Source organism: Rhinatrema bivittatum, chromosome 2 (assembly GCF_901001135.1).
Source record: "Rhinatrema bivittatum chromosome 2, aRhiBiv1.1, whole genome shotgun sequence".
Lineage (NCBI taxonomy): Eukaryota > Metazoa > Chordata > Amphibia > Gymnophiona > Rhinatrematidae > Rhinatrema > Rhinatrema bivittatum.
The window spans coordinates 651,442,511-651,514,599 of record NC_042616.1 but is presented as its reverse complement, the minus strand read 5'-3'; the positions used below and the strand labels follow the sequence as shown (position 1 = coordinate 651,514,599).

Below are 72,089 nucleotides of genomic sequence, written 5' to 3'. Positions count from 1 at the left end.
TTGCTATTGTTCTATGTAAGGGCCATGCCCAACAGTTCTTAGTTTTATGTAAACCGATACGATGTGCAAACGGCTATCGGTATAGAAGAAACTCCAAATAATAATAATAATAATACAGTAAAATTATTTTGCATATACCTGCATAAAAATCATAGTCATATATGATTTCTATAAAAGCCAATGGAGAAAGCAATGCAGCCTATTATGGGCTCCATCATTGGAGTTTTCTGATCAGTTCTAATGAAACTTGTGGGTAGACATCCTCAGAAGAATGAGCACTCCAAGCACCAAGACTGTGTCAAAATGGCACCAAAAGTAGTATGAGCAGTCCAAGGCACCATAAAGGGGCAAAACAGTACCAGCAGTGGTGGGAGTTCTCCATGGCACCATGATAGATGAAAGGCAGCAGCAGGAGTAGAAAGAGCACCCAAAGATAGGCAAAGGACACAAAAAACAGTGGCATGAACACCCCAAAGCAGCATAAGTGACGTGTGACAAGTGAGAAGCATTCTCATAAATTGCACCTGTTTTATGGAATGCAGAGATTCAACTTATTAGTGATGTAAAATATTTTAGAAAGGAAGAGAAGACCTTTTATTTTAAATGAGAATTTAAAATGTGACGTGTGATATATTTTATTTTATTGTTTTCTGTAATTTTGTATTTTCTTTGTATGCCACATCGCTCACTATGTGGAGATAGCGGCTTATATGTAATGCGAATAAATAAAACTAGAGGGGCAAAGCAGTACCAAGAGTGACATGAAAGACCAAGGCACCATGAAGGTGGAAGAAATTATCTGAAGTGACAGGAAAATCCAAGACACTGATAGAGATTAAAAGCAGCACAAAAAGTGGCATGAAGGTCCAAAGCATCATAAAAATTGTAAAGCAGTCACCAACAATGGTAATAACAACCTAAAGCTCCAAATGAGGGACAAAGGGCACCAACCAAATTGGTACAAAGCCCTAGATAGAGAGAAGCTAGAGGAAATCTCTGAAGGAGGCATATAGCAGGCTTGGAAAAAGAATAAGGTGGGCTATAAGAGAATTTATTAAATATATCCGAAGCAGCACATCTGGGAGGGAGTTGGTTGGACTGTTAAATGATTGAGGGGTTAAAGGGCCACTTAGGGAATGTAAGTCCATCACAGAAAGACCTGATGAATTCTTTGCTTCAGTATTTACTGAAGAGGGTATAGGGGAGATACCTGTACGGGAAATTATTTTCAATGATGACAATTCAGAAGAACTGTGAAGCTAGAAAATTTAATAAGGCAGATTAACAAACTAAACAGTAGCAAATCACCTGGACCAGATGGTATACACCCAGAATTCTGAAAGAACTCAAAAATGAAATTGCAGATCTGTTATTAGTCAATTGTAACTCATCATTTGGATAACCTACCATTCCTGAAGACTGGAGGGTAATCAATGTAACCCTGATATATAGAAAGGGCTCCAGGGTTGATCTGGGAAACTAAAGATCTGTGAGTCTGACTTCAGTGCTGGGAAAATTCATGGAAATTATTCTAAAGAACAAAATCACACAATATATGGAAAAATATGGTTTAATGGAACTCAGCCAGAATGGATTTACACAAGGGAAGTCTTGCTTCACCAATCTGCTACATTTTTTTTTTGAAAGGGTTAATAAACATGTTGATAATGGTGAGCTGGCAGATGTAATTAATTTGGATTTTCTGAAGGTGATTGACAAAGAAGCCCATGAGAAAATTAAAAAGTCACAGATTAGAAGGCAATGCCCTATTGAGGATTGCAAACTAGTAAAAATATAAGAAGCAGAGAGTAGGATTAAATGGTCAGTTTTCTCAGAGGAGAAGGGCAAACAGATCTATACTTGAACCAGGGCTTTTTAATACATTTATAAATGACCTGGAAAAGGGAATAGCAAGTGAAGTGATCAAATTTGCAAACAATACAAAATTATTTCAAATTGTTAAATCTCAAGCAGATTTTGAAATATTGCAGGAGGATCTTGTGAGACTGGTAGATTGGGCTTTAAATGGCAGATGAAATTTAATTTGGACACGTGCAAAATGATGCATATGGGGAAAAGTAACCCATACTGAGGTAACACAATGTTAGGTTCCATATTAGGAGTTGCCACCTAGGAAAAGGACCTCAGCATCATAGTGGACAATACTTTGAAATTCTTGGTTCAGTGTGAAGCAATGGTCAAAAACATAAATTCAACATTAGGTATTATTAGGAATGGAATGGAGAATAAAATGGTGACTATCATAATATGTATCTCTCCATAGTGAGTCTGCACTTGGAGTACTGTGTGCAGTTCTGGTTGCCGCATCTAAAAAAAAAAAAAATAGTTGCACTGGAAAAGGTTCAGAGAAGGGTGGCCAAAATGATAAAGGGGATGAACGGCTCCCCTACGATGAAAGTGAATAAGGTTTGGTCTATTCAATTTGAAGAAGAAATGGCTGAGGGAGGATATGATAGAGGACCTAAAAATAAAAAAATGGAATGTAACAGGTAAATGTAAATCAATTATGTACTCTTTCAAAAAATATAAAAAGACTATAGGCACTCCATGAAGTTAGTATGTAGCACATTCAAAACAAATCGGACAAAATTCCTTTTTCACTTAATACACAAACTCTGGAATTTATTACCAGAGGATGTGATTAAGGCAGTTAGCCCAGCTGGATTTGAAAAAGATTTGGACAAATTCCTGAGGAGAAGTAATTAAACTGTTATTAACCAAGTAGACTTAAGAAATAGCCACTGCATTTTACTGTGCAAGAGCTGCATGGGATCTATTTATTGTTTGGGGTCTTGCCAGGTATTTGAGACTTTGATTGGAAACAGGATACGGTCTGACCCAGTATGGCAAGTTCTTATAAATCTTTGAAGGAGGTATATAGCTGTCTTGAATTGCAAATTGGACCTCAAATCTATATCTATATAGGGTAAGAGACTGTCTGAATCATCAGAAGATTGGGGACTTACTATCCCTTGTCAGGGAAAAGCTAGAGGAAATCCCTGGAGAAGACTTATAACAGTCAATGTATAAATCAAAATTCAGACTTGCACCTATAGGACAAAAAGTCTAACCAAACAAGATGGGAAACTCTCCTGGACAGGGATAATCCAGAAAAAATCCCTGGAAAAGGCCTGATATAGTTTTCCTATGGTATCATATGGGGAAGGGACTGGAAAAACAGGCTTGAAGTTGGTCTACCCCTTTGCCGTGGTAAGACTCAGTCACATCAGTATCATCTGTCTCCTCAATGGAGGATAAGATACTGATTAGAGGCTCCAATTTTTTTTCAGGACAATAACTGTTCAATATCCTGTGATTCAGGGAATCCAGGACATGATTTTTTTTTCTCTGAATCAGTTTTTTTCAAATAGCACCTCTACTGTGTGAGAAGCAGTAATCATGGAGGAGCATGGTGCTGATATTGGGTGCTCATGCCAGCCTCCAATGGCTCTGCCACCTTTTCTCCATGCTCCAAAAGAAGAGAAAGGGGAGCAGGGACTGGTGGCTCATGCTCTCCCAATTCTAATTTTTTTATGGCTTGAGGTTACTACTCCCAGCAAAAAAAAAAAATCTTTTTAGCTTACGGACAGCACTCTTTTTTTTTTTTCTCACTGCTACTGCTGCCAGTGCTTGTGCTTCTGACTGGTTAGCTGATGCTATAGAAACACCCATTCCTCTGTATCTGCCATTCTTCTATCTGCTGTCATTCCTCCTCTTCCCTTTCCTTTCAGTGGCATTATACAATTAGAAATAGTGGCACTGGAATTTTTGATGTAATATAATTTATTAGCATGCTGTAGTGTGTCCACCACTCTGTCACAAACAAATTCAGAGAATGAGTGCACTGGACTTTTTAGCAAGCAGAGTTCAAACTTTGGCAGTGGCACAAACTGCTGGCTAGCTGTGTCTATATACAAGGACAGACCCAGTAACCCTCACAGAATGTGTAAAAATGTCTCTCTCTCTCTCTCACACACACACACACACACACACACAGTGAATGTGTGCTTTGAATTCTTTTATTTACACAAAAACTGCCAAAGAAAAAACAGAAAAGGCTCAAGGTTGTGTCATTTCTCAAGACTAGATTGCAGTGCACTGCAATGAGACCGACCCTAAAAATCACTCCTATTCATTGCTTTGCTCCACTATCCCATCCTAGTGAAGAGATAAACAATATTACAGTGCCTGTGTCTCTCTGACATAGGAAGCAGTGCAGCAAAATAAGAAAAAAAGTCCTTCATTTGCCCAATTTCTTCTCTCTCCTTTTCTCTTTTCTAAAACTTTTTCTTTCACTCAGACAGAGCTCCAGAAAATACAGACATGTTCAAAACTTTCAGTGGGCGGAAGTCAGTATCATTTGATACAGATGTCATCCACAGGCTGGTTAAAAAAATGCTTGACCTTGATTGGTCCTCCTTCCTGTCCTTTTTCCTGCTTCTTCCCACCTCAGCTCTGGTCAGACTTTGACCTTACTGGCATTGCTTGGTTGCTAAGTTACCTTGAAGAGAAGGAAAGCAGTGTGCCCTTGCACTCCTGCAGAGGCTCCCTAGCCCAGGCGTTACATATTAATTTAAAAAAATGAAGCTGGTTTGGAGGTTCTCTAGCAGTACAGGCTAGAGAAGTGAAACTTGGGTTTTAATTCCCAGCTCAGGTTTACCTGGGCCAGCTGGGGATGGAGATGCTGCAAAGGCAGCATTCAAAGCCCCTGGGGAGAAGGTGTCATAGTCATTGTGCAATGGTGACACCTAGTGGTCAGATTCAGAGCCCATAATTAGAAGGAGTAAGGATTGTTGCTACAGCTAATGGATTAACAAAATTGGAAGGGGGGCATAAATTAAAAGAACAATTTCTGGGAAGTTGAGAATGAAGGCTCATGATACCAGATCCCAGCCCTGGTTCTGATTGAGCTGAAAGCCCAAAAGAACAAGAAGAATTTTCTGGGTTAAAAAAGGTAAATAAATAAACAAATAAACAATATTTGCACCCAGTTTCGTTATCTGGATAATATTTGTATTTTCTTTTCTTTCTCTATTTTACCATGTCCTATTTAGTTTTTTACCCCAGCCTATATTTCACTTTTCATTCCTTTCCTCTCTCTTGTCTCTTTTACCCTGCATGGTACTAAAGCCTGTCTCCCTCAGAGAGATGCTTCATTTCTCCTTCACTCCCCAGCCTTTCATCTCCTCAGTCTCTTCTAGGCTATCCTGTTTGTCACTCCCTCACCCCTCCCATTCTGCTAGGTATCATATTTTCTCTCCCCTCCCCCTCACATTTTCTTCAAGTGCCTCTGACATTCTGTAGCTAACAGATGTAGGGAGCCTGTTTACTAAGATGTGAGATAAACACTGAATTTGGCTCTTATTGCATATTATAAGTAACTCATTTAAGGGTTATTGATAACACAAAGAAACAACAAAAACAAATAGTGCAAGCAAAATAGTAATGAACTGTTGTTGCATGCCAACAATTACATTAAACTTCACAATTTGTGTTAATCCTAGAAAAGTTAACTAGAACCACTGGCAGGCTTGCATGCCTGCTGATGTCTTCCCCCCTAGAAATAAAAGGGCTTCTAGCATCAAGCAGCCCTTCCCTGGAGATTCGCTCGCCACACATGTAGGGCAAAGGGGAGCCTTCGGTCGGCCAGTGCCATTTTGAATAGCAGCACCAGCAGGGCAAGAGCGACTGGGAATTGCTTCAGCCCCCATCAGCCATTCATCATTGCAGATACGATGAGGATTTCTGGAAAGGCCTAGGGTCAGGCAGAGGGCCTGGAAGCACCTTTTGTTTCTGGCAGGGGAGGAGGAAGAAGAAAAGGGTGCAGATGGGGCTCAGGGTTCAGGTAAAATACAATCAGAGAGTAATTTTAAATGGCCGGCACAGGGCTAAAGCTTTACCCATAGATTGTAGCTTAAATATATGAAACAGATTTATGCTCTGAAATCTGCTTTGGAAATGTGTGGATATGCTGCGGCACGCACACACGCACGCACACACACACACACACGCACATGCGCACACGCGCACACACACAGACACACACACAGACACACACACAGACACACACACAGAGTTTCACCTGCTCTCCAGCTTTGTGCATGTGGATTTACATGCAGAATTTCAAAAATCGAATGCATGCATGTAAATCCTTTCCCCACCACCCCCAACTCCGCCTACTTACTATATACACACACAAAATTATGCTTCACGTGTCCTTTTTCACACAGAGACCTCCAAACTGATTTTCTTTGGGGGCTTTACTCAAAGAAACTATGGATTCTGCGTGTAAACTTACTCCATCCTCCCACCCCCAAAGCTCATGTGCCTTCAGGGAAGCGCTTGCCTTCCTAATTTAGAAAAATGAACTGAAATGACATTCGAAAATATTCAGATTTTCCCCTGCCTCTTTTCTCCCCTCCCCACCAAAAAACAGCAACATCCCTTTAAGCTATTTTAATTACCTCATTTGTCAAGAACACTAATGAATTCTGCATTGTAAAGGCTAGAAGCTAGTTAGGGGCTATGCTGCTATGCTTACATTCTTTTTTTTTTTTTTTATAAAGGTAACATGCAGCAGTTTCCACATTGGTTTCGAACTGTAGAAGCCAATACGGATTGTGTAAAAGTGCTAAAGCATCACAAGCTGTTCTCTAGAGCGCCCCCCCCCCCCCCCATGGCGCTGAATGCAGCTGAAGATTCAAAAACCTACAGCCTGATTTGCAGAAAATACTGTAATTATTCCTCCTATGTGCAGATATGGAAGGGATTGCGTTAATGAAGTAGTCAACTGATGCAGTAAATCTATCAATTAGATAAGGTCAATAGGCCAGTGAAGAGCAATAGAGCTTTTTATTTCTTGTCTCTTTGGGGATTATTTGTGCTTGAGAAAGTTGAGAGATTATGCTATAACAAGAAAACAGAGCTCTCAGTCATGCTTAATGCTCAGTTGTCATGTTTTTATGGGCCGGTTTTGGGAAATCCAGAAAGAGCACATGCATTGGCCTTAATTCCGCTGCTTATCATGGGACATCACAAGGCATGATCTGATAGACACTTGTCCCATCGGCTCTGTTTTTTGTTTTTTTTTGATGCCCTAGTGGCACTGCAGCTCAGACTGGAACATTACAAGTAGCGCTATAAGTAATGATAATATTGTACTATCTGAGGGCTTACTGGCTTATGCTGAAAATGCTCATTCTATGTGGGAATCTTGATGGAACTTTGTTCTTATTACCCTCCACCAATCACCATGCCAGGGTTTCATCTGCACAAACAGAAAAGAAAAAAAAAAAGAAAGAAACTGAAGACAAAGAAAGTGGATAGAAAGAAAATATTTTGTGAATCATATTACAATTGCAACATGAGCCAACCCCAAAAAATGGTGAGGTATGTTGCAAAGTAACTTAATGCGTGGGCAGGCAGTACAAGGTGTGGAAGCAAAGGCCCATGATTTAGGGCTACTTTTTAAGTCGATAACATGTGTTGCAGTCCGACTTGCCTATGTGGCAGAATAAATCCAATGATTCCTATTTACCTTTTCACCCAGTTTCCTGTACAGTGCTGCCATCATTTCCTGACTGTAACAGCCTTTCACTCCAGGATCCTGTGAGAGATGTCGGTCTGCAGTATCCAAAAACCTGAAGTCAGGGTTGTCAGCTTGACTCAAGGGAAACTAATCCAGTTCTGGGTTTACTGTATTGCATAGAGGAATTTGTAGTACTGCTTTTCTCATACCTGAGGCTTCAAACAACTTAAACAAATGTCCATAGCTGCTGATATAGTCAGAATCACTGAAGAGGCATCTGAAGTAGATCATAAAAACATTAATGGCAGCAGAAGAAGTGCAATTTACCTCATAGTAATACACAGGCTCAACTGATTGATGCCACAAAGGAAGGATGTCTGTCTCAAAACATATTTTAAAAGGGAAAACAACTCAAGAACTATTCAATTGGACAGGTCATATCAACCTGAAATTTTTTTTTCTCTCTGCCTGCTGGAAGAGTGGATAAACTCAGGGTCTAAGCAGTCATGAGTGAAATGTCTGACAAATGGCCTTTTATTTCCATCCACATGGCTTTTGTTCCAGTAAGAAGTTGACTATCAGCTGGGGGCCAGAAACAGAGTTCAGTGACCTGTACAGCTGTCAGCCATTGGTACTGCTTAACAGTTGGGCGCTCATAAAATGTTTTCATTCATTTCCCTGACAATGATTGACTGGAGGTAGCTTGCAATGGCTTGGCTAGCCAATCAGGTGTCATATAGGATCCCACATTAGGCTCATGCAGGCTGCATTAATGATCTTTTTTTTATTCATCTTTGGAATGGAGTCAGACCAAAGCTCACAGGAAATGCCACCTCCAGGCAGTTGAAAATAAGGGGGGACAGCAAAATTAAAAACCCACCTTCATTTTGAAACCTCCAGTTGATATTGTTAGAGAGAGACCATGGTCACGTTACAACAAGCAATTCTAACTTTCACTGTATGGCACTGAAAAAGCAAATTGACTTTTCCGTGGTATTTGTACTGGGATAGGGACAAGCAGACCACAAAGAAAAATCATCTGTGCCCTCTCAGACAGGCATTGCTATTGCCATTTGTCTGTGCTAGAAGCACTGCTCCATTTGCCTTTGCTCCTGTTCCTGCAATTGAGAAAAAGATACCATTGGAAACTTATGACAACACTCGGTCCAGCATGATCACCTCGGACTGTTTAGCATTAAACCTAATTGCCTTTTTCTGCATATGGATATTTTTTTTTTAATAGGGCTTGTCCCAGAAGGAGACCAAATCCTCTTCTAATAGTCACTACTGTCCTGTCCTTCATGATCTTTTTATAACATTTATACAGAAAAACAGCTAAAAAGACGAGGGAAACAGAGGGAAGATAATTCAGCAAGGAGAAAAGAGTAACATAACACTGCAACTTTTCCCTTACCTCTCCATAATGTTCCTCTTCCCTAAACTCTTCACAAGCTCTCCAAGATCCCTATTATGCATTATTGGACCCCCAAATGCACCACATACCACTAACATAAAGGAAACAAAAAGTCTTATCCTGGGTGCCTAACTAATCTTCCACTATATCTATCCTTTACCCTGCTCATAAAACAGTGGTTCCCAACCTGGGTTCTGCAAGACCATCCCAGGAGGTCCTCCAGAAAGTTTAGCTGCTGCCACCTGTAATTAGTTGAGCTGTTGCCACAGGCCAGGAGCATGAGAATGTGGCCTATTGTGGCCCCTTAAACTTCACCCACATTGCTGAAAACCAAGAGGAAGTGGGACAAAGCAAGGCAATTCACACCAATTAGAAGCCACTTGTTTAGCAGAGGTGTGGAAGAGAAGGACAGATTGCAACCCCTGAGAATCATGAACCCCACTGCCGCATTTTGTGAGGATGCCGAGAAGATAGGGGCTGATTAAGGCTGTCATAACCTTTGCGGCCTCTGCTGCACACTGAATAAAGTGATGAGAAACATTTCCTACTACTACTACTACGTACTCTGGCACTAGCCTGACAGAGAGAGAGGAGGGGAGAGCTGCAAGAATGGTTCAAAGGAGAAAAGAGGAAATGGGATTGGGTTAACAGTATGAGGAGAAAGAGACAGAGAGTGTTGTGCTGGTGGTGGACCCTTCGCCTGAGGTGAGGTTGATGCTACCCCAGAGGGCAAGCCCCACGGGTCCCCACCGTCGGGAGATGGAGGCTGACTGGAGCTTCGCTAATAATACCAGTCCTCGTTCCCTGCAGGTTGAGCCCTTGGATGCCGGGGCCAGCTGGTCTTAGGCGGGCCTGTGTCACATGAATCCCAGTGGATGTTCGAAGTAGGCAGCCAGGGACCAGCAGACGTATTGGAGGGACCTAGACAGGTCCGGATGAGGCAGGAGTCCAGAGGCCCGGGCGGTAAATACGGACCAGAGTGCAGGGATAGGTGACGCCTGGGCAGTAGAAGGCCAAAGCCTAACAAGGCCAAGTCCGAAGAGATAGCAGAGGTGAGGTCAGGAACAGGCTGGAATCAGGGCAGGTGGCAGTGCTAAGCAAGGTATAGTGGAGCAAGGGTCAAAGCCAGAAATCAGTCCTGAGTGTAGTCCAAGGAAGCAAGAGTCAAAGCAAGTAGTCAGTCCTGAGCGTGGTCCAACGAAGCAAGGGTCAAAGCCAGTAATCAGTCCTGAGCGTGGTCCAATGAACAAGGGTTAAAGCCAGTAATCAGTCCAAGGCAGAGACTAGGTAGGAACCAGGAACCAGGAACGGAGTCAGGAACAGGAACCAGGAACGAAGTCTGGAACAGGAACCAAGTCAGGAACGAGCAACGGAGCACATGACTAACGTGGAGACTTGTTTCCAAGGCAAGGAGTGAGTAGAAGCCCTGCCTTAAATAGTGTGGCCCCGATGATGCCATCGTCCGGGGCCACGGGTTAGTTTCCCGCCGCGGCCCCTTTAAAGGCCGACGGAACTCGCGCACCTAGGAGGAGGCAGGACGCTGGACGGCGGCGTCTCCCAGCAGCACACGTGGGGAGACCCGCCGGGAGCTGGAGGGGGTCGCAGAGCAACTGGGAGCGTCTGAGGAGGCAGCGGGGGTGCAGGAGCACAGGCGGCTGCCCACCGCCGCCAGTGAGGACGGGCCAGGTCCTGGAGCCAGGTGCTGGAGGTCAGTAGGCCCGGTTGTGGGCCCGCCAGGCCGGAGCACACAACAGAGAGGAGAAAGAATGAAACAGGAATGAAGGAAGAAAAAGAGGATAAAGAGGGTGACCGGCATCCATGATTGTCCAGATTGAGAGTGGATGGCAGACTATCAGAGGAAAAAAGGAGAGGACCCCCCAGGAATCATGCTGGACATGGGTAGAGAGAAAGAGAGAGATGAAGGACCACCTTGCTCTAGGATGGAAGAAGGATAAGATGACTGCCAGGAATCAAGGGGGAGGAAGGACAAAACAATAGCCAGATGTGGATATGACATTAAACACACAAGTTATTTACAGGGTATACACAGACAGACACTGAAATCTCATTAGCCTCCTTCCTACTGAAAAGCAGGCTATTATTTTGATTTTCCTAAAATCTAAATTATTTAGTGACTATCATTTTCCATATGTGTTTGTAAAAATCTTAAAAGAAAATAATAAAGTATAAAAGAAAAACAGAATAAAGAAGAATTTTCAAAGAGGGTAAGTTTGAAAACGTTTTATGTGGGCAGAAGAAGAGGGAGGCCACCGGGCCACGAGCGGTGGAAGACAGTGAAGAGATCGGCCGGATAGCTGCAGGCAGCTGAAGAGGAAGAGGGCCAGAATGACGGCACATGAGCCTATGTGATTGAGAGAGGAAGGGGTATGTGAGGATGTTATGTATGTGAGTAAGAGACTGGGAGCCTGTGTGTATGTGTGCGTGTACATGTAAGAGCTTGCATGTGTGGATGGGAGTGCGTATTTGTGTATATGTAAGAAGAGACTGGAAGTGTGTATGTGTGTGAGAGAGGGAGCCAGTGTGAAGCGGTGTGTATCTGTGAGGGAAAGACAAATGGAGGGACCCTGTGTGAGGGAGAGGGGAACCGGAGATTATGGTGGAGGGGTGGACGGAGACATAAACCTGGAGGGGGGGGGGGGGGCCCAAAAGAAGTATCCATCTTGGATGCCAAATACTTTTATGCCACTGTGTTTACTCTCATGAAAAGGCCATTTGAAAATTGCTGCTCCCCGCCACTGAGGGTAAAAGAAGTTACACTGCGAACAGTATACATACTTGTACCTGCAGGGAAAAAAGGAGCAAGGCTAGGCCTGGGGAGGAAAAGTACATGCAAAGAATTAATTTTGAAAACCTCATGCGTTCTTTCACATGTACATTGCATCTGCTTCAAAAAAAGTACTGGCTTTCCCCTGTTGGCCCGAGATTTGAAAAGGAAACTCCATGGACAGTGTCCCTTTTGAAAATTAGATTGCAGGTCTGCAGGTACTGGTGCTGATTTTCTGCCAGGCCATGCCAACCTGGAAATTTTTTGAACTTGCTTCCTTTTCCCCATTGCAACTGGAGTGGGAGGTGGAGGCCACTGCTGGCTTCAACCTTCAGTTATGAGGGCAATTTTTAAAAAGCTTTGGAAATTGCTCTCCCTACTTATTCAATTTAGATCAAAGTTTTATACAGTATGCATGATTCTGGAGTGCATAACATTATTTATTTTGTTACAGCATGCAAAAATTAAAGAGCAGTGTGTAGGGGTCCATTAAACCTTTTGAAACTGAAAAGGGGTTCGTGTTCCCTAAAAGGTTGGGAATCCCTGGCATAAAATAAATACCTGGCTTCTTTAATGTGTAGAGACAGTGAGATGCAAATTTATCATACAACTCTGTTTCTTGATACAAGTCAGATGACAGTCAGGTGGGTAATAAAATCAGACCCAGAAATGATCCAAATCATCAAATGAGCTTGGTCATAAAAAGTTAATCTATCCTTTGCACAATATGATGGCTGCCAAAATAAACCTGGTCACATTCAAATAAATAGCATATCTACTATACTTTAAAAATAATATCTACAGGAAGATGATACCAAAAATATATTCTATCACATATGTGTCAGGATTTCTTTTTCACTTTTCCCATTTGTTTCATTGATGTTCAATGGGTTAGGGCTTTATAGTAGTACCAGAACAAGAAAGAATAACAGCAGCATTAGTATCCCAGGAAGCAAAGCATTGTGAATACTTGCACAATTTCTCCAAACAGAATTCTCTTGGGAAATACACAAAAAACAAAATACATACAAGAAAACAGCATTTTCAAAAGATACACGACAGACCACTTTTTCTAATATTCAGCCAAGTTATAAAAATATATTTTTCTATTTGCTATCCCTTATTTCCAAAGATAGAAAATAGTCATCGGAGCATGCACAGTCCCTTAAAGGAAGCTCAGGTACCCATGCAGTCTGAACAGCAACAATATGGGGAAGAATGCTGAAAGCGTCAATGTTATAAAGAACTGGTTGTTCCAACAACTTTGCTAACAATAGCAGAATGTTTACTGAATGCACTCTCCACATGCTTGTCCTTCTATTATATTCATAATAATGCTCTTTCCCTAAACAAACTGTTGCCTTCATGCTATGTTGTAACGATATGCAGATAACAATAGAACAGTCTTAAAAAGCTGGGGAAAAAATATACTATAGTAATTTCTAAGTGGTAGGAACAATTGCAATCTGGATAGATATTTCCTCTGCGTGTTTTCTTTTTCCTAATGAAACCTTCACACCAGCCAGGGCCAGGCAGGCAGTCCAGGTTCCCCTTTCTCTCCCTCTGCTTCCTTCTTCTGGAATGCAGGTGTCACCTGCAGATGGAGATCTTTAGGACCTGATCCCCCTTCTGCTGGGCAAGGAACGTCAAAGACTGCACCTCTCCAGGATATCCTGATTTATATTCATGTAAATGTTCCCCGAAAGTAGGGGCAAGGGATTGACTCTGCAAGAATTACTCAAGGTTATTGCAAAGAGTAGGCACAGGAAAGTGGATAATCTCAGACTAAAGTGAGGTATTTAACCAAATTGTTATTGTTTTTCTTGGAGTTAGGCTGATGAATAGTAAAAAGGATCGGTGAACCAAATTGTTTAGAAATACAATGGGATACCCAGTAAATGCAGATAATAATAATAATAAAAAACCACTTAGGAAAACATTAATCTTACATCCCAAACACTCTATAATTTTAAATATCACCACAATGAACACAACCAACACATTTCCCTTTCTTTAGTGTTCCTTTTAGATATCACCCTCTGGAAAAACCTTGGATTCAAGTAACTTGAGTCCTGAATCTCAAATCTGAACATTAGCTCTTGTAATGTGTGTGGTTCCTAGGCTCTGGACATGACAAAAAAAAAGTTTGTCCTCAATTTATTAATTGAGCTCAATTAAACAAAAATTAGTATTTTGGCCAATTAAGTCTCAGTGCAAGTTTAGGCCTCACCACTGGGCACCATGAAAAATGGAGTGCAGTGCTCAACTGAGGTTAAGATTCCATGAATGGTTCAGGGTCCCATGAAGAAAGGTCATCACTTCCTCCCTGCAGGCAAAGATGCCCTCTTGTCCCTCGATGCACTTCACTGACTAAACAAAATAACAAAACCACTCTATGCCCTCCCACAGAAAAATAGGACTGTGCTGAGTGTGTGTTCTACTTCTGCACTGTATTCTCACTAAACAAAAAATAATAATAAAACAGAACTTGAGTGCTGTTTAACTAAAGGCCCTACCCAGCAGGAGATTCGCAGTCCTTCCAGCTGTTGCACTGGAGGTGGACCCTTGGCCTGGTGCAGGATTGGTACGGCCCTCTGGTCGGACCTAGAGAGCGCCTGCCACCAGGAGGTGGAGCACAGGAGGAGATAGAGGCTAGCTGGAGCTTCGCCAATAACAGTCCGGGGTTTCCGCAGGTTGAGCCCTTAGGTACCCGGACCGCCTGGACTTAGGTGGGCCTCAGATGGTCTCCTGGAGAGGTAGCATAGGGATGTGCCCACCACAAGCAAGGGTGCATGGCTGATGCAGGTAGGATGGACTAAACCCGGACTGGAAGCTCCGGAGACCTCAGGGATATCACAGTTTAGGAAGGTTCTCCGGGCAAGGCAGGCAGCGCCTGCGGGTCTAGTCAGGTGGAAACCGTGGGTGGATTCCAAGCAGGTTAGTCTGGTAGTCACAGCAGGCCAGAAGAGAGTGTCTGAGTGGAGTGCAAGGGTCAGAGCCAGAGTATCAATCCAGAAGTGGTCAGCCAAAGCAAGGGTCAATACCAAGGTCAGTCCAAGCATAGTCAAGGCAAGCGAGGGTCAGTTCCAGGTGGCAGATGTAGAGAATGGTCAGGCAGGCAGTGGTCAGTTCCAGGCAGTAGACAAGAGAATGATCGAGCAGGCAGGGTCAGTACCAGAAATCAGTCCATAGAGGTACTACCTGGGAAGGATACAGGAACACACGGAGTTTCAGGAACAAGGAGAGACACTGGAACAAGGAGAGTCGCTGGAACACGGTTAGGCAAACTCAGAACACCACGGTGTTTATTTCATCTCTGGGAAATTAAAGATGAGGCAGGGAAGGGGTTCCTTATCTTACTTTCTGTTGTGCTCCTTTTCTCCCCATAGACTTCATTCCTTCATTATTTGCACATGCTTTTGTCACTTGGAGAGGAGAACAGGAGGGAAAGAACTCTTGTGCTGGCTGTTGATAGTAGCGCTGGTGCAGAATAACCTCTGCTCTTTTGTCACTTCCTCCTGCAGCCTGGCAGCACAGCTCTGCTTTGGGTAGAGGAGCTATTTATTCTTTCTACTCTTTACATTCCTCCCTGCTTTGTTAATGTTGCCCTCAACAACATTATCCTAAAACTCAGCTTTATAACATTATAAACAAATCATCATCTCTTGGTAATACAGATATTTAGCTTAGTCACTCTGATTTCACCGTCATCAGAATAACTTCACATAAAATCAGTTTTGTATCATTCAGCAACATATACTGTTGCCAGCTTTAGAAAGCATCACTGATTTACCCAATGGTACTCCTTCAAATAACTGGAAATTTTCCCTTTGTATGACCTTCTGATGTTTAATTCTGAAATTGGCTTGGAGCTCCAAGAAGCACTTTGTTCTTCTTGGATTTCCTTTTCAGGAATTTCAAGTTCCAACTCTCTCTCTCCAGGGATTAAGGTTCTAGGCACCAGGACTGTCATGTGAAATTCCCAGCCTCTCACCTGGAACTCCTGAGCTGCTAGTACTAACTAAATTTGATAAGAATCTGAATGGTGCTCCTGCTTTCAACTTGCTTGATAAATTCATCCACTTCAGCCCACCCCACTGCAGCCTGTAATAGATTCACTCTACATGTATATGTCATCTCTCTCTGTAGGTTGTCTTCCCTTAAACTGGAGATAAATGTCTCTGACCATGGCCTCATGGTCTCCCATGTTGGTAAGCATTTCTGCTGATCACTCTTACAGCTTTCTCCTATAGGTTGCAGGCATAATCTCTTATATTTTCTCCAAACAGTAGTTTCCAGGCATAGAATGTCTTCAGCCTCTTACTAACTGGCACCTTGTCTTCACAGTCTTGAACCAATAGTGAGATAATATCTTTTAAACAATTCTGTTCTGAAGTAGGCACATACTTTTTGATGTTTTTAGCTTGATCCTACAAGTAATCCATGACCATCACCATTTGATCTTCTTCTGGAATACTCATAATCTTTAAAGCATCTATGAACTAAGCAACCATTTCTCTACAGGAAGGTCATCAGGCTTCATGAGTGCTTCACTGAAATCTGGTATCTTGTTGTCTTGGGATACTACAATGCTAGATCCTTTTTGTGACAGACAGTTTCTCAATCACATCCTTGGCTAAAGATAGATTTTCTTTCTGATCCTCCCTTGACAGTTGAAGAGCTATAGCCTGTTCACCAAGCCTGGCCTTCTGGTCATCAAATGTATTTTGCATTAAATTGGTCCTTCCAGTATTCCATATCTAGCATTGGGCAGTAAGATTGAACTAGGGTGAAATAAACAGATTACTATCAGATGACACCCTTCCAAAATAAAGACATACAGTAAATGATTTTGCAAAAGGTATAGAAAATTTAACCTACTACTCAGTAATAGTTTTTGAACCCAGGAATGAATCAGTTTGGCTAAGATTCAATCCTATTCGTGAGACCAATTGTAACCATTATACCAACCAGGGTTGGCAGGCAGTCCAGGGTCCTCTTTTTCTCTCTCTGCTTCCTTTTTCTGGAATGCAGGTGTGACCAGCAGCTGAGATCTTCAGGACCTGACTCCTCCTGCTGATCAAGGAACTTTTCCATGATGTCACAATTTATATTCATGTAAGGTTCCCCTGGAGGTAGAGGTGAGGGACTGATGCTGAAAGAAATACTTAAGGTTAACTACAAAGAGTAGGGGCAGGATAGTGCAAAATACCAGACTGAAGTGAGGTATTTAACCAAATTTGTATTGTTTTTCTTGGGGTTAGTTCAGTGAATATTAAAAAAGATTGGAGAACTAAATTATTTAGAAATACAATAGGGTACCCAGTAAGTGCAGATAGCAATAATAAAAAAAAAAAACCCACTTAGGAAAACATTACTTTTACATCCCAAACACACTATGTATTTGAATATCACCACAATGAACACAACCAACAAATTTCCTTTCCCTTAGTGTTCCTTTTAGATATCACCCTCTGGAGAAACCTATGGATTCAAAAATAACTTGAGTCTTGAATCTCAAATGTACTTAGCACTTCCCCACAGTAAGTATGTTCCTAGGCTCTGGACACAATATAAAATATTCACCCTCAGGGTGTTAGTTGAGCTCAAGTCAAAAGTAGTGTTCTGACCAATTAAGTGTCAGTGCAAGTTTAGGCCTCACTGCTGGGCATCATGCAAAATGGAGTGCACTGCTCAGCTGAAGTCCAGATTCCATGGGTAACAAGGTTCCACAAAGAAAGGTAACCACTCCCTTGCTGCAGGAAAAGATGCTCTCTTGTCCCGTGACATACTTCATAGACTAAAAAAAATAACATAAAACCTCTCTAGGCACTCACAATAAAAAAAACAGGACTCTACCAAGAGTGTGCACTAACTCTGCACTGTATTTTAACTAAACAAAAAAATAAAACAAAACTTGAGTGCTCTGTCTAGCTAAAATTTCTGTCACTTAGGGCCCTACCCAGCAAGAGACTTACAGCCCTTCTAGCCACTATCCTTCTTTGGAATAAGGAGCTCTTCAGGTCTCTGCTGCTTTTTCACCCAGAGAAAGCTTATAGGCTTTCTCTGGGTCCACAGGCTCTGTCACACTAACAAGCTCCTTTTCCCTGATGCTTTTCTTTCTCCCTGACTGGTGCAACAGCACTGTGCAGCACTTCTCTCAGCTCTAGGTTTTCCTTTCTGCTTCAGTTTCAGCCCTTTCCCAGCTCTGATTCTGGGCTCTCAGCCTTGGGCTCTTATCTTTGGCTTTCTCTCTTTTTTTTTTTTGTCTGCAACTTTTTCATTATGCTGCTTCTCCTTCTCCTCAGGGGAAAGAAACCCCAGGATAGGAAAGGGGTCCTTATCTTGCTTCCTCCAAGGGGTTTATTCCCTCAGCAATGGAGCCCATTTTATCTGTCTTCACATGCTTTTCTCACTCGGGAAGGTGAGGGGGGGGGGGGAACTCTTGAGCTGGTTGTTAATAGCAGTACTAGTGCGGGGTAACTAACCTCTACTCTGGTCTCTTCCTCGTGCAGCTGGGCAGCACAGCTCTGCTTAGGGTAGGGGAGCTCTTTCTTCTTTTACTGTTTGCACTAATAATAGAGAGCAAAAATGTATGCATTCCCAAAGAAAAGTTAAGGGGAAGAGAATGGTGGCTTCAACCTTTATGCAGAATGTTCTTCCACCCCCCCCCCCCAAAAAAAAAAAAAAAAAAGACATAGCCTGAGGCCTTTAGACTTCAACCTTGTTAACTGAGTAGTGACTATTCTCCTAGGAGCAACTGGAATGCCTTATGGGCTTAAGAGAGCCTTATAATACATTCAGTATTAGGTTTCAAATTCACAAGATAAAGTTACGTCTACGTAAAGCCTGGGATCTTTTTAAAAAAAAACAACACAAAAGATCTTATAACCACTTTTCTTAAGCCCCCCTGTGTTTCAAAACATATTTTCTATCATAAACTGGTCTGGAGGCACCACACAAAATGGGGTAAACTTTCAAAGACAGAGGGGAGTATACAATAACATATACAGTAAAACAGTTTAGTCTTGCAATATGATAAAACTTATACACGCACATTACAATGGAACATAATGTCCTATGCAAAACATTTTACTGAAGGCACGGTAAAACTTGTCCTCAATAGTGTGGCCATGGTATTAATGTGAGTATTAATTTTAAAAAAACATTTAATGTCCATATCAGCCAAGTCTTGAAATTGCCTCATGCAAACTGACCTGAGAACTAGGTATCAGAGGCATAGGGGTCGGAATGGGGTGGGCCACAGGGGCCACAGCCTGGCCAAAATCTGGCCCTTCCTGCAGAATCCCTGCAGGACATCTGGGGCTGGTTTGGACAGGCAGCAGGACGAGAGTAGCAGTGTGTGAGCTGTGTCCTCCATCTCTGCTGCTCTGAACCACACATTTTGTCTAGCCATGTGGTTCAAAGCAGCAGACAACCAGGTGGCAGAGGAGGAGGAGGACAGGGGCCCAAGGCATCATTCCTCTCCTCCTCATGCTGCTGATCAGTGTGGGATGGGGGAAAGGGGAGAGAAAGAGGTGAGGCTGGGGAGGGGGGAGAGAAACGGGTGGGCTGGGGAGAGGGAGGGAGTGGGATGTGAGCAGGGGAAGAGAGTGAAAGAGGGGATGGGGGAAAGAGAAAAACTGGAGGGCATGGAGAGAGAGGAAGGGTGGGGAGGGGTTGAGATTCCCACCAACCAAAAAGATATTCCATTGCCCCTGAGCAGAGGCATTATTTCCACCTCCTTTTCCCCTAGCCCCCCTCTCACAGGGCAAAATCCTACATGTGCCCAGGACGGAGTGCCATAAAAGCTCGGCCTTATCATTTCTGAAGATGCTGGGAGTGAGGCAGGAGAGAGGCTTGCAAACATCTATTAGCTAGATGCAAGTTGCAGACGTCTGTAGCCCATGGGCAAGGACTGTCACTGCAATAGCTGGGCTAGACAAGAGGAGGTCTACAGATAATGGATAATACCCTGTGTAGCTGTGAATGAATGCTATGACACGATTTCTTTATTTCTTTAACATTTTATTTATTTTATAGCCTCCTAGAGACTAATTCCGATTGAACTCACTAGAGACTGGCTCCAATTGATCTGAAAGCGCAAGGAGTGCAGCTTGAAGATGCCAGCTGGAAAAAAAAAACAAAAGATGAGAGAATGCAACCAGGGATAATAAAGGGATGAGTATGAGAACCCAGAAAGGAAGAACAGGAACGATATGTTAATTTACTCTTTGGAGATAGGAGTGATTCCAGAGGCCTGGACACAGGCAGACATAAGTAAGAACAGGTAAGAACAGGAAGAAGGCTGGCAGTGGCAATTACAGGTCAGTTATGCCTACCTTGAAGGTGGGGAAAATAATGGGCTTACTACTAAAGGAAAAGTATCCCATAAGGCCTAAGAGGGCTAAATTATCCTAAGTATCATCCAGGCCTGATCAATTACTCATAAATCATCCTTGAGCAACAGGCAAATCATGTGTTCACTCGTTCTTTGTAGAAACAGGGAGAAGGGCCTTGGGTTCTGCTTCCGATCACAGAACAAAAGAACTGACTTTTTATGAAAAAAAAGCAAATTCTGCTGTTTAGCATGAATTGTTATTACAGAATAGATGGATAGCTTTGCCGACAAGGAATGAGAGGCAAGGGGAAATGCAGAAAGGGGGAAAACTCACTCACAACACGCAACAAATTATATAAAATCGTTGCTTAGGCCTGACTGGCTCTTAACAAACAAAGATTTACAGAGAAAATAGGTGTCTATGAAACTAGATGCTTTTGTTATGTAAAGAACTTGCTAAGAAAACAAGCTGTTGTATTTGGGACAAAGTGGAGGTAATTTTGACTAGCCCTCATGGCAATGTACGCAGGCAGTCGTAGCCCACATACTGTACATTACAGCTAACCTTCAACGTGAAACAGCCAGCACTGTTCCTTTTCAAAAGGTATCAGCCATAAATGTCAAATTTGGGCTTTCTGCCAAAATAGCAGTCTCCCTCCAATTTAGAGTAAAGCCAGTTTTAATCCAGAAGCATTTAGCAAAACATAATATAAACAGACTGGGGCCGAGCACACACTGTTCTGGGTCCCTCCTGCACTTTCTCTGAGTCATAGTAATACCATGGGCCTTCCGATGTTACAAGATGGAATCTGGGGACCTGGCTGACGTCCGAGGGATTTACACAAAAAGGGGCCCCCTACCTGACTCCCGCAATCTTGCCTCTCTACCTTGTATATTTGTGTATTGGGAAAATGCAGCCCTCCAGAGGTTGAGCGGAGAGGCTGAGATAGAAAAAGAAAAGAAAAGTTCCCATTGGAGGGTACATAAAAAATGTAACTGTCCCATGAACCAGACTTTGATTTGTTCTCTGCTGTTAAAAAAGAAGAGTGGCTATCAGCAGATATTGCATTTGGCAGTCTGCAGAGCAGGCCCGCAGACTGCTGCACTTACCTCTAGCCTCGACACCGCTAAGCTCCCTCTGGACAACGAAGCAGCCTACTGCCATGATGCTACAAGGCCGATGCCACTGATTTGACTCTTTGCTGCCTCTAGGCATGCGTGCCACAACTGGCAACCCCCCACAGCACCTACTGATGATGTCACAACCTTCAGCCCTTAAAAGGGCCTTCCTCCTATCAACCCACACCTCAGCAATAAGTCCACTACTTTCTAAGTAAACTGAGTTGCCTCTGTGTCTGTTCCTGTCTTCCTGAGTTCCTGGTCCTTGTCTCCAATGTGTCCAGTGGTGTCTTCACTTCTCTACAGGTCCTCATCTTGGTCAGTCTTCAGTTCCTCAATGTATTCTGTGTCTCCTGCCTGTCTGTGCTGCTTTGTGTCTCCCTGCCTGCCTTCCCATTCTGTTTCTCCTTGGATGGATCTCTGGATTTAGCCCCTGCTTGTTTGACACAATTATGCCGGAACTCCTCCTGCCACTGACCACAGTTTGACCTACAACCACCTGCCTCCAACTACTGTCTAACGACTGCACCTGAAGTCAGCCCGCCTCAACCTCTCCCTGACTCTGGATCATGCCTGCATGCTATCTGCCTTGATTACTGCCCATCTCCGACCATGGCTGAACCCAGCCTTACTGTACCCTGGCCTGTAATCCGACCGGTTCTACAAACTTCTATCTCATCATCAGAGGCCCGCGCCTAAGTCCTGCTGCCCCTGGCACCCGAGCGCTCAACTTACGGGGAATGAGGGCTGATATAGGTGAAGCTCCAGTTGGGCCTCTGCCACAGTCATCTCCACCAGCCAATGGTGGGGACTTGCAGGGCTCCTCTCTGCAGGTAGCGACAACTCCCCCTCGGTACAAGGATCCATGTCTGCAACAACAGCTGAATCATTGAGATTTCCAGATGTAAATAAAACAGTTTTTGCATACACTCTAAAAACAGCTCTTTGTTAACCAACCAGTACACTTCAGGTTCCCTGTAAACATAACTTTAGGCAGGAAAGGTTTTTTGTTTTATTTTGGGTTTTTTTTAGGTTTCAAGTATCTCCTCCTGCCTTTTACTTTAGGTTTAACTCTCTCAGTAATACTTTCTTCCTTTCCTTGTTTCTCTTTATTCTACAGGTTATAAACCACACATGAATACCATCAGAAGAATACTGTGGTCTGAAAAACACTTTCATCAATTTTAAAAGAGGTACTTACACCAAAATGCCCACATACGCGTGTATGTGGGCCACGTGTGAGCAACGCAGATTTTTAAAAATTGCAAATTACGCACATATGTACCCATGCACACAAAGAATAAGAGGGCAGAAAGGGGATGTGACATGGGCATAGCATGGACACTCCAGGGTGGGGCCAACTCTTATATGCGTAACTCCGTATTTTAAAACCAAAAACTGCAGCACACGTACAGGAGCGGCTCAAAGCAATCTTCTGCCTGAAGCAAGGGATGAGATGGTGCCCCCCATGCACACACGAATTAAAATTCCAGCGTATCTAAGCTCATGCACCGATATGTGCGTACATGTGCGCTTATTTTTAAATTACCATCTCTTAGTGCAATTCAGCTTCCATTAGGCATGTCAGTGTGATTTACTCAAAACAATAAAATTCAGATCAGAATTTCTGGGCTCATGTATGTGTGTGTGTAACTGCCGTGCGTTCTCAGTTATCCTTGGATGGGACCCAGTCGAAGGTGGTCTACAGGTGCAGTCATCTGGTCCCACACTCAAGTCCAGATGCCATGAAGCAGGTCCCCTGGAGCAAGCTCTCTCAGCCCCACTTCATCCCATCACTCTGTTTTCCAGAAGTCACCTGTCTCCCTATTCTTTCAAATCACATCACTTTGTATTACAGCAGTCTTTGCATCATATACAGGAATATTTCTCATTGGCTGAGTGAGAGGAAACAGTCTTAAAATTTTTGATATTCCCCCACTTGCAGTCATTCATACAAAAATCATTCTCTGTAGGTTCTCTTCCAGTAATTACTTCAGCAGGCTGCAGTTTCAGTAACTTTTCTAATGCAGGCCCTTCCACAGTCTCTTCCCCCAACATGCTGGATTTTTCTCTGAGGTTTGGTCAGTTTCCACTTTCCACAGTGACTCAGGGTGGCAGGCTCAGGCTCTCTCACATACTCACCCACACAACTCAGAATTTTCTCTCTCAGGATCTGTCTCATGCCGTAGGAGAGGCTTCTGATTCCCCAACATCTCTGATCCCAAGCAAAGCAATGTCTGCTCTACTTTGTTGTCAAACAATTTAGCCAGCGGTCTCTCTGCTTCTCACTGTCCTCTGTAGAACTCCTGCTGTGATTTGTTCTGGTTCAACAGTTTCTGCTAGGAATAACTTTCTTGTTTTTCCTGTCTTTTTGACAAAAGCTGTTCGTTCATACACACATGCATACAGAGTCAGTCTCCTTTGCCATACTCTCTTTCCATTTTCTCTCTTGCATGTGTAACCCCCCACTCCAGGTTATTGGGCCGATTGAGGAAAGGGGATTACTATAGGGAAAAATAGGTCTGATATTAGGTGACTATGCAGTCTACAGCTTCTTTGGAGGTTGGTGGGGGGGGGGGGGGGGGGGGGGGGAAGGGGAACGACAAAACACAGTTTCAAGGATATCTATGCCAATACGTGGAAACTGCTTTACAGGCCACACCATCTTTCACCACTAAATAGGAGCAGTAGCTGAATGTACAGACCTAGGATTCTCTCTGGATATGCTCTGAAACTTTCCCTCCTTCCATAGATGAAACACAAATAAACGTAAATATAATTCAACACAACTTTTCTGGATTAATATGATGAACTTTGAAATAGTAGAAATATACTTTACATATATGCAGGCAAATGAACACTAACCCCAAAAGATTAAGGGTTCTACTTATAAACTCAAAAGTCTTTGTATTCAAACAACTAAAAATGTTTCCAAGTTTCAAAAATAGAATAGATATGCTGTTCAAGTGAAAACAAAATAAGAGATCTCTATTTGGTACACTTTTCTTTTCCTTTCTTTAGGCAAACCACAGTTCTAATTTAGTTTATCTGATATAACTGTTGATATCTTTATTTCTTAGGACAACTAATTCACAATTAGAATTAGGTGTAAAAAAGTGAATATTATGTTATTCCACCCATTTTCCCCAAGGGGTCCCTGAGATTTAAAAGTTATAAAACACTTCAGAAAGTGGGGTTTGGGGCTAATGGTCATCAGGTGGGATTATAAAAACACCGTTTTGATCTTTGGTTTGGAGGGAAAATGTTTAATTTGCAGAATATAAATATAATTAACTATATGATTACTTAAAATAGCTAATATTGTCATAAAAAGACATGGGATACCTGTAAAATGTTTTGGAAACTAAATTGAGAATTTGGTGTTTGAAACTGTGTGAATGGGATTTTTTATTGGTTTTGTTTGACTAGTTTACACTATTCATTTTAATGGGTAAAGTAAACGGTGGTTAAACATAAGACCTAGTCATCTCTCAGAGAAGGGAAAAAAATCCCTCCTTAAGCCATCCTCTAGGCAATGCTAGACCACCTCAGTGTTTATACAGTGCAATTAAGTGATTAGGTCTGCATAACAAGACTAAATTAAGCCAAAGCACAGGAAGATTTAAGAAATAAATAAATTACCTAAAGAGAATGTTTTGAACTTATTAATTCTTTTTAAGGATGTTTTCCTTAGCCAAGGGGGGTTTAAGTGGTTCTTTAGAGAATAAGTAGGTTCCCTAAAGAAGATAAGTACTATTTTCTAAACTGACATCAGAGGAGTAGGGATCTTTGCTGAGGATTTTCACTGAGTAAATTTTGGAATTGTGGGGAGAGCTGAACTGGAAACTGATAGCATGAGACTAGGTCACAGATTCCTGTCACAGAGACCAAGTTTACATGGAAGAGCACCCAAAACACTTAGTTAATGTATAAAAATCTATATAAGTGGCAGTGTTGTAAATTTATTGCTGACAGAGTTAAGAATTTAGTTAAAGTAAATTTAATTTCACAGCTGATAAGTGAATGTGAGGAAGTAATCTGATCCTGAATTTATTTAACTGAAATACATACTACCTCAGAAATACTAAGTCATAGAGTCCCATAGAATTCCAATTGTAGACACTCTACCTGTACATAAAAGCATTGTGGTACTGGATACACAATTCCTGTAGATAAAGTTTCTTCTGTGTTCTTTCCTTAGAGTAAAAATATTTGAAATAATTTGGAAGAAATCTCATAACTTGTTCCTGATTTTACTGGCAAATTCCTAAGTGTGGAATGTGAGAAAGAGCAAGTAATCATCATTAATTATTACCTTGCTCTATAATTTTTCACAAATAAATTACCTGTAACATTAAGTTAAGCCTGTAAGTATAATTAGACAGGGCTGATACAATTTTCTTTTGATTTGTATTAGTAAGAACTCCAGTCTCAATTAGAGTTTGAGACACACACTAGCAACATTGTAGGCTGTGGAAGATTGGCACCATGAGGAAGCCAGTATTTGTTATTGATTTGATTTGAGTTAGCGTAGTAGGTAAAATATTGTATCCTGGTCTGCCACTCTTGATACTTTGTGATCAAGAGTGGCAGACCACGTCCAGACTACACTATCAAATGGTACACTCTATTTCTTGATAACTAGCCACCAAAGCTTCACTTCATTCCTGAGTCGGCACTCTCTATCCAGTATTAACAGTCTGTGTTTTCATAATTTATTACCTAAAGTAAAATTAAGATAAGTGCACACCAACAAAATGTGACATTTGGTTAACTGCATTAGTAAACTAGTGCAACACATATACAGATAAGAATTCATAGTCACTGAGTAGTTAAATAAGGTTAAAGAGAAAAATTGTTCTTAGTTACCTGAAGGGGAATCCTGGAAAATTCTAGAATGTCCAGAAAAGCTTGTAATAATGAAAGAAAGTTAGCATAAAGAATCATATTTTCTTGCATTACAATTGAAATTACAACACTTGGTCTCCTTAAGAAAAACTAAATAAGGAAAATACTTATCTGATAGTATTTTGGTGAGAAGTAATCCTTGTAAATGAACCAGTTTCTTTTCAAAATACTGTGTTAAAAAAATTAGAGTAAGAGTAAAATATACAAATTTGTTTTGTATATCAGAAGTAAAATATTTCTGATTCAAAGTATTGGAACAATTAAAATGTTTATTCTGTTCAATAATTAAACTTATTTACAGAAGTAAAGAATCTGAAAAAAAAATTAGACATTTTCCAGCAAAATAAAACTATTAATTTGATTATAGAAATGCTTTTGAGTTCATTTTTCTATTTTAACTTTTTGACGGGGAAAATACTGTGGGTGTTCAAACTATTTCCTTAACATCTTTTAACAGTGGAAACCCCTATAGTCTGACCATCTGGCTACCAACGTGACAGTGCTTAAAGTAGTTTTGTGCCCAGGTGTGTTTGCATGTCCTTTCCCCCACTCCTTACTGCTTGGACAGCAGTTGCACACACATCCGTCCACTACTATTCTACAGTGCACTCTCTCTCTCTGGAACTTGAACACAGTCACATTCATCAAATACAAACCACTCCTAATTGGAAGAGAATCTCCTTCCGAGATTGGATAAAGATCCACACAGATTGCAGTATGCTAAATGGATCCCCACTAGGCAACAATTCAATTGAGGATTCATTTTATATATGTGCTGGATAAAGTCATTATCCACCCCTTCCAGCTTTTTAGTTCAACTAAGGCTTAAAAGGGCCACAGCACAATATCACCATTCAACTAAGGTGGGGGCCTACATTTAATGCTCCAATGCATAAACACACAATAAAATAATTTTATCTTTTTCTGCATTTTAACCCCTGATTACACCTGACTATATCCAGTATCCCATTCAAATCATCTTTCTGTCCTTTATACCAATTTCGAGGTTAGGACCGTCCGGTCTCGTACTTCATCTCAAAAATGGTCCTAACCTCAAAATTGGTATAAAGGACAGAAAGATGATATGAATGGTATACAAGATTAAAGAAGTTCGCATAATCTGCTTAGTTGCAAAAGACGGAACTGCAATTTTGCACTTTATCGTGTCGGTAGACACTGTGGAGTTGGATAATCTTTTGGCTCCTGATGAAGCTGTTTACAGCGAAACTCCGGCCGAATTAGAGCCCTCCTTTGTGACGTCAAGTAAAAACATTTAAGTTTAGCTTTGCTATACTGTCTAGTTTACATCACAGTGAATGTGTATTCATTAACCCATTGAGGTGTTTCACGAAGATTTTTTGAATTTAATCTCTAAAGTAAAAGCAAGTCATGAAGAATTTTTGAATTTAATTTCAAAAGTAACTGCAAGTGATTGAGAAGACCGAGCGCTCTCCCAAATTCAGGAGAGACGCTGACTGGCTTGCTGATGCAGTTTACTTAAATATTTATATATATAAAAATTTGAAAAAAACAGCAAAAATTAATAAAAATTAATAAAAAGATGTAAGTGAGCAATTTCCTGCATAAGAACATGCCATACTGGGTCAGACCAAGGGTCCATCAAGCCCAGCATCCTGATTCAAACAGTGGCCAATCCAGGCCATAAGAACCTGGCAAGTACCCAAAAACTAAGTCTATTCCACGTTACTGTTGCTAGTAATAGCAGTGGCTATTTTCTAAGTCAACTTAATTAATAGCAGGTAATGAACTTCTCCTCCAAGAACTTATCCAATCTTTTTTTAAACACAGCTTTACTAACTGCACTAACCACATCCTCTGGCAACAAATTCCAGAGTTTAATTGTGCGTTGAGTGAAAAAGAACTTTCTCCAATTGGTTTTAAATGTGCCACATGCTAACTTCATGGAGTGCCCCCTAGTCTTTCTATTATCTGAAAGAGTAAATAACCGATTCACATCTACCCATTCTAGACCTCTCATGATTTTAAACACCTCTATCATATCCCCCCTCAGCTGTCTCTTCTCCAAGCTGAAAAGTCCTAACCTCTTTAGTCTTTCTCTCATAGGGGAGCTGTTCCATTCCCCTTATCATTTTGGTAGCCCTTCTCTGTATCTTCTCATCGCAACTATATCTTTTTTGAGATGCGGCGACCAGAACTGTACACAGTATTCAAGGTGCGGTCTCACCATGGAGCGATAGAGGCATTATGACATTTTCCATTTTTTTCACCATTCCCTTTCTAATAATTCCCAAAATTCTGTTTGCTTTTTTGACTGCCACAGCACACTGAACTGACGATTTCAATGTGCTATCCACTATGACACCTAGATCTCTTTCTTGGTTGGTAGAACCTAATATGGAACCTAACATTGTGTAACTATAGCATGGGTTATTTTTCCCTGTATGCATCACCTTGCAATTATCCACATTAAATTTCATCTGCCATTTCGATGCCCAATTTTCCAGTCTCACAAGGTCTTCCTGCAATTTATCACAATCTGCTTGTGATTTAACTACTATGAACAATTTTGTATCATCTGCAAATTTGATTATCTCACTTGTTGTATTTCTTTCCAGATCATTTATAAATATATTGAAAAGTAAGGGTCCCAATACAGATCCCTGAGGCACTCCTTTTAGCCAGTTTGTAATCAAGGAAAGGACATCACCACCTATCCAATGATTTTTTACTTTTCCTAGAAGCCTCTCATTTCTTTATTTTTATTTTAAATCTTTTCTATACCGTCGTTTGGTGGGGACAGTCACAACGGTTTACATTAAGGCACATAAAAGTAATGATACTACAATTTGTCCGTTTATATAGGTGCCATAAGGTTCGGTAACATAGTTTGTTATCAATGTTCGTTGTTAAATGTGATGAATCATGTCCATGTCTTTCTTTCTCAGTTTTAAGTACAGAACTAACTTTACAATTGTAACTTGTCCTTTAGTGATGATGTGCTATATATTAAAAAACTACACACTTAGTGAATTTCTGCAGTGTGTATGGTTGTTTAATTGTTCGTGCTTTGCCCATCCCTGGCTTCTATTCTCCCTTCTCTTTTTGGAAAGCTTGTTTAAATAGCCAGGTTTTTAAACTTTTTCTAAAGGTTTTGCTATCTCTTTGTAATCTTAAATCCAAGGGCATGGAGTTCCATAGTATGGGTCCTGCCAATGATAGCACCCTCTCTCTTACTTGTGTTAGTCTTGCCGTTTTGACTGATGGAATACTCAGGAGAGCTTTGTTTGCTGACCTTAGGTTTCTGTTAGGGACGTGTACTCGAAGGGCTATATTTAACCAGTCTGCGTTTTCGTTATGTATTAACTTATGTATGGTGCACAATGTTTTGTAGGGATGTGAATCGTGTGATCGATCGTCTTAATGATTGATTTTGGCTGGGGGGGGGGGAGGGAAATCTGATCGTCATGGTTTTTTTTGGTAAAAAATCGTAAATCGGGGGAGGGCGGGAAAACCGGCACACCAAAACAACCCTAAAACCCTCCCCACCCTCCCCGAAGCCCCCCAAAATGTTTTAAATTACCTGGGGTCCAGTGGGGGGGGGGGGGGGGGGGGGGCCCGGCGCGATCTCCCGCTCTCGGGCCATGGCTGCGTTAATAGAAATGGTGCCGTTGGCCCTTTGCCCTTACCATATGACAGGGCAAAGGTAGCGCCGGCGCCATTTTGGTTCCTGTCACCCGACGTCACGCGTGCAGGAGATCGCTCCTGGACCCCCGCTGGACCCCCAGGGACTTTTGGCCAGCTTGGGGGGGCCTCCTGACCCCCACAAGACTTGCCAAAAGTCCAGCGGGGGTCCAGGAGCAACCTCCTGCACGCGGGCCGTATTGCCAATATTCAAAATGACGCCAGCGCTACTTTTGCCCTCACTATGTCGACATAGTGAGGGCAAAATGGCGCCGGCACCGGCTTGCCCTCACTATGTCGACATAGTGAGGGCAAAAGTAGCGCCGGCGCCATTTTGAATATTGGCAATACGGCCCACGTGCAGGAGGTCGCTCCCGGATCCCTGCTGGACTTTTGGTAAGTCTTGTGGGGGTCAGAAGGCTCCCCCAAGCTGGCCAAAAGTCCCTGGGGGTCCAGCGGGGGTCCGGGAGCGATCTCCTGCACTCGTGACGTCGGGTGACAGGAACCAAAATGGCGCCGGCGCTACCTTTGCCCTGTCATATGGTAAGGGCAAAGGGCCACCGGCGCCATTTCTATTAACGCAGCCATGGCCCGAGAGCGGGAGATCGCGCCGGGACCCCCCCCCCCCCCCACTGGACCCCAGGTAATTGAAAACATTTTGGGGGGCTTCGGGAGGGTGGGGGATTTGTTTTAAAGGGTCGGGGTGGGTTTTAGGGTTGTTTTGGTGTGCCAGTTTTCCCGCCCTCCCCCTCCCCCGATTTACGATTTTTTGACGATAAATCAGGGGAATTGCTATTGTATCTCAGCTCTAACGATTTTTGACGATTTAAAATATATCTGACGATTGTTTTAAATCATCAAAAAACGATTCACATCCCTAATGTTTTGTATTGGATTCTTTGTTCGATTGGAAGCCAGTGTAGTTCAGGCAGTGTTTCCGTGATGTGTTCTCTTTTGCCAGTTAAAACTCTTGCAGCTGTGTTTTGCAAGACTTGCAGTGGTCTTAGTGAGGTGTATGGTAGACCTATAGAAGTGCATTACAATAAACAGTGCTTGCAAATATCAATGCTTGTAGTACTGATCGAAAATTAGCAGTTGTTAGGAGTGGTTTGAGTCTTCTGAGGACCATAAGTTTAGCTTATCATTCCTTTACTTTTAGAGATATGTGTTGTTTTAAGCTTAGTTCAGAGTCAATTATTACTCCTAGATTCCTTTCTCTACTAGTAATATTTGTTGGTTGATTTTGAGTGTGATTGGGCTTTGTTTGATTTCCATGTTTTTTCATTCTAAGTGTAGGAATTCTGTCTTCTCTATATTAATTAATTCCATTTGGTTTAGTAGCTGTTTGATGATATCTAGATACATGTTGGCAATGTTTAATGTTTTCTCAATTGTATCGTCAATGGGTAAGATTAATTGGATATCATCGGCGTATATACAGTGTGTGATTCCTAGACCAGCTAGCAGGTGGCAGAGTGGTAGCAGGTATATGTTGAAAAATGTGGCAGAAAGGGCGGATCCTTGTAGTACTCCCGTTTGAAGGTTTATTTTCTCTGATGTAGTGTCTTTAATTTGTACTTGATAATATCTGTTACTGAGAAATGATCTAAACCATTTGATTGTTTTGTTGTTTAGACCTATTTCTTCTAGTCTATTTAAAAGTATGTCATGATTTACAGTGTCAAAGGCTGCTGACAGGTCGAGCATCACTAGAATGTAATGTTTGCTGTTATCGAATCCCCTCATGAGGAACTTTGTCAAACACCTTCTGAAAATCCAAGTACACTACATCTACCAGTTCACCTTTATCCACAATTTTATTAACTCCTTCAAAAAAGTGAAGCAGATTTGTGAGGCAAGACTTGCCTTGGGTAAAGCCATGCTGACTTTGTTCCATTAAACCAGTAAGAAGGAGGAGGTGATAATTCCCTTGTAAAGGTCCTTGGTGAGGCCTCACCTGGAGTATTATGTTCAGTTCTGGAGACCGTATTTCAAAAGGGATAGAGACAGGATGGAGGTGGTCCAGAGAAGGGCAACGAAAATGGTAGGGGGTCTCCATCAAATGACTTATGAGAAGAGGCTGAAAGACCTAAATATGTATACCCTGGAAGAGAGGAGGTACAGGGAAGATATGAGACAGACCTTCAGATACCTGAAAGGTTTTAATGATGCCCAAATTTCAAACCTTTTCCATTTGAAAGGGAACAGTAGAACTAGGAGGATGACTCAGAACCAATGTCAGAAAATATTTCTTCACGGAGAGGATGGTGGATGCCTAGAATGCCCTTCCGGAGAAAGTGGTGAAGACAAATACAGTCAGAAAAGTTACTACTGCCTCCAGGCAGTAGTAACTTACACGCGCCAGGCCCCAACACAGGCCGCTGTGTCGGGGCATTCGGCCACACCCCCGGACCGCCCACACGCCCCCCCGATCCAAAACCACGCCCCCTGGCCACGCCCACGGCCACCCCTTTTTGCAAGCCCCGGGACTTGCGTGCCGCCGAGCCTATGCAAAATAGGCTCGGTGCGCACGGGGGGGGGGGGTTTAAAAGGGTTACGTGCGTACCTTGTGCACATAACCCTTTTAATATCCAGCCCTATGAGTTTACTCGCATTACCAAGAGGTGTTCCAGGCAGCAGGGTTAGGAACAGGTTTCCACTTTTGTGTATATTTTTTATTTTTCAAAAGCACGCGCTAATTTTTCTTGGGAAAACTATTTGCACAAATTAACCAGGTGTAAAATATATGTGAGTAGTGTAAAATGTATGTGAGTAGTTTTCTGGGATAATTTTCAAATGGGAAGAATGTGTATCATTTCCTTTGGAAACTTAGTGTACAGTAAACAGACAAAAGATCCCATGGACTTTGCACCAATGTGGGCAGTTTTAAAGTATCCCCATACAGTCCACGGATGCTTTGGAACTGGGGAAGTAGGTTGCCTGCCAGTCACAGTGTTTTCTGGTTGCACTCATCAAGCAGTAAAAGAAAAATGTAGGCAAATTAGAAATAGCACTAGACTTATTATTAGAGGCAATGGTCGATTTATATAATGCATTGTGCTTATGGAAACCATTTCATTTAAATGTTTTTCAACTTTTCAGTTTTCAATTACCCAATTCTGTTAAACAGTGCAGACAGGATGTGCACTTCCAAGCATTTTGAAAAGTCCTACAGAGGAGATAGGGACAAGAATATCCAAAATAAAGCCTAATTACTACCACTGCAGTACAAAAAAATGCTAACTATGCAGGTTAATTGATTCTTACATTTTATTTCATGAGCAAATCTCAAGTCATCTTTATGCCTGTATGCTTTAGTAATAAAACTGTGGATTATGGTTTAATTTTCTTAAATGGGAGAATCTTTAACAGCAAATGGTCATCCTCATGCATCCCAGAACTCCTCACCAACACATAAGATAGTCTTAATAAAAGTATAGTAAATTACCCTGCAGTGGTAATTACTCTGCTTAGATCCACATTTATAAATGGTAATAAAGGAAGTTTTGCTTCTTTTCACATTAATCACTACTTTTAATGTGCCAGTTGCTGATTTCATTTGGATTGTGGCTAGGGTTGCAATTATTGCTAATTAGCATGAATATATCCGGACAGAAATAAAAGCTAAAACAAAAATAATCTTCAGCAGCATGATGAAATGGAAGAAAATCTCAAGGTGTTGGTTTTTTTTTTTATTATTTTACCATGAGAAGGTTTGCCAATGGGGATGCAAACAAGCTTCTATATTGTGGAATTCGGAGATGGACAAAAAAACAACTACATATACCGATGCACAGTAAATCTCTCAGTAACACAGTAAATGATGGCAGCAAAAGACCATCCAACCCATCCAGTCTGCCCAGTTATCCTGTCCATACTGCTAAAAACATATATCCCAACTGCCACAGAGCATAGCCACTTGTGAGATTTCTTTTTATTCAGGAGGGTCTTTTTATTTCTTTCTTCCACCTTTGCACTCAATCATCTTGGTAAGAAGAGCACACAAGATCCTCCAGTACCCACCTATCCGCTGCCTAACCACCAGACTAACAATCTCAGTAGCTAGCAAAACTAGCGTGTCCATTGCCCAAATAATCAGCCACCTAGCTCCCTTGCACTGCCTGCCAGATAGACCCTGCTATACCAGTACCTGTGTTTCCATTATGACTTCTAGTTAATTACAGCCTGACAAACAGACCCAGGTACTAGTTTGATTCTGTCACTGCAATATGCTCTATATAGCTACCATTACTTGCGTAGCCTTAAGCAACATAGAAAAAACTCTAAAATACAATTTAATATTCAAAATTACTGAGTTAATTTTAAAATGAGCACGCAAGTGAAGATACGTTAGAATTTTAAATCATGCACACACTTGCTTATGTATGTTTTAAAACCGCATGTAAGTATGCCCCTAATTTTAAGAGGTTTCTCAAGCACAGCTAGTACGCCCATGTCTCCCATAGGACTTTGTCAGCTTTTACGTATGTATGTAATACAAATGTGCATTCGTTTTTGCCGAATTGGAGAATTTCAAAGAAATTGTTCAATTCGACATGGGTCGGAGGACCCGAAAAATGATTGTGTTTTACCCAAAATTTCGGGGAAAAATCATTTTTCGGGTTAGCGCAGGGGGAAGGGGCACATTTATTTAAAAAGAAAAAACAATCCAAACCCACCTCAACCCTTCAAATTTGCTTAATTACAAACCCCCCCCCCCCCACTCCCGACCCTCCCAAAACCTGCCTAAAGTCCCTGGTGGTCCAGCAGGGGTCCTGGGAGCAATCTCCCACTCTCGGGCCTTCGGCTGCCAGTAAACAAAATGGTGCCGGTGGCTCTTTGCCCTTACCATGTGCAGGGGCTACCGGTGCCATTGGTCGGCCCCTGTCAAATGGTAGGAGCAATGGATGGCCGGCGCCATCTTAGAAAATGGCGTGGACCATCCATTGCTCCTTCCATGTGACAGGGGCCAACCGGAAGCCCGACCCGGCAGATAAAAACTAAGCACATCTCTAGTATGTAAGTGGATTTTAAAATATGCTCAAGTGAGGCACATTCCCAATTTTCCAGTTAGTTCACCAGTTTGTGTAGTTGATATCAACGTCTTTCAGACCCCTTTGGTTTTTCATCCTGCATCCTCTCACTCTGTCCTATAACCCTAAAACCTGAGATTGACAGACTTGTTCCTCATCAGGAGTAGCAGTAAAGTTAAGCAGACATATAGCCTATGCGCGCTAGGTTTTTGGTTTTAAATTACGGAGTTACACACGTGTTGGCATCGCCCCGGAACACCCATTCCCGCCCCCTTTCCACCCTCTTATTTTTTTCACTCAACGCACAATAAAGCTCTGGAATTTGTTGCCAGAGGATGTGGTTAGTGCAGTTAGTGTAGCTGGGTTCAAAAAAGGTTTGGATAAGTTCTTGGAGGAGAAGTCCATTAACTGCTATTAATCAAGTTTACTTAGGGAATAGCCACTGCTATTAATTGCATCAGTGGCATGGGATCTTCTTAGTGTTTGGGTAATTGCCAGGTTCTTGTGGCCTGGTTTGGCCTCTGTTGGAAACAGGATGCTGGGCTTGATGGACCCTTGGTCTGACCCAGCATGGCAATTTCTTATGTTCTTATGCACACATGGGTACAGACAAGTGTACTTTGCAGCTTTGTAAAATCCGTGTTGCTTCTGTGCAGCCCACCATACACGCCTATGTGGGCAATCTCGAGACAAGCAACACTCATAAAATTGACCTCTTACCCATTAAACAGATTTACTTTGATTTCACCACTAGTGAATTTATTAAATGCTCTATTTTTTTGTTTTATTTAAAAAAAAAAAAAAAGGATAAAAAAGAAAAAAAGACCTCAGAAGCCTCAGCATACAAGAGTGTGGCCATCATTTCTCCAAATCATTTTGTCAGGACAAATTCTTTGTAATTTTTTCAAGATCCTCCCCTCAGTGGTGTTCACTCTGCTACAAACCTCAGCTGTGAAATCATGGCTAGGTTGAATAGAGCACAGTTGAAAATGATCAATCAAAAATCTGTTGGAATTGTCATTAAGGAGTACTCTACAGCTGTTACGCTCCGCGGCCGCAGACGGCTGTGATTGCTGCTGCTCACCTCTCTTTTTACTGCTTTGGCTCCATTGGGCGAACTCACGGCCTCTGACAGCTACCACTGGCCTTCCAGCCACCATTCCCGGGCCTACCTGAACAACATGGACACTGCCGACCACCATCTTACCCTTGGGGTTCCCCCTAGTCGTGCGTGCTCCCCGACCTGCTTTAGCCACGTCATGGCGGGAACCTCGGGGGCATCCCGATCAGAAGACATCACTCATCTCCGATATTTAAGCTCGCCAGCCCAGACAGCCATCGACTTGGCAACGGGTTCATTTGCTGTATCTACCTACGCTCACTTCAGCATTGATCCGGCTCCTGCTTCCGTGGTGAGAGGCAATCAAATACCCGCTCCTCGGGGGCCCTGCCTCATCTCTTGGCTATCCGCTCCTCGGAGGGCCTTTCACCTGGAGTCCTGCCTGCCTCACTTCCCGAGGCTTTCTACAGAACTACTACTTGTTTCCAGTTGCTTTGAGTACCACGCTGTGGACCCCTGTTGTGATATTTATGTGGGAACCCTCTTTCCCATGTACCCTGCTCTGCGAACCATTGCCATGACATCATTAAAGAAACCATCTCCGGGTCTATCCTGCTCTGTGGACCCGTGCCGTGATATCGATAGAGGAACCCTTGCTGGTGTACCCCGCTCTGCGGACCACTACCGTGACCTCCCACCGAGGAACCCTCTTGTGTACCATCTCTATGGACCAGTGTACTTCTGTGACTAACTATCTCCCGGCACCCCCGCTCCTCGGGTAGTGCCATAGCTATTGCCTGACTCCAGTCATCCGAGCTGAGTGACGTCAGCATCTGCGCTTTTGCTCCGTGGCCCGCCTCTGTGGCCCCCCCCTTTCTTTCTCCTTCTCTACCTCTGCTGTATATTATCCCGCAGCTGAGACTCCACCTCCTGACAGTGAGGCTCAGTGGGGCTCCTCCCCTGGGCATTACCACCTCTCATCTCAGCCAAATGGTCCACATACTTACAAATCCTGCCAAGTCCATGCACCCGGCACAGCTCTCGGCCCTCCAGGCCATTCCTGGCCTGGCCCAGCGAATTTCAGATCAGCAGAAAGTTTTGGAGAATTTGGCTAACACCATAAACATTTTAAATAACCGGTTGGACACTGCCTCGATGTCTGCCAAATGGAGCTCAACTCCACAAATGCCTCCGTTTCGGCCACCTGTGCCCCTGCCGGCACTTCTTCGGTTTTCAGGTGACCCCTTATCCTGTAGGGCAGAGCTTTCCAAAGTGTGTGTCGCGACACTTTAGTGTATCACCTGCAGTTTGCCGGTGTGTCGCGCAAGCCCGGTGCACTTCTTCGTTTTTCAGGTGACCCCTTATCCTGTAGGGCAGAGCTTTCCAAAGTGTGTGTCGCGACACTTTAGTGTGTTGCCTGCAGTTTTGCCGGTGTGTCGCGCAAGCCCGGTACACGTGACACACCGGCAAGTGGGAGCCAATGCGGCCGCCGGTGGACCTCATCCCACTGGCGGCTGAGCAGTGAAGAATCGCTGTGCTGTGTGCTGGAGACACACAGCAGGAAGATCGGCATGGCCGTGGTGGAGCTCACCTCACCACGGCCCGAAGAAGAAAAAGGTCACGTCGAAACGTGCAGGTGCTCCTCCTCCTTCCTGCCCATGCGGCCCCGGAAGAAAAATGTTGCTGGAGCCGCACGGGCAGAAAGGGGGAGGAGCGTCAGCCACGTGCAGAAGAGGAGCAGCAGCGTTGTTGCAGCGGGTGAGAAGAGGAGGAGGCCGGATGCAGGGTCCCCACCGCGGATCGGCCCGAGAAGATCAGGGCCGCTGCCGTCGCCGCCGCGATTGGCCCGAGAAGATCAGGGCCGCTGCCGTCGCTGCGATCGGCCTGAGAAGATCAGGGCCGCTGCAGAGCCCATCCTGCAGCGATCCGTGAAGAGGAGGCCCAGAGGTAAGAGAGAGGCTGAGGGCCCGTAGAGTGCATGTATGAGGTGAGTTGAGCGATTGTGTGCGTGAATGAGGTGAGTTGAGCGATTGTGTGCGTGAATGAGGTGAGTTGAGCGATTGTGTGCGTGTATGAGGTGAGTTGAGAGATTGTGTGTGGGAGTGAGGACCTGAATGTTTGCAGAGACAGCATGTGAGAAAGCCTGTGTGTGTGTGTGTGAGAGAGACAGCATGTGACAGTGAGAGCCTGTGTGTATGAGAGAGAGCATGTGACAGTGAGAGCCTGTGCTTGAGCAAGACAGCATATGGGAGTGAGAGAGAGCCTGGATGTGTGAGAGTCAGACAGCATGTGCAAGAAAGAGACTGTATGAATGATTGTATGAGAGAGAGCATGTGACAGTGAGAGCCTGTGTGTGTGAGAGAGAGAAAGCATGTGAGAATGAGAACCTGACTGAATGAGGGAAGAAGATAGATGGAGAGAAAAGAAATAGAGATAAAGACAATATGAAAGGAATTGGCAAAAAAAATAAGAAAGGAGAGGTGGAACAAAAAAGCCTGTGACCAACCGATTAGAAAACTAAGATCAGACAGCAAAGGTAAAAAAAAAGAAATAAATTACTTTTTACTGATTGGCACATGTAATCTTTGGTAATGTGCAAGAGTAGCACTTTCTCTATGCTGATTTCACAATGTACGAGATCAACATGGAGGAAGTGGAAACCCACGGGGCCTGCACAGAGGAGGCAGCAGAATGGGCTTCAGTGCCAATAGCAGCAATCAGCGCCTCCCCAATAGCCATGCAGCATCAGTGACAGTGGCAGCAGAGGAATGAGAGAGGCTCCGAGGTTGCTGGCAAAAGAAAGAGAGGGGGTTTGCCTTTAGTGTGTGCCTGCCTGAGGGTGTGTCTGTGTATGAAAATGTATGGGTGTCTTCCTGGGGTTTGTATGTGTGAGAATAGGTGCCGGCCTGTGTGTGGTGTATGTGTGTGTGAGAATGAATTGGTGCCTGCCTGGGGGTCTGTGTGTGTGAGAATGAATGTGTGCATGCCTGGGGGATGGTGAGGGAGTGGTGTGAAAATGAATGGAAGCCTGCCTGTGGGTCAGTTTCAGTGTGTGAGAATGTTTGGGAGCTTGCCTGGGTGTGTGTGTTTGTGTGAGAATGTTTGGGAACTTGCCTGGGTGTGTGTTTTTGTGTGTATGTGAGGGAGCCAGAGAGAGTGTGTATGAGAAAATCCAGGGGAGTAAGAGTTTGTGTGGGGGGTGTGTGTGGAGGGAGAAAGTGTCTTAGAGCTTGAGAGTGTGTCAGTGTCTGTGAGAGCGAGAGGTTATGGTGGGTATAAGAGCATGAATGTGTATGTATGTGACAGTGTATGTGTGAGAGAGAATGGAAATGTGAGTATGTGTGAGAGAGAGAGGATAACCTCCTAATACTTGACAATATCAGGGTGACTGGAAATCAAGAGCTCCCATGTATGGACAGCAGGGGCTTTTTAAAATCCTTATTAGTTTTAATTATTGGGTGTTATTTGATATATGTGCTGTTTTGAAATATTTTATTGGTGTTTGGGAAATTGTAAAAAATGTATATAATTTTAATGAATAGAAATTCTATTTATCAGTAGTTTTAAAATATTCTTTTATTAGTATGGTTTTACTATTATAACTGATGCTTTATGTTTCTTGGTTTTATTTGTTTTATGAGGAATGGTGGTTCTGTTTTTCCATTATTAATACACAGAGTCTGGCTTCTTGGGGTTTCCATTTCAGTTTTTGTCTAATTTGTGCTCCTTTATTTTGTATTCTGTATTTGGTGAGGGTCTGTCTCTGCTCTGTGTGTGTGACCATGATGAGAAATTCGCTAGCATAGGGATCTATAGCAATCGGGTTTGTTTTGTTTCCTCAGTAGGTGGTGTATTGGTATTCTAGGACCCAGTATAATATTTACCCTTGCTTTTTCACAGGTAGGGTTATTGTTGTTTGAGTCCTTGGTGTTATTACTGTTATGTTACATGGGATTGCAGTATAGATTTTGAGTGTCTTTTTTTTGCGAGGTTTTATTTTCGTTCACAATGTGCCTGGCAGTGGAAGGTGTTTGTGCTGCTGTTACTGTGAGGTGACACCAGAATTTGAAAATATCTTTTACTATGATGAGCTGTAAGGGAAACATTCAAGCTCTATTGTTTGGGGGAATTTCAGTGGATGCAGAGAGTTACAGAACTGGAGGTGCAGGATTTATATTGACATTCTGTCCCTTCCTATAAATTCCAGACTTCACTCTCATAGCCATATAGAATTAGTTGAATGAGGCTATCAAATAATTATATAGTGTGAAACTGACCAGCTTTTTAAAATTACGCAGAAGACCCTTTGGACTTTCTTATTAACACCAAATATTCAAAAGCTGTGTTCATCCCATCAAGCTCATATATCTCATTAAAGAGGTAAATTGAACAACACAATAACTGTTTTATTATTGTTACTCATAAATTATAACAATAACATTAATCTTGGAATGTTATATATTTTTAATATAAATGAAAGGTTTTCACAAGATAGGTTGTGTCGTGAAACATTTTATTATGTATATATTTAAGGAAACATACATAAATTGTCGAAATACATTTCGTTCGTTTAACCTTTAACCTCTGGTTTGCTAGTAGACTGAATTACTGTGTCCCGAAATTATGTTTGTCTAAAAATTGTGTCACCAACATGAAAAGTTTGGAAAGCTCTGCTGTAGGGGCTTCTTGAATCAGTGCAACATGCACTTTTCCTTACAACCTGCATTCTTCCCTGATGTAGCTACCAAGACAACATACATACTATCCCTGCTGGAAGGACTGGCGTTGGCCTGGGCATCACCCCTGTGGAAATGAGCAGACCCGATCCTCTAGGATCTTCCGTGCTTCCTCGTCCTCTTCCGCTCCATCTTTGACAACCCCGCTCGTAAGGCCATCGCCTGTTTCACATTACTGCACCTGCATCAAGGTTCCAGATCTCTTACTGACTTCATCATCGAGTTTAGGACTCTTGCATCTGAGCTGCACTGGCCTGCCTGCGTGCGATCTTCCTCGAAGGGCTGAGACCATGCATCAAAGAAGAGCTAGCAGCTCGAGAACTTCTAACACCCTGGATGCTCTCGTGGACCTCGCAGGCCACATTGACCGCCATCTTTGTGAACGCTCGCATGAGACCAGAGGACCTAAGAGGATGGCTTCGGGCACTCCCCGCATCTATCCAGCACCCCTCCACGAAGACTGCTGCTCCGCAAGATTCCGATGAAGAAGAACCAATGCAGATGGGTTGCAGCCACCTATCCTCGAAGGAGAAACGTCGCCGCTTACGTTCTTTCCTATGTATGTACTGTGGTCAACACAGACATGCGGTACCTGCCTGCCCTCTCCGTCTGGGAAACTCCCAGACCTAGGTTCTGCCGGAGGACTTCTCCTAGGCCTGACATCACCCTCTCCTCCATTAACGTTACCTGTTTCCATCAACTCAAGTACCCTGGAATTTCACACCTTAGCCATAGTGGATTCCGGGGCTGGTGGTAATCTTATCCTCCGACAGCTGGTGGAGCATCTCCGGAACTCCACAGTCCACACTCCCATGCCATTACTGCTCTCCTCTATCCAAGGTGAGCTGCTCCCTGGCGAAGTTACTTGCTCCACAGTTCCTATCCAACTTCATACCAGATCTATGCACATGGAGACCATCTCATTCCTGGTTCTAGAAAAGGCCATCCATCCGGTGGTTCTTGGACAACCGTGGTTGAAACTTCACACTCCACAATTCCGTGGAGCTTGACCTCTATCCTCGAATGCTGTACCTGTCTGTCCAGGCCTTACGTCCCTATGAGGGCTTGACCTCTATCCTCAAATGCTGTGCCTGCCTGTTCAGGCCTTAAGTCCCTATGAGGGCTTACCCTCGAATGCTGTGCCTGTCCATCAAGGAGCCTTTTCCTGCTCAAAGAAAAGGGAACTCTCCCCGGGGCAGCCGGCCAGCCTATCTCTTAGTACCTGTTGACCCATGTTGAACCACTGCTCACATGGCACCCTGCTCCACATCGCCACGCTTTGAAGGCTCGTGCTCCACTCTAGGGGCCAACCCATTCCAGGGAGCCCTTTCCTGCTCAAAGGAAAGGGAACTCTCCCCGGGGTAGATGGATAGCCTATCCCTTAGTACCTGTTGACCCATGTTGAACCGCTGTTCACATGGCACCCTCCTTCACATCAGCCTTGAAAATTCTTGTTTGTATATCTGCTAACTCCACCAGATTTTAAAAGACCAGCGAGAGCTCACTAGATGCCAATGGGAACACCCCACTCTAGGGGCAAACCTATTCTAGGGAGCCCTTTCCTGCGCAAAGGAAAGGGAACTCTCCTCAAGGCCAGCCTGTCTTGCCCCTATCAAAACCACAGGGACCTGACTACTCAGCTCTGCCAGTCTGTCTTGCCCCTATCAAAACCACAAGGACCAGACTACCTCCGCTCTGCCAGCCTGTCTTGCCCCTATCAGCTTTCTGCCACACACCAGATGATTCATTCAACTCCTTGTGGTGTTCTTGCCACTATCATGGTTCCTCAGTGTGTTGGTGCTAGTCTTTCTGCTTGCTATGTTCCCCCTTCATTTTGCTGTAGGATGTTGATGCCACTTGTCTTGCTGCCTTCAAGGGTTCATGCATCTGTTATCGGTGCTCTCTTTTGAAGCTGTGGTGTGTTTTTGACACTCTCGCTGCTGCTTTGCACCTCTGTTAAGAACATAAGAACATAAGAAATTGCCATGCTGGGTCAGACCAAGGGTCCATCAAGCCCAGCATCCTGTTTCCAACAGAGGCCAAACCAGGCCATAAGAACCTGGAAAGTACCCAAACACTAAGAAGATCCCATGCCACTGATGCAATTAATAGCAGTGGCTATTCCCTAAGTAAATTTAATTAATAACTGTTAATGGACTTCTCCTCCAAGAACTTATCCAAACCTTTTTTGAACCCAGCTACACTAACTGCCACTCCTGGTACCCCTTTGCCCCTTTAAAGTGCCTTAGGCTATTCATGCCACTTTGACACAGTCTAAGTACCTTGGAGCTCTTCTTTCATTCTGATGATTGCTCCCCTGAAGTTTCATCAGAATTTATAAGAAAACTCCAATTCTGCAGCCAAAAATAGGCTGCAAATACTTCCCCCATTGACATTAATGGGAAAGCGGAAAACGAAAAACTAAACAAATTGGTTTTCCCCCCTGTGAAATGAATGCAATGGATTTGGGTCCCGGCGAAACAAATACCAAATCAAAATGAAGTTTTTCCTTCTGTACAATCCTATAGTCTTATGAAGCATGCCCAGAGCTTCAAAGGTTTAGTGGGAAGGAGATAGAGGAAAAAAAGAGGAGCTGAAACCTTTCCCATGGTTTCAAGAGAGAGAGGACTGAAGATAAGAGATTTCCCCAGGAACTCAAAGCAAGGTGGTTAGAGAGCTGGATATTCCCCCTAGATCTTACAGAAGGTAATTCAAGCATTTTTTGTAAAGTGGTTTTGAGGAAGAAGTTTAAGAAGATTTTTGGATTTTGACTAACCAGGACGTGAGAGAAGGGCAAACCCCTGATATACTAAAGGGATGAGGCAGAGATTTGTTTGCCCATTTAACCAATTAACAGATTAGGTGAAGAGAAGTATGTAAACTTTTGAGCCACTAACTCAAGGGACTTTTATCTTTGATAGTTAACCTACAGGTGAAGATTTTGACTTCTTGGAACCCACTTTTGGATATTTTGCGTGGGGCATTTTTCCAGATCAGTTCATGCCTGAACTGGAACTACACTCTAGTTATCCCACTCTCATTGGTGAGGATATTTTCAAATAGGATGAACAGGCAAGAGCCAGAGGGTAGGTGACCAGAATAAGGATGGACAGAGAAATGATTTGTTTTTTGATGATCGCTGGATGTATGCTGATTTTTAGTTTTCTCATCTTGACCTGGATTCTCTTATTTAAGTTACAGTAAAGACTATTGTATTTGAACACCAACCACAGACTCCAGTGTTTTCATTTAGCTTTACCTGTGTGAACTTACTGGGATGGATGGTTGTGATTCCTGGTTTCTTCCTATTCTGCTGATTTTGGCTTCCCTGCTTTTATTTTTCACTATCTGGCACCTTCTGAAATTGTCAATATAGAGTGTGAAGTGGTCACAGAGATCGTGGTGGGTAGCACCAGAGGCTCTGGAAGAGAAGTTTTCCTCCCCGTCTGGACCGATACCCAGACCCATAGCACCCCTAGTCTAGAATAAAGCACCAAAATGGGGGACCAGCTACAAATGCAAGTGGGAAGTTCCTCTGGCTGTTGTCATTCATACCAACATCCCACTATAAAACAAATATCAACTCAAACAATGCTCTGCAAGATATGCTATAGTGTATAGCCTTGGAATGCATGGTGATAAATTAGATATTTTATATACATTACTTTATCCAGTATTAAAAAAAAATCAGCTATCAACATTCAACATCTCTTTTGAAAACTGGAACACATTTTGTTTCAGACACTACTGGTACACGTGGGTGGGGTGAAACCTTATGCTTTTCGAAGTCTGGGATTACAACACCCACTAAACTAGCTTGCCAAGTCTTTGAGACTGAAAAGTATTTTTCATACAGATGGTCAAATATGTTTCAAACTTTTCTGAATAGCATTCCTCAAGCAGTTCAAAAACAAATGTGAACAACTTTGAAAAATCTTTTCAATCCAATAAAAAAGGTTGCCTGGATGTCAACAGGAGGCAGCAGGCACAATTCTGCTGTCATGCTAATGGCTGGTGAGGGACACCGATTCTCTAAAGCAAAAAGGTCAGAATAGGCAATAGAATTTTTTTTTTTACTTTATATTTTATTCAGTTTGCATAATATAATCCAAATACTTGCAAACAAGAGCTCTACAAAAATGATATATTAAATAGAAAATAAAAATTAAGTAATAGAAACCCTGAATGCAAGAAAGGCTAGAAAAAAAAAAAAGAGGGAGTTTTCCAGGGTTTCTATCAAATAATAAGTCCCAGGAAAACTTAGGCACAGAAATAAAGGTCAAAAGCAAATACATAAAGTGATGCCTTTTTATTGGACTAACATGGACAGTGACTTTCAAACAGGCACGCAGATGCTTTTTGGCATGTATGCATCAGTGCACCCCCAGATACATGGCCTTTTTATAACCTGCGCTAGAATAAGTATACATGTTATAAAATAGCCTGACCACATGGACAGTATATTAAATATTAAGTGGGTGCATGCCTATGCACATAAATCTCGCTTCTGCCTCGCAAGTTGGAGAATTTTAAAAGGGGTGCATGTCTGCTCAGTTGCCAGTTTCACCAGGTTGTCCACCAGTTAGCACAGTTAACAGCTAGGTCCTCCAACCCCCCCTCCCCCTCCCCCGGTCTGATAGTCTGCACGCCCAGTTATCCAGACCCTTTAAACCTCTGAGCCATAGCTCTCTCTTTTTATTTTTTAACTTACACTTCATCCCTAGCAGGAGTAAACTTATGCAGTAGGGGATCTGGGTGTGCCCAGGTGCATAAGTATTTACGTGCACATTACTTGGCCATGCTGTGAAACATCCATGTCCCACCCAGACCATGCCCTCTCCCTGCCCATTTTTGAAAACTTTTGAGATGTGCACACTGTGGGAGATATGCACACATCTGGGCACGCACGAGCCCGACTTGTATGCATAACTCCCAATTTTGGCATTTGCCGTGCTTTTAAAATTCACCTCTTAATACATTTCTTGACTAGCTTTAAGAAGTTAACACCCCCTTCCTTCAGGTCCAAACAGAATGAGCAGATCAGAGCAAAAGATGACATTACCATAAAATACAAGTGAATCACAGAATATATTACAATGGTAGCATGCCATGTTAATCCACTTGAATGTATGAAAAGAAGGCAATGTTTCCCAACCAGTGAGCCATGGCATACCGGTGTGTCATCAAACTTGTTCCAACGTGCCATGGAAAAATCGCTAGTACCTAATGCTCAGGGTCCAGACCAATGACAAGGATCTGCCCAAAGCATCATACAGCAATAAAAGATGCTGGTAGTGGATGTCAAATGCTTTCACACATTCCTCTCCTTTCTATCAGACCAATACAGTACAGTGCGCTCCGACAGAGCGCACTGTACTGTTAACCTGCCCTTGGACGTGCGTTTTCCCTTACCCCTTATTCAGTAAGGGGAGGAAAACACGCGTCCAACCCACGGCACCTAATAGCGCCCTCAACATGCAAATGCATGTTGATGGCCCTATTAGGTATGCCCGCACGATACAGTAAGTAAAATGTGCAGCCAAGCCACACATTTTACTTTAAAAAACTAGCGCCTACCCAAAGGTAGGCGCTAGTTTCTGCCGGCACCGGGAAAGTGCACAGAAAAGCAGTAAAAACTGCTTTTCTGTGCACCCTCCAACTTAATATCATGGTGATATTAAGTCGGAGGTCCCGAAGAGTAAAAAAAAAGTAAAAAAGAAAGAAAAGAAAAAAAAATTTTAAATGGGCCGGTGGCTGTCGGGCCGAAAACCGGATGCTCAATTTTGCCGGCGTCCGGTTTCGAGCACGTGGCTGTCAGCGGGCTCGAGAACCGATGCCGGCAAAATTGAGCGTCAAACCCACTGCCAGCCGCCACTCTGGGCTAAAAGGAGGAGCTATGGATGCGCTAGTGTCCCTAGCGCCTCCTTTTGCCTGTTTCTACTGCATCACCTAATTTAAATACTGAATCGCGCGCACCGGGAGAGCGGGCGTTCGTCCGCTCTCCCGCGGACTTTACTGAATCGGCCTGTATATGAGTGCCCAGAATATTAATGGTCATCAAGTAAGGAATAGACATCTAGGCTGCAGCACATACATTACATGCAGCACATCTTCCTCCTCTTCCTTTCCCTGAGCCTTCCTTTTTTTGAGTCCTCACCAGTTAATAGTTTCCCATATCACCCCTGGAGCCTTTTTAAAACCAGGGTTACATTGGAAATCTTCCAGTCTTCAAGAATTGCGGCTGTTTTAAATGATAGGTTACAGATTACTAGTAACAGGTTAACAATTTCATATTTTAGTTCTTTTTGAACTCTGGGATGGATGCCATCTGGTCCTGGTGATTAGTTACTCTTTAGTTTGTTAATCTGATTTATTATATCCTCTATTGTCACAGATATTTGTTTTAGTTACTCAGAATATCCATCTTTAAAGAATGTTTCAAGTGTAGGTATGTTGCCATCATCATCCTCTATAAAGACCAAAGCAAAGACTACATTCATTTTTCTGCTATTTCCTTGTCCTCCCTGAGCACCCTTTTGCCCCTCAGTTACCTAATGGCCCAACTAACTCCATCACAAGCTTTTTACTTCAAATGTACTTGAAAAAGGTTTTATAATTAGTTTTTGCCTCACTGGCAAGCTTTTTGTCAAAGTCTCTCTTGGCCTATCTAACTATTGTTTACATCTAACTTGCCAATGTGTATGCTCTTGCCTATTTTCTGCTTTCCATTTGTTGAACAATGCCCTTTTAGTTTTAACTGCATCCTTTAACTTAGGTTGTTTGACCTTCCATCAACCTTCTTTAGTGCAAGGAATTCATTTTATCTGTGTTTCCAAAATGGTATTTTTAAACAATACCCATGCCTCATACAAACTTTTAATTCTTCCAACCGCTCCTTTTAGTTTTTTTCCTAATTTCCTCATTCTATCATAGTCTTCCTTTTTAAAGTTATATGCTACTGTAGGAGTTTTACTTAATGTCCCCCTCTCCAGTTATTATGTCAAATTTGATTACATTATGATTGCCAATGCTTAGCAGTCCCACCACAGTAACTCCTTGTACCAGGTCATGCGTTCCACAGAGGACTAAATCTAAAGTTACTGCCCCTCTCATCTGTTCTAAGATTAGCTGCTCTATGCAGCAGTCATTTGTGGCAGGGGTGGCCAACTCCAGTCCTCAAAAGCCACAAACATTTCTGATTTTCATGATATCCACAATGAATATCCATGAGGTAGATTTGCATGCATTGCCTCTTATATGCAAATCTATCTCATGTATATTCATTGTGGACATCCTGAAAACCAGGCTTCTTGTAGATCTTGAGGAACAGAATTAATCACCCCTGATTTATAGCATCTAGAAACCTCTCTAGCATGTCCCGATGACACATCAACCCATTCAATACTAGGGTAATTGAAATTTCCCATTATCATTGTATTGCCAAATTTATTTGCTTTTTAATTTCAGCTAGCATATCGCAGTTTGTGTCTTTTTGTACCACGTGGCCAGTAGTATACACCCACTTCTATATTCTTACCCATCACACATGGAATTTCTATCCATAAGAATTCTACGGTGCATTTTGTTTCCTGCAGGATTTTTTTTTATCATGCTTGACTATGCCATCTTTTACATACTGCTGCATTTGGACGCCCGCAAGAGGCCTTTCCCGTTGGCTCCTGATGTTGTGTGGCTACCCCTGGTTTTCTCGCAGTGGAACGCTGTGTTCCAATGTGGCGAGATGCTGCCAAAGCTCCATGCTGCAGGACATTGCTGACTCCAGCTGCCTCTCTATCCCTTGACATCATCCTATTTAAAGGGCCCACGGTGGGAAAAGCCTGGAGTTGCCTCTTGATGATATCACTGGCACAGCCTATAAAAGGCCCTTGTTAACACTTCTCCAGCGCCTCAGGAACAGGTCCACTACTCTGAAGTAGTATGGGTTGCTACAGTGTCTTGTCTTCATTCCAGTGCCTCGTCTTCAGTGTCCTTGTCTTCAGTGTCTCCTTCGTTGCCTGCCTGTTCTTCTCCTGATCTTCCTGGCCTGTCTATCTGACCTTTCATTCCCTTTAAGCTGGATACCTGGTTTGTCCTTGGCCTGCTCTTTGACACGCTTGACCTCTGCTTGCCACTGACCACTGCCTGCCTCTGGATATGCTTGACCGCTGCCTGCAACCAACCACTGCTTGCCACCAGATATGCCTGTCCTCCATCTAGTCCAGCCGCCCTATGAAGAATCTCTCCACCATCAGTAGATGCCCCAATCTAAGACCTATCATCCCCAGCACCCAAAGGCTCAACTCGAGGGGAACATGGGCTGGTAAAGATGAAGCTGCAGCTGGGCCTCTGCTTCGTCTGGATCCACCTGCCAATGGTAGGAACCTGCAGGGTTCTTTCCTGCAGATTGTGTCAACCCTACCTCAGCCAAAGGATCCACAAATGCAAAACATATAGTGACACCTCTCCACCAATTTGATCTGACCTATCATATCGATATAATTTATATGCTGGTATCACAGTGCCCCATTTATTATTCTCCTTCCATCATATCTCTGAAATGCCTATAATATCTATATCCTCATATAATGCCATACATTTCTGTAACCTTGTTTTGGGGTAGCAGCTAGCTCCCAATGGGACCATAAAAGAATTTAAAATTCTTGGGGCTGGATTCACTCATACTAGCTCTCTCACAAGTCTCTTCCCCCTGGGCCTAAGTTCTTTACTGATGGGGGGATGGGGAAGAATTTCTCCTTCAAGACCCTAAGTGGGTCTATATCTCTGAATAACTGGGAGAGGTATAAGTCATTTAGCCAGGGACTGCTGTGGGTACAAATAACATGCAGGAGACTCCAAAAAAGTAACTTTACTGAGGGTGAATCAATTGAGTAAATGGCACTGTCCAAATCAGTTTTTCACACCACAAATGATTATCACAGTCTTTCCCTATGTCTGTGCAAGGGTCTTTTACTACCAGGCAGGGAAAACACTCACCTTACAGGGCATGGATAAATCAGGTTCCCAAGTGCACAGGGTAACCTTATGTGGGCAGAAAAAACACCTCTCCAATGCTGGCAAAAATGGTAAAACAGTCTAAGCACAGAGATTCCTAATTTCCTCTCTCCCCAGGGTAAAGACTCCAAGTGGAGTTTCTCAGGATTAATTCAAATTTGGTGTTACTCACAGTTCTCCAGTTGTCTCTCTCTCTCACTCTCAAATCCTTGATGGAAAAGGATCCACTCAGAAATGCACAGCTCCCAGATGTTCCTCCTGTCGGAGTAGGAAGTGGGCAGCAAAACTCATCCTCCCAGTTCCTTCAACCAAACTTATCTTCCCAAAAACTGAGTCCAAAATTCATCAGATGTTCCTACAGTGGGTCACCACAAATTCCTCTATCCTCATAGGAAGGTGCAGAGGGGCAGGTCTTCCCTAATTTGGGCCCCTCAGAGAAAGGATTCTCAATGACCTCTCTCCAGTCAACACACAGGAATCTTGCAGGCTTTTTACAAAGGAAAAAGTCAGCAAAACCCAAAATAACCATGGACACAAACCCAACCAGCCAATGAGTGGACTGGGAAGGCAGCTTCCCAGCTTTCTCAGGTACACCAAGCAGGATTTGCTTGAATCCCCAAGAACATAAGAACATGCCATACTGGGTCAGACCAAGGGTCCATCAAGCCCAGCATCCTGTTTCCAACAGTGGCCAATCCAGGCCATAAGAACCTGGCAAGTACCCAAAAACTAAGTCTGTTCCATGCTACTGTTGCTAGTAATAGCAGTGGCTATTTTCTAAATCAACTTAATTAATAGCAGGTAATGGACTTCTCCTCCAAGAAATTATCCAATCCTTTTTTAAACACAGCTATACTAACAGAACTAACCATGTCCTCTGGCAATAAATTCCAGAGTTTAATTGTGCATTGAGTGAAAAAGAACTTTCTCCGATTAGTTTTAAATGTGCCCCATGCTAACTTCATGGAGTGCCCCCTAGTCTTTCTATTATCTGAAAGACTAAATAACCGATTCACATCTACCTGTTCTAGACCTCTCATGATTTTAAACACCTCTATCATATCCCCCCCTCAACCATCTCTTCTCCAAGCTGAAAAGTCCTAACCTCTTTAGTCTTTCCTCATAGGGGAGCTGTTCCATTCCCCTTATCATTTTGGTCGCCCTTCTCTGTACCTTCTCCATCGCAATTATATCTTTTTTTGAGATGTGGCGACCAGAATTGTACACAGTATTCAAGGTGGGGTCTCACCATGGAGCGATACAGAAGGCCCAAAAATACATAGAAGGAAAAACCTCCTGCACTTCTTTCTAACTCCACAACTCAAAAACACTGCCTCCAAAGCTCTCAGGAGAGAACTTCTTTTACTTCCTCACCAGGAGGATGACCATACCAGTTCCCTCAAAGGGAGAGGCTGTAATGAATGGTACCTCCCCTAATTACTAGCCTGAACTGTTCTTAGCTAAAGAATTTACACTAGAGTCTTAATGGTAATGAACCCAAAGGGTCATTATAATTCTAACTCACCAATCTTACTATTCAGACTTCTGGTATTTGCATTTTAAAGTATGGGTTTTTTTATTTGTACTTTCATTTCTTTTTGTATTCACAACCTGCTAGTTAGGAAATGATATAGGCAATTTAGGGTAATTCACATCTGGGAACTCATTGGCTATGTCTGTCTGACGATGTGGGTACCAATGACATAGGAAGGTGCAGAGGGGCTAAATTTAAGCTGATGGAGGTGTACAAATGGCAGATGCAAGATTCAAGTGTTCCCAAATATACATGAGATGTAAATACTTGATTAAAGGAATATCCTGGTACTAAATATATATATATAAATGTATTTGTTTTATCTTTTTATTTAAATCAAGCGAATCCCTAAAAAAATGAATTACCTAGAAGGTGATACAAAATGCCACAGATAGAAAAAAAACGGAAATATTTTACCTAAAAAAAAACTCAAATAAATTAGTTAAATCCCATAAGCTCAGAAAAGGTCCCATGTCCTAAACTGTCCTGAAGTAATGAGTTTAGACTGCTGTAAAATATATGCTTCTTCCAACTGTAAAATGTCTCAGTATGGGACTGTTCGGTCTATTTTCAACAGAGCGTGGAGCAGCCAGAACATGCTTTGCTCACCTACTTGAGATGAAAACCGCCTATTTCACATTCTCTTATAACTGAGAATAGCACCTCATTGTGATTCCCGTGAAGTTTTTTGAAAACCTTTTGTTTGTGGGAGGAAGGCAACCGAACGATGCAATTTTGATTGTAAGCTCAAGACAGTACAGCTTGGTATCAACGGAAGGTTGGAAGCAGGCTGTTTTCTTGGTATCTGATTCACTGCTTTAATAAGTCCCAGTGCTTAAGATAGCAAGATAATCCCCCTGAAGAAGCTAAGTGGTGAAATGAGTGTCCTTGTAGGGGATCATCACACTGATTGAATCAAGCTACACCGTGTTATACTATTTAAATGCATATTCACATCTTTGTGCAGCTCCTTGTTGTCTTTGGAGTCTTGTTTGCATTTAGTGATACATACATATCCCATTCTTTATATAAAAAAAAAAAATAGAAATGTGTTAAGTGTATTGGAGTATATTTCTGTATGGGTTATGTGTAGTTTTCTGGAAGTGGTTGAGTCTTTTTTCACATATGGTGTGACAGGCAGCAGTTTGGTTTTTTTTTATTGTATGTATTTAATTTTCTATGCATTTCATTTATATATATATCCAAATATATTTCAGTATATGGAAGAAGGTTTAGATATTATGCATAAATTGATCTGTATATGTTTTTAAATTTAGTACCTAATGATTGAATACAACTTTCTTTTGGAAGTTGACTGATGGTTTGTCAACATAAGACATTGGTGCTCTGTCCTGTTTGGGTTGGTAGTATTTGTATCTTTTGAGCACGGGCGTACTTTTGTTCGTGCATCAGGCGTGAACAAACGTACGCTGGATTTTATAAGATATGCGCTTAGCCACGCGTATCTTATAAAATCCGGGGTCGGCGCGCGCAAGGGGGTGCACATTTGTGCAACCTGTGCACGCCGAGCCCAGCGCGCACTGCCTGTTCCCGCCGGAACGGCCTCGGAGGGAACTTTCCTTCCGCCTCCCCTCACTTTCCCCTCCCTAACCCACCCCCCCCCGGCCCTATCTAAACCCCCCCCCCTACCTTTGTTGGCAGATTTACGCCTGCGCCATCACCTGACCCGGGGGCTGGTCCGGAGGCCTTGACCACGCCCCCGGGCCCGCCCCCGAAACGCCACATCACTCGCGGCACGCCCCCGACACGCCCCTCCATGCAAGCCCCGGGACTTACGCGCGTCCCGGGGCTTGCGCGCGCCACCGAGCCTATGCAAAATAGGCTCGGCGCGCGCAGGGGGTTTGGGGTAGGTTTTCGGGGGGGTATGCGCGTACCCCTTTGAAAATCTACCCCATTGTTGCCAGTCTAAAGCATTTGGCCATTCCCTGAATGGCAACATTGTATCTCTTGAGCTAGTGCTCTTATAAATACATTATATCCATTTAACAGAGTTCGGACCATCACTAAAACAAACAGGGCTAGATTTTAATAGGTATGCGTGGGCGTAGATTTGTGCTCGCAACCCGGCATTCACAAATCTACGCCCGATTTTATATGCATGCGCAGCCACACACGTTATAAAATCCGGGGTCAGTGTGCGCAAGGGGGTGCACAATTGTGCACCTTGCGCGCACCGAGCCCTAGGGGAGCCCTAATGGCTTTTCCCGTTCCCTCCGAGGCCGCTCCAAAATCTGAAATCGGAGCGGCCTCGGAAGGAACTTTCCTTTCGTTTCGCTCCCCCCCACCGCCCCCTCCCTTCCTCTAACCCGCCTCCCAGCCCTACTTAAATCCCCCCACCTTTGTTCTCTTCTTTACACCTGCCTGAGGCAGGCGTAACTTGTGCGCGCCGGCCAGCTGCCGGTGCGCGATCCCCCGACATGGCCGCTGTGCCGGAAGCCTCGATCCCACCCCCGGACCGGTGCCCCACCCACTTCCCTGCCCCCTTTCCGCCCCCTTTTTCAAAGCACCGGGACATACACGCATCCCGGGGCTTGCCGCGTCGCCGAGCCTATGCAAAATAGGCTCAGCGCACGCAGGAGGGGTTTTAAAGGGTCACGCGCGTATGTTACAAGCATAACCCTTTTAAAATCTGCCCCACAGAATGTACATCAGTGACTAGAAATTTTTGTGTTTATCCACAGATTGTTCATGTTCTTTAAATCTTGTTCGCACAAGCTTTGTTTCATATATGTATGTACATCAAATAATTATGTTTTGTACTAAGGCCTAGATTCAACATTCCTGCAGTAAAGTGGGTGAAAAAAGGGGCGGGTGATGCTAGTATGCAGCCGGTTGCATCACGGCGGTGCAGTTTCAGCTGCGGCCATGCCACACACTATCGCCCCCATAGCGCTACGCTAAAAGGTGGTGCTATTTCCCGTGCTACTGCCGGCGATAATGTCCAAAACATTATCACTGGCAGCAATGCTGCCACCCCATTTCCCTAAACCCCTCCCAAACTCCTCCCTAACTCCATTCCTTCCCCTAATTTTAATTTTACTGCCGTGATAATGGGCTATCACACCTTGGAAAATGACCCTATAAGTTTGCTTTTTTAATGATTCGTTAACAAATAAAATATTTTTTCCAATTTTTTCATATTTATTATTGCCTTTTCCCCCTCTAGTTGAGATTTTTTTGGTTTTATGTATATATATATATATATATAGAGAGAGAGAGAGAGAGAGAGACAGACAGACAGACAGATAGTTTAAAGTTCCTCCTTATGTAGTAAAAGGAGTAAAAGGCTGTAATACAAATAAACAACAATAATCTTAATCCTCCAATGTTTCCCAATGATTAATCAAGTGTGACCATCATAATAGGCATCATCAATAAAATGCTGGCACAAATGTTCACTCTCTGCCTTATATATCGAACTGATGCAGTATGTAGATTTTCTCTGGTTTCTTTGCCAGTATGTAAGATGTATGATATTGTATATACATCTTTATTTTTCCACCTCTTAGAAATATGCAGTGACCATCCCCTGCTGAAGGACATCACTGTTTGAAACACGGACCCGTGTCGGGCTATGTGGGCAAGTTTAGGAGCTGTTTATTTCACTGATAACCAGTTCGGTCCGAAAGTGGATAAAACAAAGATAATTACTTATTTTTGGATTTTCAGAAAGTATCAAGAATGGAAAAATTAAATTTAGAATTCAAGATATGGATTGTTTTAATTGAAACTTTAAAAAAAAAAAATATGATGTTGGGATTCACAGTGACCCATGAATTACATTAGACATTGAGTCAATATTTGTACAAGCATTTTATTGATGTTGCCTATTATGATGGTCACAATATAAATACACATACACACACACACACATATATATATATATATATATATATATATATACACACACACACACACACACACATTAGAGGTGAATATTTAAAGGGTTTGTGCAGATAATTTTCCAAGTTACCTGCACAGAATCTGAGATTTGAATATTTATCCCTATTGATCAGCTCAACACCCACACAAAATTTAGCTAGGTATAGAAAGACAGCGATAGAGGTGTGCTGTAGACATGGCTACATTATAGCAGGTAAGAGCTAATATTCAGCGGTACCCAGCTAAAGTTTGCAAGGTAAGTCTGGTCTGCCCTAAAGTTAACCAAGTAGTTTTAATCAGGTATAGTCTGCAGAACATTTATTTGGTTATATTCTACTGAATAACCTTGTAAAGTTATCCAGGTAACTTTACTGCTCACTGGCCCGCTGAGCAACAAAAATCTATAAACTAGTCAAAAAAAAAGAAAGAAAGAAATCTCAGTCCTCTTATTCCAAAACAGAAGAGTCCAGTTCTCCTTTTGAATACTGTTCTTAACATCAAGAAAGGACATGACTGGAGCAAACCCAGTGGCTCAAAGGCCTTCATGTAAAACACGTTAGGAAAGTGAAGGTGCAAAATGTATTTCAATTTGTATTTTTTGGGGGGTGAGCTCGGGGTTCATTTCATAGAAAGGTAGATTTTTAGACCCAAGCAAGGACGTCCATGTGCGCACAGTTTCCGGCACGAACACATTGATGCGCCAATTTTATAACATGTACGCACCAACAAGTATATGTTAAAAAATCTCCTATCTGTGCGCACATGCATGCACAATTTTATATCAGCACGTGCATAAGGGGGGAATTTTACAACATGCATGCGGCAACACGACAAGCCCTAATCCCAGTTCCCTCCCAGTCCGATCCAGTAAAGGAGCAGAGTGGGAGAGAACTTCCTAAATCCCCTGTTATGTTTAGAACTAGTGTGAACCCGTGGGCCAAGGTGAGAGGTGCCTTTGCCCACAGGGAGGAGCCCTGTGAGCCTCACCGCCAGTAGGCATGGCCTCAGCAATGTCAGACACAGCTGTGGAATAGAGTCTTTATTGATAGCAGAAGTAGAGCAGGGGGTATACCCACGGATGGTGATGTCACAGATGACAGTCCGGATGTGGCCCGCGGAGCAGGGTACACCAGAAAGCCTTGCAGTAATGGAGGACACTCAGATGTGCAGATCCTGTAGTGGGCCGCAAGCGGGGTACACAGAGGATGAATCAGAGAAGAAATGAGAAGGCTTGTCCGAAGTGCAGCAATGGCCTATAGGCAGGGTATACTAAAGTAGTTCCTTCAGGGGAGAAGCGGTAGTGGCCCGGGATACACCGCAGCGAATCCCCAAACGAGGCTTTAGATAGCAGAAGTCTGTAGAAATAGTTACTCACAGGAGGCAGTTCCAGAGGAAGTTCCAGGAAGAGGAACTGATAGTAGATCAAGGCAGTGGGTCCTCCGAGGAGCGGATAACCAGAGACGGATAAGGCCCCCGAGGAGCGGGTACCCAGAGAGTCTCACGCCAATGAAGAAACGGGAACAGTAGTCCAAGGAGTGGAATTCAGCAGGAAGGAAGTCCTTGCTAACTCGTAGCAGTGGCCAACCAGTTTAAGTACCGGAGGCGGATGATGTCATTCAGGGGGGACGCCCCGAGGTTCCCGCCATGACGTGTACAAGAGTGGCCCATGAACGCGCCTAAGTGATCCCTGGTCCAAGATGGAGATCGGCAGCACCCATGCCATTCCAGAGACACCAGGCTGGTTGGTGGTGCCTGGCAGATGCCGCCATTCATCCAAGGAATGAAGATGCAGCAGAAAAAGAGGTTAGCATGAGAGGTTGTAGCGTCTGCGACCAACGGGCATAACAGTACCCCCCCCCCTTCTTAGGGCCCCTCCCTGGGGGTTTCAGTTTTCTAGGATGGGCAATGTGGAACTGCCTGATCAAGCCTTTGTCGAGGATGTTTCTTGCAGGTTCCCAACTATTCTCCTCGGGACCAAATCCTTGCCAGGATATGTGATACTCCCAGCTTCTTCCACATTTTCTTACATCCAATATATCCTCGACCTGATAGGTGATGTCCAATTCTGCAGTAAGAGGTTGAGGTTCAGGTGTTCTCTTTGAAAATTCAGAGAGAATGAGTGGTTTTAGAAGAGAGATGTGGAAGGCATTGTGGATCCTAAGAGAGGGAGGCAGCTGAAGACTGTAAGTGACTGGACCCAGGTGGTGAAGGACAGCGAAAGGTTCAATGTATCTAGGAACAAATCAAGCAGAGGACAGCTTTAAATGCATGCTGAGCCACACCTTGTCTCCAGGTTGTAGCTGCGAGGCTGCACGATGGTGAGCATCAGAACTTCTTAGCGTTTTGTCCAGCCTTTTGAAGAAGTTGCTTGGTATGCTCTCAGAGCTGGTGCAGTTCTTGCGCCGATGCCTGTGCTGTGGGGGACGATACCAACAAAGGCACTGGGAGAGGAGGTAGAGGTTGACGTCTGTAGAAAACTTGGAAAGGTGAGGATCCGGTTAAAGCAGACTGATATGAATTTAACACAAATTCGGCCCAGGGAAGCAATTCAGACCAATCACTCTGTCTGGAGTTAAGATATGCCCGGAGAAAACTGTTTTAGCATATGGTTCGTCCTCTGTCTGTCCATTGGCCTGCGGATGGTAAGCTGATATGAGATCCAGGGAGATGTCAAACTTTTTGCATAGGGATCTCCAGAACTTAGCTGTAAACTGGACCCCTCGATCGGAGAGTATGTGTCTTGGCAGGCCATGAAGGTGAAAGACATGGCGGATGAAAAGCTTCGCTAATTCAGGAGCTGAAGGTAAACTGGGTAATGCCACGAAATGAGCCATCTTTGAAAACCGGTCCACATGACCCAGATGGTGTTATTGCCGTTGGATACTGGTAAGTCAACAATGAAATCCATGGCAATGTGCATCCACGGTTCACTTTGTGCAGGGAATGGCCGAAGGAGTCTCCTGGGGATGACCCCACTGGTGGTTTCTGTCAGGCACATGTAGGGCAGGACACTACGTAGTTCTGGACATCTTTCTTCATGGTGGGCCACCAATAGAATCATTAAGTGGCAAGTGTTCTGGCTTGTCCAGGATGACCTGCGAGCAGTCATGTGCCCATTTGCAGATTTTTTTCCTGAGTGTCTGGGGAACCACCGTCTTCCCAGCCGGAACCGTGTGGGTAGCAGAGAGGAGTACTCTTGTAGGGTCAATGATGTGATGCGGAGAATCAGGTATATCTTCTGTAGCAAAAGATCGGGAGAGTGCGTCAGCGCGGGTATTCTTGTCTGCGGGATGGTATCGCAAGAGGAAGTCAAAGCGATTAAAAAATAAAGACCAGAGGGCCTGCCTGTGGTTCAGGCATTGCACATGACGTAAGTATTTGAGGTTTTTGTGGTCGGTGTAAACCGTAATTTGATGTTGTGCACCCTTGAGCCATGGACACCATTCCTCGAATGCCAAGTTAATCACCAATAACTCTGTCTCCAATCCCATAGTTTCGCTTGGCTGGGGAGAAGCGTCGAGAAAAAAACGGGCAGGGATGTAAGGAGTGGTTATCACTATGTTGGCTGAGGACGGCACCAACCCCGACTTTGGAAGAATCCACCTTTACGATGAAGGGTCATCGAGGATCATGGTGGCGTAAACATGGCTCTTGAAATGCCTCTTTAAGTTCCTGAAAGGCGGTCACGGCTTCTGAGACCATTGAGAGGGATTGGCTCCCTTTCAAGTCATGGCTGTAAGAGGCGCAGTCAAGGTAGAATAGTGGTGGATTAATGATCTGTAGTAGTTAGTAAAACCAAGGAACCTTCTCAGGGCCTTGAGTCCAGTGGGTTGTGGCCAGTCCCAAATACTCTTGGTTTTTTGCAAATCCATCTGAAATCCTTTGCTGGATATGACATAGCCTAAAATGGAACAGACTCCTGGTGGAAGGAGCATTTTTCCAATTTGGCATGCAGGCAGTTGTCTTGTAGTCTCTGCAGAACATTGATTACGTCTAATTGATGGCTTTGGAAATCTTGCGAGAAGACAAATATGTTGTCTAGGTATACTACTACACAGCTGTAAAACATGTCCCTGAAGATTTCATTCATCACGTTTTGAAAAACGGCCGAGGCATTGCAAAGGCCAAAGGGCAGAACTAAATATTCAAAATGGCTGTCACGGGTATTGAATGTGGTCTTCCACTCGTCACCTCTGAGGTCCAATTTAGTGAATATTTTGGCCCCTTGAAGCCTATCAAAAAGTTCAGAGATCAGTGGCAATGGGTAGCAATCCTTCATGGTGATCTCATTTAAGCTGCAGTAGTCTATAAATGGGCAAAGGGATCCATCCTTCTTTCCCACAAAAATGAACCCAGCTCCAGCAGGAGATTTAGAAGGCCAAATAAAACCCTTAGCCAGTTTTCTTTAATATAGTCAGACATTGCTTTAGTCTCCATCAGAGAAAGTTGGTACACCCTTCCTCTGGGGGGGTTCGGTGTTAGGCATTAAATTTATGGCACAGCCAAAATATCTGTGAAGTGGTAAGGTGTCCACTGCCTTCTTGGAAAATACGTCTTGGTAACTGGAGTACTGCAGAGGTAAACCCAGAATAGATGTGGTGCTAGTCAGGTAAGGTATAGGAGTCAATCTCTAGGCACTTACCATGGCAAGACTCGCCCCATTGAGACAACTGAAGGGTACTCCAGTCGAAGTGGGGTGTGTGCATTTGTAGCCATGGCAGTCCAAGTACCACTGGGTATATTGCTTTATCTAAGACCAAGAAGGAAATGGTCTCTGTATGTAGAGATCCAGTGCAGAGTGTGATGGGTTGAGTGGAATAGGTGACTTTGCCAGGCAACGGCTCGCCATGAATTAATGATAATAGCAGATGTGTAGGTGTCCACATGGTGGGAATTCATAGGTGCTCCACGAGTTGTTTGAGTATAAAGTTCCCTCCGGCACCGGAGTCCACCAGGGCTAAAGTATGGAACTCAAGGGCATCCAAGATAATGGAGACTGGAAGTATCAATGGAGGAGATGGAGAGGTGAGACCTAGGAAAAGTCCTCCAACGGATCCTAGGTCTGAGATTTTCCCGGACATAGAGGACAAGAGGGCACAGCGTGTCCTGGCTGACTACAGTACATGCAGAGGCCTAATCTTTGCCGGTGATGTCTCTCTTTAGCTGATAGGTGACTGCGGCCCATTTGCATGGGTTCTTCCTCCTCGATACTGGGCATGGGAGTAGTCTGGGTGACCAGTGTTGGACAAGGGTGCAGAACCCCCGAGGAGAACGTCTTGGATCCCTTAGTCTCCTGGGATCGCTCACACAGGTGACAATCAATGCGACCAGCGAGGTCAATGAGGGAGTCCAGAGTCTCGGGGAGTTCACGTGTAGCTAATTCATATTTTATGCATGCCTGGAGACCTCCAGGAATATGGCGCGTAGGCATCCCTGATCCCAATGTAGTTCCGAGGGTTTTAAACTCGATCACGTACTCAGTTAAAGGTCTGGTACATGTTGTAGATGCAGGAGTACAGATCCAGCGACAGTCTTGCAAGTGGGGTCGTCAAATACAGAACGAAATAGGGCAAGGAACCCTGTCAGATCATTAAGGACTGGATGCATTCTTTACCAAAGAGGCCAAGGCCAGGGCTTTTCCGTCCAAAAGGGACAAGATGTACGTAGTTTTAGACACCACGTCTGGGAAATAGGTAGGTTGCAGCGAAAAATGCATACAGCATTGATTCAGAAAGCTCCTACATAACAGGGGATCACCTGTAAAATGAGTAGGTGTAGGCAAGGGCACAGAAAGCTGGACAGGTAACGTCTGTGAAGCGGAGATGGGCTTGACAGGCATCGAGGCGGAGTCCAGCCGAGAGCTTAGCTGATTGATGGCATTAGCCAAAGTCTCCAATACCTTTTGTTGCTCTGAGATCCGCTGGGCCAGGCCAGGAATGGCCTGGATGGCTGAGGCCTGCGCCGGGTCCATGGAGTTAGCAATCTGTTATGTTTAGTACTAGAGTGAACCCCTGGGCTGAGGTGAGAGGTGTCTCCGCCCACAGGGAGGAGCCCTGTGAGCATCACCGCCAGTAGGCATGGCCTCAGCAATGTCAGACACAGCTGTGGAAAATGGTCTTTATTGATAGCAAAAGTAAAGTTCAGAGCAGGGGGTATACCCACAGATGGTGATGTCACAGATGATGGTACGGTAGTGGCCCATGGAGCAGGGTACGCCAGAAAGTGTTGCACTAATCGAGAACACTTGAACGTACAGACCTGGTAGTGCCCGCAAGTGGGGTATGCTGGGGATGAGTCTCAGAGATTAAATGAGAAGGCTTGTCTGAAGTGCAGCAATAGCCTATAGGCAGGGTATACTGGAGTACTTCCTTCAGGGTAGAAGTGGTAGTGGCCCGAGGCACGGGGTATGCTGCAGCAAATCCCCAAACGAGACTTTAGATAACAGAAGTCCATAGAAATAGTTATTCACAGAAGGTAGTTCCAGAGGAAGTTCCAGGAAGAGGAACTGATAGTAGAGCAAGGCAGAGCATCCTCTGAGGAGCGGATAACCAGAGACGGATAGGGCCCCCGAGGAGCAGGTACCCAGAGAGTCTCACACCAACGAAGAAACTGGAACGGAAGTCCAAGGAGTAGAGTTCAGCAGGAAGGAAGTTCTTGCTAACTCGTAGCAGAGAAGGGCCGACTAGTTTAAGTACCAGAAGGGGATGACATCATTCATAGGGGACGTCCCCGAGGTTCCTGCCATGACGTATACAAGAGTGGCCCATGCACGTGCACGCCTAAGTGATCCCTGGTCCAAGATTGTGATCGGCAGCGCCCATGCCATCCCAGGGACACCAGGCTGGTCGGCGGTGGCTGGCGGAGGCCGCCATTCGTCCAAGGAATGAAGATGCAGCAGAAAAAGAGGTGAGAATGAGAGGTTGCAGCCGTCTGCGTCCGACGGGCGTAACATCCCCTACCTAACCTGCCTCCTTTTTCACCTACTAACCCCAACCCCTGCCCCCCCCCCCCCCACTGCTGCCTGCCCAATTTATTTTTGTTTTTATACTTACGTGTTCTCCGAGGCAGCAGCAACTTCCGCAGATCAGTCGTTCCCAGCGCGCACTTGGGACAGTGCCTTATTGGCACTGTCCCAGCCTGCCCATGCCCTGCCCAGACTCCGCTCAGACCCTGCCTCCAGCACACCTATTTTTCGGGATCCCTTTCTTCTTTGCATACCAGGAGATACACGCATGCACAGCCCAGCCACACACGTATCTCCCAGATTTCATACCTGCAGGGATTTTAAAATTAGTCCTAAAGGGAGAGGTTTTTGTTTTAAACTGATTAGATCTTCTGTGGCTCATGAATGTGCTTTCTCCTGTGAATTTCCCTTTGGATGGAATAAAGTGCTACTTGGGATCATGCAAGAAAATGACCTTTGAATTTGTAGGTGTTTGTTGAAAATGCACTTGTTTAAAGCTAACTAAAGTTTAGTTTTATGTTCAGTATTTGCAGAATCTTTTGCTGTTTTATATTTTGACTATGTTAATTTTGGGTTGTTTTGTCTTATTATTGAGGTATTTGTTGTTAGTTGCTTTAGCTGAGGTTTGTCTGTTGGGTCTGTATATTTTATGTGAGTACTGTTGTATATTACTTGTAGTAATTGGCAGGGCATATGTTTTATCGATTTCATTTATGTCATAAGCCATCTTGGATGTTCTCAGAAGGATGGGTATAAAATGAAGATATAAATAAATAAATAATTTTAAATATTCTTTACATCTCTTGATGTACTTTTATTGTGCTGGTCCATTTACACTAAAATTGGTTATTATGGAACCCATTTTACCCTGTCAATTTGATTTATTGGGTTGGTATTTCTTACCAAATTATTTCACTGTTTCTGTTTTTTAATATAAAGTTTCAGCTCTAAGAGATCTTACTTTTGCACCCCCTTTTCCCAGGCTATTTCTTGCATCTTAGCCTGGGAGGGTCAGCACAGCCCATCTAAGGCTGAAAAGTTAACTATTCTGTCTGAGATGTAATTAATTTTAAAGCCTTAGGTGGACTCTATAAACACCAACCCCTCCAAAGTACTTGCAGACCCTCTAAAACCCATCTCCACCCTCCTGATGTAGTATACAGCCCCCAGGCTATCATCTTAGGCCCTTCTGAACCCCAAAAAAATATTGATGGTGTAGTGGGTCCCATCCCCCTTTCCACACCTACCCCAGGCATCCCTCCAAAGATCATTAGAAGCCTTCACCAGCAGAAGTCAATTTCCCTCCTGCTGGCAGTGACACCAAATTCAAAATGGTACCACTGACACTCTGGCACAAGGCCAAAGCACATTCTGTCTTCTCTAGAGTGGTACCATTTCTATCATGCTGAAACTGAAAAAGAGGGCAGTGCAGAGACAGAGGGCAATAAGAAAGAAACGATTAGAAAAGTTGAAAAACAGAGGAAGACAAAAATTGAATGGAAAGATGCAATATTTTGACAGAGATAGGAGGGGCCCAGAAGTATAAAGGTTTCAAAATGTATAGGTTAAGAAAACTAAAGGGAGAAGGACAAGTCTACAACTGTAAAAATGATTCCAGTTTCCTTAAATTAGAAGATGAGAAAATGACTTGTAGAGTTCATAGGTATGACTCATGATAGTGTACACAAAATGAGTGGCACAATCATGCAACAGGTTGATACTGAAGGAAACATACAGTCAAGCCATATTAAACACCAGCAATAGTCTATTCAATGACCAGTAGAACTCAAAGGATGTGCTCATATTCCTTGTGGCTACAGAGATGGCAGATCACACCTGAGTGCATGATGGAGACAATGAGAATGAGCATATCAGTGGTTTACATAATAGGAACAAAGGGAAATGTGAATAGGTGGACTAAGTAAAGTAGCATGAACAAAGCTAGTAACTGTGATTTGTACAAGGACAAATGACTTAGGGATAAGATTTGGATGAGAGCAGAGAACTTGTGTGTCTGCTTGAATTAAAATGCCAGGTAATCTTCTTCTCTGGGATATTCCTGGGGCTGTCACTGGCTCCATATGAACTAAGTCAAGCCAAAGACAAATGCAATTTTGAGACATGTGGAAGAAGGTTCTACGTGCTTAAGAAACTGGGAGAGTTTTAAGGGATGCTTGTTTATATGGAACTAAGGGACTCCACTTGGAATGAAAATGATCAATGTTTCCAAGAAACAGACTCACCTGAGGAATTTTTAAATAGAGAAGGAAGGGGTTGAAAGGAAGGGCCAGAAGATTTATGACGATGAAAGAAACAAAAGTAAAGGCACTGAACCTCATTGTATTCAGCTTGTTGTTGAAAGAAATTATTATATATATTGGGAAAATACAGGCGGTGAAAAAAATATGAGGAAAATACAATGTTTATGAAAGACTGAACATGCATGAATGAAATGTGGCAGCCATGATATGTCAGCATGCAATAGTGTTAACAGGAAGGGGCATAAGCAGACTGTCCCTCCACATGGCCCTGGTAGCGGCAACAGTAAAGAGGTCTGGAATCATCCCTCTGTAGGGGGATGAGAGAAAGTATCATGGAAGAAACTCCTCTCCTGCTAGGCTTGGTGTCTGCATCTGGCGGTCTTCTCCCTACCATCGTAGGCCACTTTTTTAGGTCAAATGGCAATAATGGAAAATGGGATAGCTAATTAAAATATATCTCTCAAATATGCTACCGCTATGAATGTCTGTGGAATTTCATCCACTTACTGGGGCATTAAAAGCAGAACTTCTCTCTGTTTTATTTATTGCTCTTCTTAGCTTTGATAAAAAAAAAAAATTCTTGCTTGTATACATTTGAAATTTTCATAGTTCTAAAACTTAACTAAAAATTTTTTTTTTAAAAGAAAATCAAGTATGTTTGGAGGAGACAGAAAGAGGTAAAATGAAGATCTTACATTGCAAGGCTTACAAACGTTTTAAAGCAGCAAGCTTGTGGGACTATTAAAGGCCATCCTTTAGGTGATGCATACCTTCTGTAATTCACCTAAAACTCTTTGTTCAAATGGGAGAAGACAGACTTGGAACCCAGGAGGAAATGAGCAAGAGAGAGAGAGAGAGGGAGAGATGGGTAAAGATTTAAATTCAGTGCCTTTCTTCTTCTATTATGTGGGGTTGCAGCATCAACAACTAGCAATTGAGAGAAGGGATACATCATTATACTTATTTATAGAATTAACTACTTTACATTCATCCACACAAGTGAAACTGAAAAAAAAAAAAATTATAAAGCGAGCGTAAGGTTCTTTCATTAGCTTGTCTGTAATGTTGGATTGGTCCATAAATTAATGTGTAGAAGAGAACAGGGGAAAAACAAAGAATTCAAAGCTTGCCATTGTAATTACAGCTCTTTAAATATCAAAAGACACAAAGAAAGATTCCTTTGAAAAGAGTACTGACTCTCTTGGCAAGCCACTATTAATTACTTGCATAAATCTGTAGTTTGTACACCCAGTGCCTGGATGACACTACTGTAATTGCATTTACAGGTCTTTTTTTGAATTTGACTAGGTATGTCAGCTCAGTTATACTAATTCCAAGCATGTATAAAAAAAATAGACAGCTGAAGTATAAACTAATAATACGAGGAGCAGGTGACACTGACTGCAGATTCAGATGTAATGGCATAATCAGTGCAATGATGTGTCATTCTGAGCTACTAGCAGCCTATGGGAACTCCCTCGCTCCTACGCTTTTTGTTAATATTGTCCAACTGAATTGGGGGACATCTGAATGCATTTCAGATGTATTCTGGGCTACATTACCCACTGCAAAATATAGTCCTGAACAAACCGTGCAAAACTGATTTGTTTGAAAACTTTTGGCAGGACTGTTCCTGCAGTCATTTCCAAGCAATCATGGCTTCTTCACAAATAAAATAAAAACAAAAATATATAAGGCTGATAACTTTTTATTGAACTAACAATACATTTCTTTACTAGCTTTCAAGAGCTAATATTCTCTTCTTCAGGTCAGAATTCAAAGGAGCAAAAGATGATATTTACCAGGAAATATAAAATAGTATGGTTTCAATATGTGAATCATAAATAGCATTACAATGATAGGGTGAAGGAGAAGGAGTAAGGGGAGAAGGGGTGAGAGGTTTGATGCAGAGATCAGACGGTGAGAGGCAATATAATCTTATGGTTCCATAATGTATTAGGACACCTATGTTGGGGGTTTGGAGCTGGGGAAGGGTGGTGGACACACCCTTCAGGGTGGCACAGGACGACAGGGCAGATTAGAGTTAGGTTGGGCAGTCAGGTGAGGCTGGAGCAAGGTATGATGTGCACAAGAACATAAGAAAATGCCATAAGAAAATGCCATACTGGGTCAGACTATCAAGCCCAGCATCCTGTTTCCAACAGTGGCCAATCCAGGCCACAAGAACTTGGCAAGCACCCAAAAACCAAGTCCATTCCATGCCACCATTGCCAATGGCAGGGCTATTCTCTAAGTGAACCTAACAGCAGGTAATGGACTTCTCCTCCAAGAACTCATCCAATCCTTTTTTAAACACAGCCATACCAACTGTACCAACCACATCCTCTGGCAACAAATTCCAGAGCCCAACTGTGCGCTGAGTGAAAAGAACCCTCTCCGATCAGTTCCAAATGTGCCCCATGCTAACCTCATGGAGTGCCCCCTAGTCTTTCTACTCTCCGAAAGAGCAAACAACCAATTCACATCTACCCGTTCTAGACCTCTCATGATTTCAAACATCTCCATCACATCCCCCCTCAGTCTTCTCCTCTCCAGGGCTGAAGCTCAGGAATGGACTGAAGTACAGTGTTATGGTTATTGATGTTTGGGTGGATCCTTGGACACCCCTTGGACACTCTGGCAGCTGACCATGCCCACAGGGGGCAGTCCTGTGAGGGACCACAGTGTCAGGCTAGACTCTGGACACACAAACTCAGATTTGAATCTTTTATTAAACAGTTTTGGAAACCACCAGAGATGGCAGTAGTGTGTAGTGGATGTTGAGCCTGGCTGGGCAAGTATTCCATAGGATGCTGGAACAGTGGATCCTCTGCTAGGCTGTGCTGTAGTGGAAAGAGACTGAGAGTTATAAGTACACAATGAGAAGCATACAGAGTCCCAGAATTAGGAGAAGCTCCGAGACAGGGAGAGCAGGCCCTCGAGGAGCGAGTACCTGATCCCTTAGAGCAGAGAGACTCAGTTGTATTGTACTCACGTAGCAGTAACAGAAATTCCACTAGACGAGAAGTCTGGCACCGGAACAGAGTGCAGGCCCTCGAGGAGCGAGTACCTGGTTCCAGTGAAGCAGTACTGTGGAATAGATGGAAACTGTTAGTGAAGTCTTCCAAGTAGAAAGGTTTGAAGATGCAGGCAGCAACTCAGGGAACATGGGCCCTCAAGGAGTGAGTACCAGTTTCCTGATAACACCTGAAAGAAGCAGAAGAGGCCCCCGAGGACCGGGTACCCCATTAGCAAACCCGAAGGGTGTAAGAGTTCCAGATAACGCTGGAGTGGCAGAGCAGCTTCGGTACGGAAAGCGAATCCCATCCGTAGAGTTTCCGTTGCTAACTCAATGAGCTAGCAAATAATGTAGGCTTAAATATCCAGGCAGTGTGACATCATATCAGGGGGACGCCCCCGAGTTTCGCGCCAATGTGGAAATAAAGATGAGGGCGGCGTGCACCCTAAGGTATCTTGGAGGAGCATGGCGGGAGGCAGCACCAAAGCCAGTCTGGGGATGCCGGAGAGGACGGCAAACAGACGCCACGGCAGCCAGTAGTCCGAGGTGAGCGGGAAAAGCCACAAGTAGTGAGAGGTAGGCGGGGCAAAGCTGAAGACTGAGGGTCACAACATACAGGAACGGAGCGAAGGCTGAAGCTCCAGGAACGGAGCGCAGGCTGAAGTGAAGCTCAGAAACAGACACAGGCTGGAGTGAAGCTCAGGAATAGAGTGCAGACTGGGCTGGTGCTGCATAGAGGTAAGAGTGAACTGAAACACAGGAACAGACTGGAGCTGAGCAAAGGTAAGAGTGAACTGAAACAGACAGGAGCTGAATGGAAGTAAGAGTGAACTGAAACAGACAGGAGCTAAATGGAGTTAAATGTGAACTGAAATAGACTGGAGCTGAGTGGAGATAAGAGTGAACTGGAACACAGGAGATGCATGGAGTTGAGAGTGAACTGGATCCCAGGAACAGTCTGGAGCTGAGTGGAGGTAAGAGTGAATTGGAATACAGGAGCTGCATGGATCTAAAAGTGAACTGGAATAATGGAGATACATGAGAGTAAGGGTGAACTCAGGAACTCAGAGACAGACTGGAACACAGGACTCAGACAGGACAGGACAGGATTAACAGAACATAAAACACAAAGCCAGAAGGCAACAACAAAGAAGGCCTTGAGATACAAGGCAGAGAGTGGCCTAGAGTCATGGAAGAGACCTAGGGAGGCCTCAGGGCTAGGCCCAACCTGATAAGGAAACAAAAGTAGGCCACAAGGCAAGGCAGGCAACAGGGCAAAGCTAAAGACAGAAGGCCACAAAAGAAGGCAGTGAAAGACCAAGGTAACAAGGCCCAAAATCTACAGGTCAAAGCAAGTCAAGACAGTAATCAGAAGGCCTGAAAGCTATGCAGAGAAACAAGGAAAGGCCTTAGAAGGCCTCAAGGCAGAGGTGTCTAGAGCAAGAAGCAGAACAGTACTCGATGCCAAAGCATTGAGGGAAAGGACAGGCAGAGTTAAGTAGGGCAAGAGTCTGGGTGTGGTGCAGGCAGGAAGAGAGACCTGAACAGCATGAGGGATGTGCTCATGGTGATCCCCTGGTGGAGCGGAGGTAGTACAGCAGGCAGAAGCCAGAGACCAGAGACGTGCTGGAGAGTATGATTCAAAGCAAGGCTCACCAGGGTTTCCTGGTAGAGGTGAAGCTGCATAACAGCTGGAATTGTAACAAGCTAGGGCTTTATTGAGTCCTTGTTTGCCAGTTCCAATGGGGACAATGCAATACAGTGTGCTCAGCCGAGCGCACGGTTAACCTGCAGTCGGATGCAGGTAGAATAGGCGCTAATCAATCCCCTAATGCAATAAGGGGATTAGCACATATCCAACATGCGTCCAATGCGGAGTGAATCGAATAACGCTCATCACATGCGAATGCATGTGAATGAGGCTATTAGGCATTCACTCCCGATGCAAAAAAAAAATATGTGTGTCTCGAATGCACATTTAACTGTCATCTATTAATGCCTGCCTGGAGCATCTATTAACGCCTGCCTGCTAACGCGACCCCCTAATTTAAATATTGCATGGCGCCCCCCTTGGGGGCGCCTGGGGTGCGTTAAGAGAGCAGGCACTGACTGTTCAGCGCCTTTCTACACAAATTTACTGCATTGGCCCCAATGTGTCTGGTCATTTTAACTTCAAAGATCTTGTGTCTCTGCATTGTTTCAAATTTTTCTTTGATTATCCTGATCATAAGATAATTAATGTAGTGGTCTGATTCCAAAATGTGCTAACTTATAGAGATATTGAGCTGGTTGCCCCCTGTGGTGTTTGGTCTTGGGTCAGTGTGAACTGATTCTTGCCTTTAATGTCTGGCCTGTCTCACCAATATAGCATGTTTCTTCACATTTTCTGCATTGAATGATATGTACTATTGAGAAGAAGCATGAGTAGAATCCCCTTATGCTGAATGGTTTTCCCATGTGGGTGGTTATTGTACATTTTGGCCTGGGGGTCCTATGATATGTGTTGGCATAGTTTGCAGTGAGGTGCATTGCAGGGATATGCGCCAATGTCTCCTTTCTGAGTTTCGGTTAGAAGCTTGCTTTTTACTCTCATTGTAATGCTTTTTATGATTTATTTATTGCAATCACACTACTTTATATTTCCTGGTAATGTCATCTTTTGCTTATTTGAATTCTGACCTGAAGAAGAGACTATTAGCTCTTGAAAGGTAGTCAAGCAAGATATATTTAGACCAATAAAAAGGTACCACCCTTTAAGTTTGAATTTGTTAACCTTTATTTCTGTGCAAATAAGTGGACTAACACAGCAGCCTAACTACTCTATCCACGGCTTCTTTAGTAAGGCTTGCTTCTTTATGCATATTGTGATCCGAAAAGGCAGAGAATTAAAAAAGAATGTATTGGTTGTTGGTGAAACTTCACTATTCCCATTAATTTAGTAAATCATTGATGACAAGCTTCACAGGATTCACCTGCATACACTTGGGAACTTAGCAAAAAAGACAAAATAACCAGTTTAACATACCAGAAACCTTGCTAAGGCTAATGAATGTTTGAAGATACAAATGTTTGAGAATACTTTAGTCCAGTCCTCAGGCAATGGGTAAATATTTGTTATGGAGGTGCAGAGTGGAAAATAGAATAAGCTGGACTGCTATTGATCCCTAAACAGAGCCTAAACACTAGCAACATCCCTCAGGTCAGTCATATTTGCAGAACACAGACAAAAAAACTGAACTGGAAAACCACAAGAAAGCCAGACTCTATATGCAGTGCACTGGAGTAAGAGAAACAGAAATGTATTCCCTTCTCTGCTGTACAAAATAGAGATCAGAGATGCCCATTCCCTAAGACTAAGAAAATAAAAAATGTCCCACAAAAGAATGAGCCAAATAAACTCCCTATAATCCAGGATGAAAGAAAATAAGTAACAGCAGTAGCAGCAAAACATGCTGACCCCTTCCATCAGGCCAGAAACTTAATCTAACTAGGTACAATATGGATCAGCACCAGTATGTGGGAATTGAACTTGTTATTGTTATCTTTGTACCATGGAATTGTGTCTTACTGCTATTACCACTATTGCAGATATAATGTTTTTGCTCCGTTTTATTTTAACCACCTTATGTTATTTTGGCAACACATGTATGTACTACTGTGTCAACAAAGTTTCCCTGAATCTGAGCAAAAGAGAGAGAATAAATGTAAGAACAAAGACAAATGTTTATGGTCTGAATCGAGCTCTATAGAATGGATACTTTGGGCTCTATGTACTATCAAGCAATAACCTTAGTAAATTACTATGAGAAACTTAAATTTATCATGCAAAAATAAAGCCAGCTGCTATCTCACGGTATACAACGTTATTGGGGCTGATGTAATAAGACCCACGGCAAAACAGGCACTCGTTATGAGTGCGGGTTTTGATCTCCGCGTGCGGTTGAAGCTGTCGCTTCCGCGGGATGTAAAAACAATAAATTCTGCAAATGACTTTCACGCAGAAATCCACGCATGTATGGAAAAATGCGCGTACCTAAGGGTGGTACAGGGCCTCTGTAATAAGCGGCCGCGTCCGCGCTCAAAACCCACGCCAATAATCCACGCATAAAAGTGAATGAGCGAGCAAACAGGTCTCCCTATTAAGTGAAAGCATGACCCTGGAAAGTATTTTTAATAATTCCAATAACTGTGCTGCAGAAAACATGGCAAATATTTTCATCTTGCCGCTCTTCTGGCCGTGTATCAATCCCGCCCAGAGAAGCGCCTACCTTGGATGCTGTGAAAAGCGCTTTGCTAAGCTGGCCACTGAAGTCGAGATAGGCATTCAGCCAGGCGCTTATCGGGCTGCTCGTGCTCTTCTGTTCGTGGCAGAAAGATCTGCACAATCGGGTCCCCAGAAAGGTGCCTAGTGTACCTTGCCGTTTGGGCGCTCAGCTAGGCGCTTACTTGGTCGCTCCCGAGCAGCAATGGTAGCTAGGCGTCTTTCTGGGCACCCAACAGCATACATTCACAACCAAGTAAAGCGCCTAGCCTTTCTGGGCGCAGAGCTACCATTGCCGTTCGGGCACTAAGCTAGGCACTTACTTGGTCACTAATCTATACATTCAGGCTCCCAGAAAAATGCCTAGGAAGCACCTTAAGCTGGCTATTCTGATGCCCAGAAAAGTGCCTAACTAAGCTGGCCACAAGGTCGCCGAAAGAGGCACTCAGCTAGGTGGTTTTCAGGTCACTCGGACGCTGACATAGGCTCCCCCCAAGTCGGCACCGACACATAACTTGTGCCCTGAC

At 43.5% G+C, this 72,089-nt stretch overlaps 1 long non-coding RNA gene across 1 annotated transcript; it reads right to left on the bottom strand.

Moving 5' to 3' along the window:
- Positions 1–14,835: 14,835 nt before the first annotated feature.
- On the bottom strand, positions 14,836–18,320 carry LOC115086248. Its single transcript, XR_003855185.1, has 3 exons — positions 18,237–18,320; positions 16,720–16,903; positions 14,836–16,532 (listed from the first exon to the last, which is right to left on the bottom strand). It is a non-coding gene; the product is annotated as an uncharacterized LOC115086248 (long non-coding RNA).
- Between the last annotated feature and the right edge of the window lie 53,769 nt (positions 18,321–72,089).